This window comes from Ruditapes philippinarum, unplaced genomic scaffold (assembly GCF_026571515.1).
Source record: "Ruditapes philippinarum isolate M1 unplaced genomic scaffold, ASM2657151v2 ctg2322_1_1_1_1, whole genome shotgun sequence".
NCBI classification, from domain to species: domain Eukaryota; kingdom Metazoa; phylum Mollusca; class Bivalvia; order Venerida; family Veneridae; genus Ruditapes; species Ruditapes philippinarum.
The window spans coordinates 39,227-111,315 of NW_026861286.1; the positions used below are offsets into that span (position 1 = coordinate 39,227).

At 31.8% G+C, this 72,089-nt stretch overlaps 2 protein-coding genes across 3 annotated transcripts; both read right to left on the reverse strand.

Moving 5' to 3' along the window:
• Nucleotides 1–13,303: 13,303 nt before the first annotated feature.
• Nucleotides 13,304–32,718, reverse strand: LOC132715149 (uncharacterized). Of its 2 annotated transcripts, XR_009623646.1 has the most exons (11): nucleotides 32,363–32,718; nucleotides 25,634–25,692; nucleotides 24,671–24,997; nucleotides 23,206–23,532; nucleotides 20,321–20,427; nucleotides 19,494–19,719; nucleotides 16,013–16,199; nucleotides 15,723–15,839; nucleotides 15,254–15,345; nucleotides 14,029–14,952; nucleotides 13,304–13,993 (listed from the first exon to the last, which is right to left on the reverse strand). XR_009623646.1 is itself a non-coding variant. In XM_060698123.1 (10 exons), exons 2-10 carry the CDS (start codon nucleotides 25,686–25,688, stop codon nucleotides 14,936–14,938), a joined length of 1,455 nt encoding a protein of 484 aa, XP_060554106.1. In that variant the 5' UTR covers nucleotides 25,689–25,692; nucleotides 32,363–32,718; the 3' UTR covers nucleotides 13,304–14,935. The 2 variants fall into 2 exon arrangements, 1 of the variants encoding a protein (XP_060554106.1); XM_060698123.1 differs by having other exon boundaries at nucleotides 13,304–14,952.
• A 9,702-nt stretch (nucleotides 32,719–42,420) lies between these two features.
• On the reverse strand, nucleotides 42,421–43,596 carry LOC132715150 (interferon-gamma-inducible GTPase 10-like). Its single transcript, XM_060698124.1, has one exon. It carries the CDS (start codon nucleotides 43,594–43,596, stop codon nucleotides 42,421–42,423), a length of 1,176 nt encoding a protein of 391 aa, XP_060554107.1.
• Between the last annotated feature and the right edge of the window lie 28,493 nt (nucleotides 43,597–72,089).

Genomic DNA, 72,089 nt, shown 5'->3' on the forward strand with positions numbered 1-72,089 from the left:
CATCCATAAATTAGTTCAGTAGAAGATGATGTTAAAAGGTTTTCTAATTTAAGCTCTAGAAGTCCTTAAAAGGGGCCAGTCAAATAATACGAGCGAATTTTCTAAAAGACTACATAAGAATGCTTCAGACAAAATTTGGTGATCATCCATCAATTAGTTCAGTAGAAGAATACATTTAAAGGTGTTTCTATTTTTAGCTCTAGAGGCACCTAAAAAGGGCCATTCAAATTAATATGAACAAATGTGATAAAAGACTAAGAATGCTATATGGAAAGTTTGTTGATCATCCATTAATTAGATCAGTAAAAGATGTTAAAAAGTCTTCTTCTATTTTATAGGTTTAGCGGCCACTAAAAGGGGTCAATCAAATTAATATGAGCAAATTTGATAAAAGAGTACATAAGGCTGCTACAGACAGAATTTGGTGATCATCCATCAATATTCTCAGTATAAGATGTTTAAACCTTTTTTTCTATTTTTAGCTAAAAGGGGCAATTGAAATGATATTAGCAAATATAAGTTTGACTTTCACAAGAATGCTACAGATCAAATTCAGAGTAAATCTGCCCAGCCGTTTCAAAGAAGAAGATGAATGTTGACGCATGACAACGGACGTCGGACGCCGGAGCATCCCCTTTTGATCCTTTGATACTAATAACTTCACTTTGTTTCCAGATTTATATTTACTAAGTGTTCTGTATACATTATAACGCCACACTTGATTTAACATGTGTGTATTTAGATAAACCTATATAATATAAATATAAAGATGATGGCATTTCAAACAAAGTGTTCTTTTTAAAATCAATGCCGACTTTACTTTGTAATTCAGACAATCAACATGAATTTTTAACAGCGTAACTAACGTCCCCCGACTAAGGGAAGAGTCACATGAAGTACAAAATTGTGCTATTTTAAAAGATCTGGACTTCCAGGGCACAGTCTTGATCAATGTTTGATCAGCACAAAAGGTACAATAAATGCATTAAAGATATATAATGAGTTAAACCTGTGTATGTGTCAGAAATACATTTGTTTATGACTATTTCAAAGCCAAAAAATGTGACAAAAACAAAAATACAGGGTATGGTCTGTTATAGGGTATATTTCCTGTCTAATCCATAACATTTTCATCGTTTATTGTGTGTGGGCGATTCGTCGATGAATTGTTTTTGCAATCACCTGACTTTGTACCATACGTTGTACTAGACCATTTTAGGCTAAGACCTCTAAGTGTGGCTTTTGAGGTAGGGGTCCGGGTGGTGCTAATGACATATCGTCTTATTATAGTAAAATTTTGTGCCAAATAAATTAAAAATATTTTTTATCAAAAAAACACATACATTGTATTACCTTGAACAGACAATCTTAAGCTTTGGCAAAAAAGTGTGACATTGACCTTGAAAGTAGGGGTCCAGGTTGTACGCATTACACATCGTCCCATTTGAGAACATTTGTGCAAAGTAATTTCAAAATCCCTTGAACGATTATAAATCACGGACTGGACTCAAAATATACCCTGTAAAAGACAATATAAAACTTTGACCTCTAGTAGTGACCTTGACCTTGAATGTAGAGGTCCGGATGTTATGCAATAGGTAAATACAGAATCCCTAAAGAAAGCCCAACACGGCAAAATTGAAATGTTGCAGGCTCGGTTTGATTGAGCCTGTTCATGGACGGTACTGGAAAGTGCAAGTTACCGTCCACGCCCCCTAGCACCGGCTTAAGCAGAATTCAACATTTAAACATGAAATAGTAAAATTTTGAATTTAGAAACATCCGCAGATGTGTTCATACGGCGGTTATCATGGAACCTTCAATGTGACACTTCCGTGCCATTCCATGAAAAGCGGCGTAAGGTCCCTAAGTAATAAAAAGCGTGTGCCCTAATTAAGACACATTGTCTTATTAATTGTCAACATTAGTGCCAAGTAATTTCATTATCCCTTGATCTATGAAAAGTTTTGGATTGGGCATAAAATATACACTGTAACAGACCATGTTAAGCTTTAACTTCAAAAAGTGACCTTGATCTTGGAGGTAGGGGTCCGGGTGTTTAACATGACACCTCCTTTCATTTTTTTTTCAAAATCCCTTTATTTATGTGGAGGTTATGGACCGGAAACCAGTTACCCTTGAACAGACAATGTTGAACTTGTATCACCGAGTGTGACCTTTAGCTTGAAGGTAGGCGTCTGGGTGTTGTGCACGACACGTCGTGTTGGTACTGAAAACATTTGTGCAAAACATTTTGAAAATCTTTTGATGTATGAGAAAGTTTTGAACTGGAAATAAAATGTACCCTGTAACAGACCATATTCAGGTTTGACCTCAAAATGTGTCCTTGACCTTTGACATATAGGTGCGCATGACACATCGTCTTATTCTTGCAAATAATATAGCCATGTATTTTCGAAATCCATTTACGGATGGATAAGAAAATTATGGATGGGATTCGACTTTTACCGTTAAACATATAATATTGACCTATATTACACACTTTGACCTTCACCTTTGAGGTAAAGGTTCAGGTGTTGTGCAATGACACAACGTCTTATTATAATTAACATTTGTGTTATTTCAAATTAATTTGATAAATGACATAGTTATGAACCGGACACGCAAGTGAGACGGACGTACAGACGAATGGAGCCTATTTCTATATCCCTCGCTTTTCTTTGAAAAGGCCGGAGACAGTAACAATAACTGTCTGTATTTTATCTCTGTTGAATCGTGAACAAGTGAGGCGGGCCACATTAATATTCATCATAACTACAGCGTATATTTTAATTGTTGCAGCCATTATAACGGTGTTCAACATTAAAGTTTACATTTACATTATTGATTTAGATATCAGATGATTAAAGAAAATTAAAACAAATACTGTCAGTTTAAGAATTCAATTCACAAGCGGAATAGTTCAATGTCCCATAATATTGTATACAAAGATTAATAAAGAAAGTTAAGCAAAATGAATGACAATGGTTCAATATTCTTTACTACACCTGTTTATTGAGTCACTGTATCTATGTAAGTATTATTTTCACAAATCTTTACAATCTATTTTTGTCGTTTTGTAAAGATTCGCTAACCACATACAATGTAGCGCATGTTAATGGCTATATGTGCTAGTCAATTATTCTAACACTCCTCGTGATTTTGTCACTATAGACAAAGAAGAAAAAGCCGGTGTTAAACTGCTAGTAAACACTGGTAAGGGACTACTTGTATATGCTACTGTTATGTTTTCTCCCTCGATTATATAGTTGACAAAGCCTTTTAAAGCAACACTAAAAACAGTTTTATTTATATGTTTAATTCTTATAATGTTTTCTTTTCAAACAATACCGAAATAATATCTCACATACATTAAAAATATAAAAAAATGCAATAAATTAAAACACAAGTAAAAAATTGCTGGGAAATGCAGCAATGTGATTGTCACGGCGAAAAAAAAGAAAAAATACAAAAAAAAACAGTTATAATATAAGTATAATGTTAAGGTATCTCCAAATAGCATTGAGTTTAATTGACAGGTTAACTTGTTAAGAAGGTTTTTAAGTAGTGTAATGTAACTTGTTACAAGAGGCATGCATATGTAGTAGAGCAAAATAATTTATCATTCTTGTGTACTGCATACCTCTTGAGTGAGATCTATCCACATATGAAGTTTCATGTTGATATCTCAAAGGCTTTTGTAGTTATGCTCTGGACGAAATTAAGTATGAAAAGTAACAAAGGGCAATACCTAAAAATAATGCACGATAGGTGTGTGCCGCACTCCTCCTCAATGAGATTTATCCACCTATGAAGTTTCACGTTAATACCTCTAACACTGTTTGAGATAAGCTCCGGACAAAAAGTTTGAAAAATAACAAAGGGCAATAACTCAAAAATTATAAAGGGTATCATTCTTGCGCACAACATTCCTCCTCAATAAGATCAATCCACCAATGAAATTTCATGTTGACATCTCAAAGACCTTTTGAGTTATGCTCCACTCAGGTGAAAAATTAAGTATGAACAAGAATGTCGAACGACACATATACCCCCCTTTCTAGCCATTGACTCACATAATTGGTAATTTTATTACAGAAACTTGCCAAAAATGGGTACATGGAAGTGTTCAATTATGGAAAAATCAACGAAAGCCATTTTGACATTAAAGGCCCCTGTGACCTTGACCTTTGACCTAGTGACCCCAAAATCAATAGGGGTCATCTACTAGCGATGACCAATCACTATGTGAAATATGAAGACTTTGTGAAACATACTTTTCAAGATAATCAGAGGAAACCATTTTGACATGTAAGGCCCATGTGACCTTGACCTTTGACCTAGTGACACCCAAAATCAAAAGGGGTCATCTACTAGTGATGACCAATCTTTGTGTGAAATATGAAGACTTTGTGATACATACTTTTCAAGATAATCAGCAGAAATCATTTTGACATTTAAGGCCCCTGTGACCTTGACCTTTGACCTAGTGATCCCAAAATCAATAGGGGTCATCTACCTGTGATGACCAATCACTATGTGAAATATTAAGACTTTGTGATACATACTTTTCAAGATAATCAGCGGAAACCAATTTGACATTTAAGGTCCCTGTGACCTTGACCTTTGACCTAGTGACCCCAAAATCAATAGGGGTCATCTACTAGTGAAGACCAATCACTATGTGAAATATGAAGACTTTGTGATACATACTTTTCAAGATAATCAGCGGAAACCATTTTAACATTAAGGCCCCTGTGACCTTGACCTTTGACCTAGTGACCCCAAAATCAATAGGGGTCATCTACTAGTTAAGACCAATCACTATGTGAAATATGAAGACTTTGTGATAAATACTTTTCAAGATAATCAGCGGAAACCATGTGGTCTACCGACGGACAGACCGACAAACCGACAGACAGACAGACCGACCGACAGACAGACCGACATTAGCAAAACATTAATATACCCCCTCTTCTTCGAAGGGGGGCATAAAAAGTACAAAGGGCAATTACTCAAAAACTATGAAGGATAGAGTCATCACTCTTTTGCACTGCACACCTCCTGAGTGAGATCTATCTACCTATGAAGTTTCATGTTGATATTTCAATGGCTTTTGTAGTTATGAAGTTGTAACCTATAACAATTTTTGAAATAAGCTCCGGACAAAAAGTATGAAAAATAACAGAGGGCTATAACTCAAAAATTATAATGGGTAAAGTTATCATTTTTGTGCACAACATTCCTTCTTAATAAGATCTATCCACCTATGAAGTTTCATGTTGACATTTCACAAGCTTTTTTAGAAATATACTCCACTCAGGTGAAACATTTAGTATGAAAAATAACAAAGGGCAATAACTCAAAAAATATGAAGGGTAGAGTTACACCTCCTGAGTAAGATCTATCCACCTTTGATGGTTCATGTTATATCTCAAAGGCCTTTGTAGTTATACTCTTGGACAAAAATTAAGTATGAAAAATAACAAAGGGCAATAACTGAAAAACAATGCACGGTAGGTTATCATTCTTGCGTGCTGCAATCCTCCTCAATGAGATCTATCCACCTATGAAGTTTCAAGTTATTCCCTCTAACACTTTTGAGATAAGCTCCGGACAAAAAGTATAAAAAATAAAAAATGTCAATAACTCAAAAATTATAAAGGGTAGAGTTAACATTCTTGTGCACAACATTCCTCCTTAATAAGATATATCCACCTATAAAGTTTCATATTGATTTCAAAAGCTTTTTTAGAGATATGCTCCACTCAGGTGAAAAATTTAGTATGAAAAATAAAAAAGGGCAATAACTCAAAAATTATTAAGGGTAGAGTTATCACCCTTATGCACTGAACACCTCCTGAGTGAGATCTTTCTATATATGAAGTTTCATGTTGATATCTCAAAGGCTTTTGTAGTTATACTCTGGGACAAAAATTAAGTATGAAAAATAACAAAGGGCAATAACTAAAAAATAATGCACGCTCAGTTATCACTCTTGTGTGCAGCACTCCTCCTCAATGAGGTCTATCCACCTATGAAGTTTCAAGGTGTTACCTCTTACACTTTTTGAGATATGCTGGACCACTCAGGTGAAAAATTTAGTATGAAAAATAACAAAGGGCAATAACTCATAAAATATGAATGGTAGAGTTATCACCTCCTGAGTAAGATCTACCTCTAACACTTTTTGAGATATGCTCCGGACAAAAAGTATGAAAAATAACAAATGTCAATAACTAAAAAATTATAATCGGTACAGTTATCATTCTTTCGCACAACATTCCTCCTCAATTAAAGATCAATCCACCAATGAAGTTCATGTTGACATCTCAAAGATTTTTTTTAGTTATGCTCCAGTCTCAGGTGAAAAATAAAGTATGCAAAATTACAAAGGGCAATTACTCAAAAACTATGAAGGGGTAGAGTTATCACGTTTTTGCACTGCACACCTCCTAAGTTAGATCTATCCATCTTAAAGGCTTTTTGAGTTATGCTCTGGACAAAAAATAAGTTTGAAAAATAACAAAGGGCAATAACTGAAAAATTATGTAGGGTAGAATCATCATTGTTGTGCACTGCACTTCTCCTAAAACGATTTATCCACCTATGAAGTTTCAAGTTGATACCTCAAATACTTTTTAAGATATGGTCCGGACTAAAATGAGGACGGAAGGACAGACTGAAGGAAGGACAGGGGGACGTACGGAGACTAATTTTATATCCCCAACCGCCTTTTCGGCGGGGGATAATTAAACATTTTCCAGCTTATAGCTAAAGGAAACTCAGAATTTTGCTCACAATAATGAGACATGAATTCTGAATGAAGTTCAGAAGACTTTGTGTAAAAGACTGATTTACGGACCCAATTAAGTTATTGTACAACCTGGTATGGTAAATGCTTACTGTGAAACGCATATGGAAAACCAAGTCTCATTTTAGGGAAAAAATGTTTTATTGCGCAAGAAAATGAAATTATTCAAAAAAGACAAGAAGAAAAGCATTGATGCAAAGCATCAAAAGGGCGACGCCAAAAGAATTTGACCTAAATACTTAACAAAAGATGTGTACTTTATAGCTGTACCATTTCATGTGACCTGGAGGCTAGGCCCAGTTTAAGTTGAAACTTAAACCAAAAAGAATAGACACTGTCTTGCCAAGATGCAAAGACAATTTATAGTCAATTAACCAATCTTAAGATTTATTTTACCAGATACAAGGATACCTGAGTCATCATCATATAATCACATGCACGAGTATCGAACCTGGGAAGAAAATCTAGTCATATTTTTTCTTCCCAGGTCTGATACTTGTACCTGTGCATATAATAAAGCTTATTGCTTAGGGTTGCAGACATGTCATTGACATATATTAGACATAAAAGAGGACCTAAAATGAACATCAGGGGGACACCATAGGTACTCAGAGCAGAAGTAGAAGAAGTACCAGCCACATCAACCAGCTGCTATCAGAGATAAAACTTGAACCATGTAAGAATGTCATTACATATGGAAGATGCTTGAAGTTTCATGAAGAAGAAGAAAAAGAACTTCTTCATGTGCAGTATAGTGTGATCAACTGTATCAAATGCTTTTACAGTATCATGCAATACTGCCTTTGTCCATTTCAAATTAAATGCACTTTATTAAATGAATAAAACATGTGCCAGTCGCAAAACCACTTCTAAACCCTGAATGAAACTGCCTGACCATGACTCGAACACATGACTTTCAGAAGACCATTACTGAGCTATCCGCCCGGCTACACATTTTCTCTTAAATAATGAAACAGTTCTAAACCACAACATATTTCTCCACTATATTGATTAATGTCCTTGAATTTCTGATATAAATTTTCAGAGCATAGTGAATTAAACTCATGGTTATATACAGGTCTAATTACCTACCATGCAGGTCTAATTACCTACCATGCATGTCTTATTACCTACACTACAGGTCTAATTACCTACCATGCAGATCTAATTACCTACCATAGAGGTCTTATTACCTACCATATACAGGTCTAATTACCTACCATACTGGTGTAATTACCTACCATGCAGGTCTAAATACCTACCATGGAGATCTTATTACCTACCATGCAGGTCTTATTACCTACCATGCAGGTCTAATTACCTACCATGCAGGTATTTTTGTTCAAGTTTATTAAATATATCTCAGTATGTAACATACATAGACATGAGAACAAATTCTCATAATACACGTAATCACAGAGGACAACTTTTATTTAAAATATTGAAGGAATTTATACGAAAGGTAAAAAAAAATATACCCTAATTAATGATACTGATACCAGTCCACATAGATATTAGTAATGCGCGACCCGGCCTGGAGATATTTTAATAAAGTTATAACTCATTAATTATCATTAATTATGCCATGTAGGTCAGTCAGGTTATGCCGTAATTGTGTCATTGTGTCAGGTTTAGGTTAATGTCATGGAAAACGTGGATTTCATCTGTCTCGGACTTAATCACACGTAATCTGATTAAGGGTAGAAGTTGATTTCTTCGTACTGGGTTATTAAATGTTGTCTGTGGAAACTGACAGTAATTCATATTTTTATTAGATTTTTTGGAATAAATGTGAATCAGTGAACTGTGTCATTTTAAATTCTATTTGATGGTTTAATTATGAGAGGCGCACGATCTCCCGTTTGCATGCGTAACAACTGAAGAAAGAGGTAAGTGAATTTTGTTTTTAACACAAGTAGATCTATATTATATTTGTTTAGTTGTTTACATGTATAGGGATTGTACATGCCGTCCAATTTGGTGAAAATGCCACTACAGTCCTGTAAACGAAAGCGAAATTTGAAGGGCTGCTAAACTGGCAGTTGTCTTGTCAACAATTTCAATTTCATTCTAGTGAACGCGAATTTTTAAATTGAAATGCATTCTCCAGACCCCAGTACTTATTTGTTAACATTGAAAATGAATTTATTTCCTTCAAGTTTTTAAAGAAACTTTGTCCTGTAACAATATAAAATTAATGCATTTTTTATGGAAAATACATGTTAGCGACAGCAAAAATATATGTCCAAAGTATTATGGAAAATTAAATAGTAAACAATTGTTTAAATATTTTATTTTTCTGAATTAATCTCAATATATATTTATTTACTTAGAATAATACAGTAGTTACAACAAAGTGCAATAAAAATTATTACAGCCATATATGCAAATTGATACCATGTGTTTGAATTGTTCTTTTATAAAAAGATATTCCGAAAAACTTACCTACTGGCTGATTTATTTATTTATATACAATACAGTTTATTTGCTTTAAACATTATAACAACGTTTCTAGCATAATAATAGACAGGTAACATAGTTATTAGCAACAATATGCAAAACAAAATGTTATGAAATCTGTGTTAGCGGAGGGATATTTGTTATATGACAAAAATATAAAACTTGATTTGATTTTTTTGAGATGAAAAACATAAAGATTACTACATAAATTAAGAGAAAAATGTTAATTACCTCTTCTTTTAAAGGCAAAGTATAAATATCTTGATAAATTTTGAGACAGTTTTCTAGAATTAGATGATAAGATACTTTCAAACTTTGTGATTGTTGGCCAATGGCAAAAATAACTTGGCAAATATTTTATTTTTATATCTCTATAGTAAGGGCAGACCAACAAGAAATGATATTCGTCCTCAATTTGATTAGAATTGCAAAAGGTTCATAGTCGACTTTGCCTGGGTGTGTCGTCATATCTTTCAGTTTCAATACGTAAATTATGTGCTGATATTCTGTATTTAGTTAAAGCTATTCTAAATTTTTGTTCACAAACATCTGAAAAATATTTCTCCAACATAAAATCGTGTTTGTATATTGAATAAAAATGTAAGCGACTAGAATTATTTATTTCACAGTACCAATTTTGTTTGTAAGTATCAATAACTCTTAACTTAATCTCTTCAAACGGAATGTCTATATCAAACTGACAATGCCAAATATAACTGAAACCGTGACTATCTAATATCATTTTGATTTGAGTTGCCCAATTTTGAGAGAAATTATTTCTATTGTCTGTATGAATTTTCAGCATGAGAAATGTTTGTTTAATAAGCGAATTTTGATCTTGTTTTAATATGTGTACCCAATACTTAAGCATATTTATTTTTCTATTACATTCCATCGGTAATCGTCCAGTTTCACCATATAGTGCACATAAATTGGTTGACTTTTTGACACAAAGAACCCGTCTTAAAAATTTTGTATGTACAGCTTCGATATCTGGCGCTTTATGACTGCCCCATATTTGTGAACCAAAGTAAAGAACGGAACCGACAAGAGTATCAAATAACGAAAGCTTTTGGGACATTGAAAATTCGGCGTAATTAAGTATTTTAAATAAATTAAATAAAGAATATGAAGCATGTTGCGAAATACTTTTTTGGGTGCGAAACCAGTTACCATTTTTAAACAAAGTTATTCCTAGATGTTTAAAAGAGGGAACTATTTCAATTAGAGTGTTGTCAATGTAAAAATCAAATGTCGTATGTCTGCCACGTTCAAAAATCATAGCTTTTGTTTTACAAGTATTAATCTTTAATCCCCAAATATTACAATAATTAACGACATCGTTTAACATTAACTGTAGGGAAACTGGCGAAGAAGAAAATAGTGCCTGGTCGTCGGCATATAGAAGTAGAAACAGTTTAAGCTCGTTTAAAGTAAAAATCCCATCAAGGTCTGAATTAATATATTGTGTTATGTCGTTGACGAACAGTATAAAAAGAAGAGATGAACTGGGGTCTCCCTGTTTTAGGCCTATATTTGAGCTAAAATATTCTGAATATGAGTTTTTATACCTTACACATGATTTAACAGTCTTGTACATAGATTTTATAGCGTTCACTAATTTGAGACTTACGTTTTCTGAAATAAGTTTTTGCCATAGAAATGATCTTTCAATCTTATCAAAACACTGTTGGTAATCAATAAAGATGCAGTATAATTTCTTCCCCGAATTGATGACTTTAGCAATTATAGAATGTAAAATAAATATGCAATCAATAATTGACTTCCCTTTCTGAAAACCAAATTGATTTTTTGAAATTTTGTCATGTTCATTTGCCCATATGGTTAACCTATTAAGTAAAAGTTGTGAATAAATTTTAGCCAAAATATTTATTAATGTGATATCTCTATAATTTTTAGATTCGTTAATGTCACCCTTTTTAAATATTGGTGCAATAATTCCTTCTCCCCATGAGATAGGATATTCATTTGAATTAAAAATTTTATTATATAACTTACACAAAAATGGTGATATAATATCATATGCTGACTTAAGCATTTCGCTGATAATATTGTCTGTCCCTGGAGATTTGTTATTTTTTTGTGAAACTACAGCGGTTCTAATTTCAGTTTCACTAAAGTTTTTATCTAATTTCTCGTCTGTGTGGTTCTCATAATTTTCTTCATTTATAGATTGCGATGTATCACCAAAAAGAGTCTTAAAATGGTTATATAAGTCATTCACTGTTAGTGTTTGTGATTGTGATGATTTTCTTTTACATGTATTATTCAAGGTTTGCCAGAATGTTTTAGGATTATTCTTAACTAGTTTCTGTAGTCTTTTTCCTTCATTTATTTTAAACCTATTTTGAGCACTCTTCTTAACTCTATTATATTTTGTTCTCGAACGTATGAAGTTATTTTTATTTATGTCATTTCTGTCTCTAATAAATTTATTTCGTGCTTTATTGAAGGTAATTTTCTCGTTTACGCAGTTTTTATCAAACCATTTACATTTACGCATGTGATTGTATTCATTTAGCTTATTTGGTATACTCTTCGCAAATAAGTCTTGACCTTTTTTAACTAAAATAGATGAAAATGAATTAATTACAGCGTCTATTGGGTTTGATTCAAGAGCATTGGTTAAATCAATAAATTCGCTTCTGCAATTTTCTAATTCTTTTACATATGCATAATTTTTTGCATTATCCCATAAAATTTTTGTTTGTTTGTTACCAGAAAATGAATAATTAAAAGTGGTCTCATTGTTTTTCTTACATTTAAGTTCGAAGAACAAGGGCGCATGGTCCGAAAATTCATTAAACGGCATAACTTGAAAGTCAATCAAGGTAGATAAATCCTCAAGACATATCAGCAAATAATCCACAGTGCTTTCCCCTTGACTAGAGCAGTAAGTGAAAGACCCAATATTTTTATCCGAGAGCAGACGACCGTTTGCTATTATGAAGCCTGTGGATATACACAGGTCAATTAAACGTTTACCTTGAGAATCAATCACGTTATCTCGGTTAAACCTGGGAGGAATATCATTTCTGTTTATATATGGCATATTATGGTCAATATATTTATCATGCATGAAAAAATCTGGTTCATTTGAGGTTCGACTGTTAAAGTCTCCAGTAACATATACTTTGCCGAGTTCCTTATATTTTAAAATATTAATCTCAATATTTTCAAAAAAGTCAAATTGATCTCTATTTATAACTTTCGAGGTAGAAGGAGTAATATATGTATGGCAAATAAACACATCATCGTTAAAGTCAAATAAACAACGATCTAATTTTACCCAAATGTAGCCAAACTGATTTTTATCAACAATAGAAACGTACTTACTTATCTTATGTGTATAATAAAGAGATATGCCACCACTCGTTCTACCTCTTGTTGTATTTAAAGATTTATTTCCGAGTATATGTACACTATGAAAGCCATGAATATCATAATTAATTGTGTCAAGTTTTGACAACCACGTCTCATTTAATAAAACAAGATCATTTTTATTTATAAGTTGTAAAAAGTCATTGTCACATAAATTTCTTTTTAGTCCGTGAACGTTCCATGATAGTATCTTGATAGACCCCTCATGACCCCGCTAATACGAATCCGGTTTAACTTCAATATTGTCAACGAATAATTTATTTTTTGCCAACAAATCTGACATGTTTGCCGTCCTTTTTTGCTTGATTCATTATGGGATACGATGGAACTCTGGCGTCACGAACGGATTTTGCGAGGTGGGCCCCTATCCCGCGTCCAGCTTCCTTCAAATCGTCGGCATGTTCGAACGAAGCTGCTCTCAATCTTTCACGCTGATGGCGATAATGAAATGAAACTAGGATTGGACGAGATTTTTTTGCACTGGCTTTGCCAAGCCGCTGAACCTATAGAAGTTAGGAACAATCACAATAGCAAAACTATACATTAAATGAACACATAAATTAATATGACTATGCACAGTTTATTTATTTATTTATTTATTTTATTTATTTATTTATACATGTTTTACACAAAAGGTCTCAGTATGAGATAACAATATAAGGTACAAGTGAAGGATGGTAAACAATCAAGAGTAAAATATATATATATATTATATATAAAAATACAAAAACAGACAAGGAATGTGCAAAAAATAAATAAAAAAGACAACAAAATAAATGTACATCTGAATCAGCTTTATGGATACATAGGTCTATAAATTGAGTTTTCAATCCAAATATTATGCATATATATGTTACTTAATAATGTTAATACAATTTATAAACTTTACATCATCTATTGTACATGTAACATGTTGATGTATAATATAAAACATACATGTACTACATGTATTATTTATATAAGTAATGTCAGTCTAATTACCTACCATGCAGGATGATTACCTACCATACAGGTCTAATTACCTACCATGCAGGTCTAATTACCTACCATGCAGGTCTAATTACCTACCATACAGGTCTTATTACCTACCATGCAGGTCTAATTACCTACCATAGAGGTCTTATTACCTACCATACAGGTCTTATTACCTACCATACAGGTCTTATTACCTACCATTGCAGGTCTAATTACCTACCATGCAGGTCTAATTACCTACCATACAGGTCTTATTACCTACCATGCAGGTCTAATTACCTACCATAGAGGTCTTATTACCTACCATACAGGTCTAATTACCTACCATGCAGGTCTAATTACCTACCATGCAGGTCTAATTACCTAACTTGCAGAACATATTTATTACAGTTACTCAAGATTGCATGTTTTTATCACCATGCTATTGTTTTCTTTGTTAGTTTTTGTTGGTGTTGTTGTTTAATGTATGTTTCTACCAATCAAATTTTAAACAATATCCGTGCTTTTGCTGAATCACTCACTTCAATAATGATATAAATGAAAAGCTATCACAAAAAGCTTTGCATTCGATCTTAAAACAATATGTTCGAAATGTCCGTTTCTAAATTTAATACAATATTAAAAATAATAATAATTGTATGAGAACATTTATATCCATATATTTATTTATAATCACACACTAATTTGCTGGTCTTATGGTTCATTATTGTAATGTTTATGGTATTTTTAATTTTAAATATTTGGCATTTTCTAGTTGGCTGGTTCCAATATATTTCTACTTGAATAATGTTGAATCACCCTTAGGATATGTTGCCTGCTTTTTAACTTTGTCCCTTGACGTATTATCTGTGATATGCAGGCTTCATGACCTCTGATCCCCTTTCAAAATTCCATTTTATTCAGTTTCGTCCATTGTTTTTCCGCTGTACTTCTGCTCTGGCATGTACAGAAGTTTCAATTCCTGCAACTAGTACTGGTAAACTGTGTGCCAGCCTGTCCTAAAACGATGCGGCGGTTGAATTGTGCTCTGGTGAATTTAATGTGGCTTACTATTGTGATCCCCAACATTTACTTTTGCGTTATCACTGGATCTAGTTTTTGCGTTAAATTTCTCATATATTCAGTCTACTTGTTGCCATAGCAACCAGAATTTTCAACATATGAAGAAACGAAAAAGGCGTGCAAAATGCAGTCTATCCATATATCAAGTTTCATAAAAATATTTTCAGTACTTTTTGCCTTAACACGGGATCCTGTTTTGCTAATTAAAACCACGAATCTTTTTCATAATTCTGTTTCACCTACAATTCAAACACAAATAAATATTCAAACCAAACATTAATATTAAAAAATAATTTAAGAAACATTATATGCAAGGATTGTCAAACGTTTCTAATAAGTATTGTTTTTTTCTGTTTTGTTAAAGTATACTTAATTGGCGCATAAGTTATATAAGTGCAAAAAGAAAAAACTGTGGTTCTGACATACCTAGCTGAAATACAAGCAAAGAAGAGATTTCATATAAAATGACACAATCACTATCTTTTAATCAAATTCTCGAGCTAACAGAGATTAACATAAATTGAAATGATATATACGCACTTGCAGCGATATCCTCTGATGTATGATTTAAAACCCAGCAGACGCCCTTATCTGCGCTCTCATGTGGAACTCCACGTAACCTTTTGAACATACTTAAAACAAACATGATAATTTTGATATCAAATCAATATAGCTTTCGATTTTCGATGATTTCAGAAAAAAAATGTCACTTGATTGAGAAAAATTAATTATCATTTTAATGAACGAGTAGAAATTCGTTTTAAACTTAGAATTAAAGATTATCTATCACGACTCTAAAGAGTAATCGATTTAAAGATTAACATATTTTGTAAAACCAGCAGTTTTTTATTTTGTGAAAAATCGTTGCCAGTGAGAAAAACAAATAAAAACATTACCAATGTTGCATCAAGATTTAAAAGGTGATATTTATATTAAATTGATATTTGTATACTTTGAATATTTTGTATTTATCATTAAACAAATCTTTTAGAACTTATCTGATATTCACCTCATAAATGAGCTAGCTTCTGAGTTGTGTCCCGATACGTATCCAGCGTCTTGTAAACTTTCCATTTCAGGTGTGTTGGATTCATTGGTGCCTGTGTTGCCGTTTGTACTAGTATTTCTAAAGAATGCGTTTATGTTGAAATATATTTAATCATTTTTCATAGTTTGTACAGTAGTTTGGTAACTTTGTTCCTTATTTGTTATAAATTAAAATTAAGATATCGATTTTAAGACAAGCAAATCAAGACTGAACATATTGATATATGTATTTTAAGACCTTATGATATTCACCTTCGACGACGTTCAAGCAACCTTCGACGACGTTCAAGCAACCTTCGATGACGTTCAAGCGACCATTGACGACGTATAAACAACATTAGACTACATAATAACATTATAGACGTAAGGAGAACACCAACAGGCAAAAGTATAATAACAATAGAAACACTGGTGGATTCCGTTCCATTGTTTTTGTTATCTACAAAATATGAATTGTTTTATCATTATTCATTTATTGTGAGTAATGAGTTAAAATTTGGATCACTTTTGCTGAAATCCTTGCCAATGTCTTTATAGTACCCATTAGTGAATCGTTTTAAGCATAACTTTCCACACTTCAGGGACGATTCGCTTGAAATAAATTGACGATTCACCTCACTTTAAAATAATCATATTTTTAAGAGATTATAAAACAATTTTTAAACATTTAACAGAAATAAATGATAATATCAAACGTATGTTTTGCTATATGTATGAATTAAATTTAACTCGTTGATATTCTGACATAACAAAAACTGATAAATATTCGTCCCGTAACAAAAGCATAGTGGTGGAAAAGTGCCATCTCGGTTTGAACAAGTCTGTGCATAAGAAGAAGCGCAACATATCTCACCCGCCCCCAGCGTATACTTAAGCGGTATTCAATTTTCCCGAAAGACGATCAGTAGATTATTTTTTCAACGAAATGTTTTTGTATACTAAGTAAATAATATAATGTATTTCGGTATTTCAAAGAAAAATGCTAAAAGACACTAATATTATGTTGTATAGTTTCCTTTCTTAGTCTACAAAATAACACCTTTGTATAATTGAAAATTGTCATTGTTAAGCTAACATGTTCTTATGTAAGAACAGACTTATGTAAGACCATGTAAATTATGGTCAAGTTTCGCTTTGAAAGATAATTTTTGTTCCAAATAGATGCAATCGACTTACATAGAAGATGAACTACACTAGCCGTAAAACTGAAGGTTCACCGGCGCCGAAAGCATCTGCGAATTCAAAGTTTAATTATGTCCATATGTCAATGTTGAATTTTGCGTACGCCGAAGCTAAGAGCGTTGCATATTACCACACCCGTTGCGAAAGAAAGTCAATAAAAAGAAAACGTGCGATATTTTACAGCTTACGTTTTAGTGCGTTTTTTTAGAATTTGATTTTTTTTCATTAGAAGCTAAATTTTCATAATAGTTAGCATTATAGGAGCAAATTTGTCTCTCACGATGTGTGAACGATGTGCTCGTTAACATTCATATTTGTGACAAACTGGAAATGGGACAGATATGTTCGACATATAATAGAAAGAACACTCGAAGCACATTTGTCTCACATTCCTCCATAAAATTCTAAAAATGTAATAATTATGCCCTACCAGCCAAAGTTCTGTGTTTTCTGTTTTTATAATACCGTTTTGAGTCACTTTCGGTCAATCAAAAACTTCCTGCTTCTGCATGGGAGTCATATATTAACTTAAAATATCCCTGTTCTGCATGTCACAATAAAACTTTTTACAAGTGCAGTATCCCGAACCCAAACGCATATGCAGCGAGTCCATTTTTATCGTTGTTTAATTGTGACACGTTTTTTTTCCGATGCTTAAAGTTTTATAATTTTTTTAATGATTTAGGATATATTCTAATCAACACCAAGGTAGTATATAAAGTGACATAAAGAAGACATAGAATTTTCTTATTTATTACTGCGCACGCCATAGCTATTACGTGGTCACTCGATATTCTTACATGCACACATGAAAGCTTTTAGTTCTAAAGTGAAAGTGTTTGCGTGCTCACGTGAAAACTATGACGTGCGCACGCGGATAGGTATTCCACATAAGGACCCTGGACGGGCTTCCTCGCATGAATAGTCCGACGTCCAGAGTGAGTGTCGAACCTACAGCGGTTAGCGGCAAGTAGTACTTCTTTTGAAATCACTCCGCCACGGAGGACCCTAATGATCTAAGACCTAACCCACATGTATTTTGTTTTAATCAGAAATATATACATAAATATCCCATTTTCTGAGAAGTGCTGCTTTCACGGTAGAATATCGTGACTCGCTTCATGTTTTGCCGGAATTTCGCTTTTTGTGTCTCCCGGTAAAATGTTGCGCATCGCTTCGTGCTTCTCAAAGGCCTGACTATGGTAAAATAACCAGCTCAGACCATCTGGTCTTGTCTCGTAATGGTGGATTATCTTTTAACTCTGAACGGCTATAGGCGTTTAGATTTAAGTTGTTTTCTGCTTAAATTTCATCATGGATATGTTTTTTTTAAGTTTGGGAGAACAACTGCGAGCAAAGGTTGTATTTGATAAAATGAATTTCAATTTTGGTATAGGTGGTTATTCCGTGTCACAGAAGTGTAATTTTTTAGTGACTTAACAATAACAAATGTGACGCTACAAATCTTTATTTGAATATACATAAACCCTACTTTTCTCATCATGTTATATCAGTTTTATCATTATAAATAACTCTTTAAAATGTGATAAAAATGTGTATTTTAAAATGGGTCTAGCTATGTTTTGTATCTCTTTGAAAAATGTCAGTTTTATATAGAATATAAAGGAAATACAATTAGCGGTATTTGGCCTCAAACGATATTCTTGTCTCGCGTCGACGTACGAGATGCGAAACGAGCCGAGAGATGCCGGCGAGATGCAAAACGAGTCACGATATTGTATCGTTCAAATATCGCCCGATTACGGTGTTTCGTTTGGACAAAAGTAGCATTGTTTGTCTCCCTGAACCGCTATGCACGATAAAACTATGGTGAAAGCACGAGATTCATCGTCGTACCATCGTATGTTTAAGATCGTTACATCCTGTTTTCACCATCGTACATGTATCATCACAATTTTCATCGTGCCTTCTTCCGTTCACCTTCGTTGTTTCACCTTCGTGTAATCGTTGTTTCACATTCGTACCGTCGTGTTTTCACAAACGTAAACATCGCGTTTCAAAATCATACCATCGCGCTTTCACAATTGTACAATCGTGAACAAGATTCCGTCTGTACCAGAGTACGCTTTCATGTTCAGCCAATCAAATTTCTTGAATTAGAAATATTAAAATTAATAGTTACACTGTAGGTTTTAGGTTTAAGATTTCATTAAAAAAAACAGAGGCAAACCAATTGATAATACCACTGGACATGAGGTTAAACGGCGAACCTCTATTCTAAGAATATTTTCTGCCATTAAAAAATATTTGACAAATAAGTTATAAACAAAAGGGCAAGAGACAACTTAATTTCTTGTCCCTTAAAAACATGAGACAATCTTCTTTCTTGTCCGTTAAAAATATGAGACAAATGTGCTTTTTTGTCCCTTAAAAACTTGATCGGAGCACATTTGTCACACATATATATATAATGTGTTTGGATAGACATTTGTGGTCCCAACTGTATCATGTGGGACAAATGCGACTGCATCGGTCTTTCGTAAGGCAAATGTGCTCCGAGACAAATGTTCTTCAACATAAAGCATACAACCTTGTTCATCAATCCTGTATTTAGCATCTGTTTTGAATGTCTCTTTCTGTTCAGTCCCGTATGCAGCTACAACTTTTATATAATATTTCCCTTTATCACTAGGTTTAGCAAACATTGTCTGTGTATATTGTAATTCCTGGTCATTTCCGCAGTCAGAGTCATTGAAGCAACTGGTAATTGAGTAATTTAACATCTGTTGTATTTCTTTTTCTTCTTTACTTACAACCTAAAGGTAAATAATTAACGGGTTCGAGAGTTTTGCAATAAGCTTATATTTTCCTACACAATCGAATTAACATAAATCGGTATAAACTGAAAAAATACCTGCCAGATATTCATTATTGACTATCTTTCTAATTATTACATAAGATTGCGTTGAATAAGATTTTAAACATTTTGATGTCTTATAACTGTTATATATAGACATTTTACCTTGCTACAATAATGAACATTTTTTTTTTGTTGTTGTTTTTTGAAGAACATACAATTCCATGTTCTCTTTTAAGGCAAACGAAATATGTCTTGCAACGATTCCTTTATCAGCATACAGCCGATCTTTTTTCTTGCTTTTGATGCTCATTTTCTAAGAGCCATCCCTGCCAAATAAGTATGTTATCTTAATGCCCTTTTTGTATTTAAAGAGGGTTTCAGCATTGCCTGTATGTTTGAATTTTTATACATTTTATCTTATTATCAAATGAATGTTCATTAACTAACTAGGTTATCAAATAACACGCCATTGTTGTGTTCTCCATTCTTTTCAACGTTTGATAAAAATCAATATATAAACAATATAATCAAAAATAGATTCATAAAAAGAAGCATACATTTATCTTCACCCATTTAAACGAAACATTCATGCCTCGAGAAACACAACCGGATGTCGCATGTATAGCACCAAGGTTTTGATCCTCTATAAGTCGTGGCACATAGCCTGTAACACAAACCATACATACACATTTTACATGTATTGTTCAAACATTTCCATAACATACACTTTTATTATATTAAGAAACGTTTGTATAATTATATGCAGAACTTAAATACATAACAGTGTTCCATATCAGATCATTCATAAGAAAAAAATTAATGGTAACGTGTGTCATTGTAGTTTCCTCTTTGCGTAATTCTTGAGAGGACAACTCCACTTAGATAATATTGACAAAAGACACACAGAAAAAAGGAACATAGTATAAGATGGGTGTTGCAATATTATGTATCGATTTGTCTTAAATTTCTTGACATTTGACATTTAATTCATATAATGACGATTTGATAATTTAAAATTGGATAATTGAATACTACTAAGGATATTATGATTTACTTATTATACAAGTAATGAGAAAAAATAAAGCGAGCTGACATCTTAACACTTTAAGTATTTTATCAACAAATATCATTATTACTTGTGCTCGTCTTTTTAATAGCACTGAAATCTGCTCGATAAGCCAAATAGGAAGATCATTGTATGTGTAATCAAAAGGTCTCTGGTTTTATACCCCGGCGACGGAATGTTTGTCGGATACGTTGAGAGTAATGGTCTCTAACCATTGACTCCAAAGGAAAATGAAGAATAACGATATTTCATTGTTTCGTTGTCGAGTTAAGCTGTATATTCAAACAGATTGACAAATATTTGATTATTAGAATGATAAAATTCAACAACTGCATAAAATATTTTTAAAAAAATGTTTAACTTTTATCAATTGAACGTTATTATTTGATATTGATAGAATTGTCTGTACATCACATTGGTGATTGATAACACACATGAACTAGACTATAAAATTAAAAAAAAAAACAATTATGGTAATCTTAAGTTATCTTTGCTCTGATCTATATACCCACTATTCTTGCGTAGATGGGCATATTGTTACTTCAAAAATATATTCTTAAAACGCCATTTCAAATATACATGAATTGTGGTAACTTGACTGCTTTATATGCTTCATACATCTGAAAATCAGCTGGTATTACCAATATTTACATGCATGCAAATTTCTACATAATTTATAATTTATAGGCTAAGCAAGGAAACCATACAGGTGGTTGATAATCAGTATAACCTTAATTGCTCAAGAACTTGTTTGAACTAGTAGAAGCTTAAATCGACAACTGCATTTTATAAAGTAGGAAAATAAAGTAAGTATTGTGTGGATAAAACTCGTAACTCTATATTGTTTAATGAGGAAGATATGCATCTAAATCAAAATAAAATGTATGTCCCTTTCTATAGTCTGTAGAATTGGTCATTAATTAAACGAAGGCCGAATTAAAAAATATTCTTAATCATTTTTTTTTTTCAAAATGTCTTAATTGGAAGATTTTTATTATGCGTTTCATGTTCAAAGTGTGTTTAATAACATTAAACATTTTAAGATATCGCCAACATATTTAACATAAGAATGTTAAAACATCTTGAGTATAATAATTTTGCATTGTTGACTCTACAGTTAAAAAAATAGTTGCGCTTTCCTACTTAACCTCAGGCTCCGGCGTTTGCATCGGCGTAATATGTTGATTAAAACTGTTCATGTAATATCATTTATGATATTTGCTTGCGCATAACAGAGGTCACTATCCACCAATAAAATAATATAATATTCCAGGGTCCATAATTGTAGCATGGATTATGACAGAATCGAGTTCCTATATGAACTAAGAAGTTCTTGCTTAAAGATTTGCATGCAATATCAATATATAAACAGTTGAAGTTATTCACATGCCACTTAATTCATTACTTCAAGATAATAACCAAAGGTCACTTTCGATGGCCTTTAATTTTGACATAGATTTTGACTGAATTATGGCCTCTTGCAACATTTATTATTCAAGACAACTTAATGCATCCACTTAAAACTAACTAAATGACTAAGGAATCATGAATGAAGGTCACTTTCCAAGATCCCTAACTATATATCTATCTTTAACAAAATAATGATCCTATGGAGATATAGAAACTTTTAGTTCTTGATTTTTTGTGCTCTGTAAATCATTATAACAATTGAAGGTATTCGCATGAAACTGAATACACGTCTTAAGATCATTATTGGATGTCATTATCGTAGGCCCTTAACTCTGATATCTCGTTTGACTGAAAAATGGCCCTTATGAATTTAGAAAAAAGGAGTAATCTTTATTTAAACTACTGTTTGTATTTACTTGAAGAATTTTTTCTTGCTTTTTGAAAATTGCAAATTTATGGTCTCTGTCCAAAACAGATCTGGCATAGATTTGATTGAAATAAGGAACTTATGGAACTAACAAAATTATTTGGCTAATATCCAAGACTCATAACGATGTTATGTGCATTAGTTTGTTTGATGTTTGGTTTTTTGTTGTTGTTTTTTTTTGTTGTTGTTGTTGTTGTTTTGTGTCAAAGAAATTTATCTCATTGTTTTATCTTACATTTTGCTATCACACACTGAGAATATTAGAACACGCTGTCCTTAATTGCTTTTTTTATATATATTTTTTTACATTTCCGATTTTACAAATACTCAAGTAGACTCGAATGATACGTTCAATATTTATTTTTCATGATCTTCCACCCAAATATATGTTTCCTGTACTGCTGTCAATATGTATATAAAGTATGCTTAATGATTGCAAAAGGCACAACAGTGATAATGAATTTTAAACTGTATGTATATTTTACATAATAATATATTAAAAATACTGTACATAGTAAATTAAGATATGTCAGACTTACCCCCTACTTTAATAATTAGAAAGTCGCTATGAGTACCATCTGAACACACTAGTTTTCTGTCGTTGTATTTCTGAGTCACCTTTATTATTGTCAGCGTAAACATGCATCGTGTCTGATCGAGAGAATAATTGAACTGTCCAACAAAATTAGGATTTAAACTGCAACTGTTTTGTTCGTATTTTGCTATTGGTAAAATATCGTCCGAGAACTTCCATACAATTGCCAATGTGTTCTTCCTAAACTTGCACGATAACGAGAGACTTCTACCACATTCAGCTTGAATTGTGTCACCAAGACTGTCTGTTTTAGATATAATAACAGCTGGGTCTGAAAGCATAAAAGTATTTATTTAATCATGTCCTTAAAATACTGTAAAGAAAATCTTTACAAATACAACGAACTTGCAACAACATCAGAAATGTTTTTCATGCAATCATTCAATGTCTACGTATAGTTGGTCTGGAGAAAATTATTTTTATTTATTTTTTTTTTTTTTATTTTTTTTTTGCCTTTATGGAACTTTTTTAATTACCGATAGAAATGAGTAAAGGTTTGCATAAGTTAGTAGAGATTTACAGGACGACATGCGATGCAAAATATTAAGCGTTTTGGTATGGTAAGTAAACGATTGAGCATTGAAACACGAGGCTATCTTATTTGTAAATTATAAATAAATCAGATTGCTGTGTATTTTGCTGTCCTTTTTCTTATCCTTGTATCACGAGCAAAGATGAAAATCATTCCCTGTCGTCACAATACGCAACCCCCCAAAACATTAACCAATTATGTACAAACATCTAAATAAGACATTTCTATCGGTATTCTTTTCACTGTCTTCACAAGAGGTAAACTCCGATAATAAGAAGTGGCCAATCAACGAACATGGTCTTTTTTCCACGACAGACAGTGCGATACCTGTGTGATTAATTAAAACATACATTCCAGTTAACGCACTGTACATTAGCAGATATACGATTTAACTCAATACATTTTCAATGAAAAGGTTTTTAAACTATGATTCAATTAGTCCTGTAACGTTTCTTTCCTTCCTAATACATCGGGAAAATATGAGGCGAGGGACATTTTGACCTAGCCATAACTTACGTACAATAAATATGAGTTCACGTAAGAATTGTTAAATATAGTTTTGTGGTGTAAAGTTAGCGGATTGTACAGAGTGGTATATGGAAATAATTTAAATCAAAAAATCGTTAGATATACTTTACCAGGCATTTTTCACAATGTAGGTGTAATTTTCGTTATTTCATACATTTAGCAAGTTTAAAATGCTCAATCTCAATCAAATCGTAAATGGGCTTTTATAGAACTAGAATTACAAGTAGTTGGAAAGATTTCATAGTATAAATGCAAAAAGCACAAATGAGATCAATCTGTTTTAAAGTTTGGTGTAAATAGGTGCATTTACATAAAAATACTGGTAATTTAAATTGATAGACAGACATACCATAGACTCTTATAATGTAAGAATCACTATGGGATCCATCTGAACAAATTAGCTTTGTTCCGTTTTCTTCCGCGGTGACCTTAATAATTGTCAAGTTGAAAATGCCCTGCGTCATGTCGAATGAAATACTGTACAGGCCAATGTAAGCAGGATTTAAAGTACAAGTAGTTTTATCACATCGAGCAATTCGTAAAATAGTGTTTTCCTTTCCCCAAACAATGACAGATGTGTTCTTCTTAAACATACAGGATAATGTTATATTCCTGCCACATTCATATGATTCTTCACCATCCAGACTGCTTGTTGTTTGTATACTAACACCTGAGCCTAAATTTAAACGAAACACCTAATATAAATTGTACATGAGTAAAGAAAACAATATCATAATTATTATGACTAAAGCAAATTTATAAAAGCACAATGCAACAACAGGCAAACATATACTTATTGATTTCATTTTATCATGTTGCGCGACAACATTTCGCTAGTAAATGATGAAAAGACGGCAACTTTCTGTTTTAAGTGAATCGTCGTATTTCAGTTTTATTACTTACAATGACACGCTTCGAGGGAAGATGAAAACAAGTGATAGAAATCAGCTACATTGCAAAATAATAATAACCTTTTATACGTTATCATGAATTGTACAAACTGTACATGCAAACCTTATCAACAAATTAGGCTATCATTTATAAAAATAATCTTAAGTGTATATTAAAACACTTTGATTTGCTGATATAATTATAATTTTGATAAATGACAGAAATGCCAAACAAAAAAACCATAACAGCATTTTGAGTATAAAACATTTATATATAAGCATAAGCATTTTCACTATTTCATAATAATTATGTGATTTTGTTTTATTTCCATTATACTCAATCGTTCTTATAGCACTACAACCAACTTTTCATTCCAGGCAATGACGTTTAGATAAGATGAATACATGTTCATGCTTATTACCTGTGTTAATGATGGCAAGTACTGCTAATGCAACCAAATCTACGTCGAGCGCCATTATTCTGAAAAGTATAATAAAGGTAAAATGGCTTAGAAGGTGGAATAGTTATTACAATATTTCAATAGTAACACAAAGTTATCTAAAAACAGCATAAAAATGTATCAAAGAAACATTGTTTCAAAACATCTCGTAGAAATCATCTCGTGGAAAAAATATAATTAAACAAAAACTCGATACAAATCAATGATGTTTAAATTAAGATGCCTTTGCTAAATATTTGTATATTTAAAATCATCTACTTTTAACTGATTAGGACTGACAATGTGTTTATTCGTAATGTAAAGCCTCCGACCCAAAGTGCAATCAGGTTTTCAATTTAACAAAGAGTGATGTAAATATAAATAAGAATATTTACAAGACATTCATTCTTATAAGTGAGTAAGTTGACATAAAAGCAATATTGATTGAGAAATCAAATGTTCATATGTGAGATATGGCTAATATAAACATTGAAGAGATTAAGACATTCATTTGCATATTATTGAAACATAAAGATATCTTCACAACAAGAAACGTTCATTTAAGGTAGAACACCCCTAATGGGCACTATAAGGAACTGTAAAATTGACAACATAGGACAGTTATATGCCTTAAATGTCACCTGTATGCAAAATTTAAACAAAATTTAACGTGTGGTGTATGTGTTATGTAAATTTTTCTGGACTAAAACTTTGCCATTAGCCGGGCTTTTTTCAGAAATGAGAAAACTCTAAATAATCTATAATATCACCATTATGAAAATGTTATCCTATTGCTCTTTGTTAAGAAACAAATAATGCCATTTAGGTAACAATATAAACAAGCAAAATGATTGTTTTTAAACGAAATGTTTTTAATGTGTATAAAAATGTAACCCTACCCCACCCACTTTTAAAACTTATTTGACTATTTCCTATTGTAAAAAAAGCCTAAGTTATTTAAAATATCCCTAAAGTTTCAATAATGAGGGTCTGTTTTCAAAGTTTGCCTAAATTTTCTTAAATGTATATTGGTTGGTCTTGCAAAATATAAAATACTTTTACCGTGTTGTTTTTATTCTATTACACTTTGAAAATATCTGGTATCATATTTGCTATTAAATTACGATTATTCAGTAGATAAATACCTACAATAATTATATAATTAAAATGAAACACTTTTTTTCCATAAGGGATCTGAGAGATTAATAAAAATGTTAAAAAAAAAAAAAGAAAGAAAAAAAATTGCCTTTTTCTGGGGTTTGAACCCACGCCAAAGTGGAGATAGTGCATAAGGGGTGTAATATCGTAACCGAATGGAGCAATAACTGAAAAAGTCTGAAATACATGTCATATTAACATATAAACAATACAACACACTGTTGTAATTTTCTTCCGTTTATGTAAATTTTCCTTAAGTTATTTGCTTCATTGATAAATTTTGCTTACTGTGCTAATTATAATGTCTTTCGTTGTTTCAAACATAATAGCATCACAGCTTTTTACAATAACATTAAAGTAATTTAAGTTTAATTATTGGTGTCTGAGGTCATTGTACGGTGGATTGCAGTTTTTATTTCATCAACAAGATAACGTTTGAGGCATACTCATTGACAAATAGCATTCATCAGATATAAATGTTTTATATATTACGGTCGCATATTTCTGCCACCAGATAACCATATAATTAAGTAGTTAAAATAAGAGGTTAACTAGTAACGTAACTTATTAACCTCTTCATCACCTAGTTAGTTGTGTGGTTAGCTAGTTACGTAACTAGTTAATCACTTAACTAACTAGTTAATTAAAAGGTTAACAAGTTACGTAACTAGTTTATCTCCTAATTAACTGGTTAGTTAAGAGGTTAAATAGTTACGTAACTAGTTAACCTCTTAATATTAAGCTGGTAAAATAATAAAAGGATGGCAGTTATAGGCACTAACATGCATTTATATTCCGTTATGATCTTTTTTTATTGAAAAAATTAACTAGTTAACCACATAACTTACTAGATTATTAAGAGGTTAACTAGCTACGTAACTAGTTAACCTCTTAATTTACAAGCTAGTAATATGGTTATCTTGTGGAAGAAATATGCCACCATAATATATACTGAAACTTATAGCGTTTTGCGATGAATTGATATAAGACATTAACGCTAATCTACAGCAGTCTGAGACTCGGGTCCTAAGTACTTGTATGAATGTCACATTAGCGCTCCAGGGTAACGAAGGCATATGTGAAAAAGCACATGTTTAACATAAGGTGCTTAAGTGATTCGCCCTTGTTCATCTAAAGTTCTAAGCATTATATAGACTAGTTCTGGCAATCGATGTGACGGCATTTCCATTAAAATCAACCAGTATTAAGTGCCTTTCGACATATATGACGCCCGCATTGACTAAGGGCGAAGAAATCTGCAAAGATTTTTTTTTTGAAAGACACACGTTAAATCTAGCTTTATTTTACATTGCATTCAAAACACCCTTCCAGGATATTTTATGACTTTTTTATATCTTGGCATGATGACTAACTGTAAAGGAAAAGAAAAAATAGCAACTCATAGCTTTCATTATTGTTCGTTTTTTGAGATTTGAAATAAATTTGATTATATAGTAGATAAAAACTATATTAACATTGAAACAAGGGCATTATTCACATGTTTCTTTAAATTGTTCCTTATCATTGACCAATCAAAACATCTTCCAAATTCCCTAACTCGAACAATGACTTTAAGTAGTTTTGTCACATATCAGTCAATGTAAATAACCAATCGTATATCATTTATATTTATATTATGATCTTATCATCAAAACCATCTTTAGAATACCAATTCACATATGATATACATTAAATCCGAAATATTGTAAACAAGCATGTCATTTTAACTTTTGGTTTGTAAAAATATTTTAAGTACATTTACATACTTTATGTCTAAAGCAACTGCTGATCTTTACATACGAAACAAACAAATTAACATTTCTTGTGGTTTTGATAAACGTTGAAAATTTTGCCGAGTAACATCGTATGTGTGCACATGTCTTTATGTTTATGATGAAAACAATTCACTTACATACAACAGTACTCTCACATACGTTTGTTTTGCATGTAGTTTTCATTTGCATTTTACATATGATGACATATTTTAGAATCGAAGTATCAATGCACATTTTTCTATATGCTATTATTTTGTTTGCAGGATTTTTCTGATGATTATAGTATTGAACTGAAAGCCATGTAATTTGAAACATAAAGGGCATAATTGTTGTAAAAGAAGAAAGTATAAATAACATTTATAACAAAATCAAGTAACAGAACATAAATGTCAATAATTGCCATTGAAAAAAAATATAACCTTCTACAGTTTTACTATGGATTTCAATAGAATAAGAATAAGTCTGCAACCAAAATGTGCTTGAACAAGATATTTTTGTGTATTGAACGTTATCTTCCGACTTGCGAACTAAACCACTTGTACAGCATTGACAGAAACATATTTTGTTATTGTTAAATGCAGTTCAAAACTTACAAATTCGAATAAATTAGGAGAAAACTTGACCAAAACAGTCACATGTCAAATTTCAAAATATCTACATGATCAGTTTATATCTTCAATAACTTCGTCAAAACAGAATCTAGGATGCTGAAACCTTTAACCGAGTGTAACATATATATTGCATTATGGAATAGACATACTAATGAACTTCAAAATAACAAAGAAACCCACTTGCCTGGGAAAAAAATCGTTCACCCGTTTCAAAAAATTACGCCGTGTTCGCCATTTTGTCAAGTTTGCAACTAATTCGCTCGCTTGAACCAAGTGTGCAACCACTTTACGTCCTGCCCCTTGTTAATGATTGTATTCAAATAATAATCAATATGAACAGAAATTTATTTAAAATAATTTACTTTGTAGAGATGTGTAATCGATTTTTATCATCAAGTTATAAATCGATTCATCTTTAATAGATTAATACAGCGTGGTAAAGATTTAACGCGTTTCATAAATCGGTCCGTAGCTTCTGAACGATTATTTGAAACAAACTTTATGGATTTATTTTACGGGTTTGTTAACATTTAAAAAATTAATAATGACTCTGAGGTCAAGTGTCATTGGCACACGTCTCTGATAATTGATTTCTGTTAAATGGGCCATATTTATATGAAAACAAAAGCGTCATTATTTTCAGAAATTATTCAAAGACATTATCGTAATTACTAAACCATAGGAGATATGAAATAAACGTTTCCAATTTTGATTCTTAATCATGAAAATGAAGCACGAACACACACCAATTCAGAGAGTGAAGTTATATGGGGAATTTTAACAATAACTCGCTTTGCATGCGTTAAAACTCCTGATCAACAGATAATATAAATTGAACTTTAACATAGCTTTAAATTAAAAATGATGAAAAAAGAGTGTGATTTGAATGTATAAAACCAGCTGTGTTATTATTATTATAAACAAAAAAAGTTTGTGTTACCAACGTCCCCCGCCTCGGGGAAGTTTTATATGAAGCATAAAATTGTGCTATTTCAAAAGATTGAGTATGGCTCTCAGGACTTTCAGTCCAAAATTATGATCGATGCTAGATCTGCAAATGCAATAATAAAGTTTTTAAAGAAATAAAATGAAACACGGAATTTAAAAATCCATCATGTTAAGCTTTGACCTCTAAGTGTGACATTGACCTTGTAGGTAAGGGTGCAGGTGTTGTGCATGACATATCGTCTTATTATTGTAAGTATGTGTGCCAAGTATTTTCAAAATCCCTTGAACCATGAAGAAGTTATATATCTGACACAAAATATACCCTATTACAGACTATGTTAATCTTTGATCTCTAAGTGTGACCTTGGAGGTAGGGATCCATGTTTTGCGCCTGACATATCGTCTTATTATTGTGATTATTTGTGCAAAGTATTTTTGAAATCCTTTGATCTATGAAAACGTATGAACTTGACACAAAATATACCTTATAACAGACTATGTAAATCTTTGACCTCTAAGTGTGACCTTGATCTTGAAGGTAGGGACACAGGTGTTACGCATGACATATCATCTTATCATTGTGACTATTTGTGCCAAGTATTCAAAATCCCTTGATCTATGAAGAAGTCATATACGGGACACAAAATATACCATACAACAGCATCTGTTAACCTTTCACCTCTAAGTGTGACCTTGACCTTGGAGGTAGGGTTGCCGGTGTTGTTCTTGACATACCCTATTATTATTATGACAATTTGTGCCAAGTTATTTCAAAACCCGAAGAAGTTCTAGATTGGACACAAAGTATAACCTAAAACAGACTGTTTTATTTTTTTACCTCTAAGAGTGACCTTGAACTTGGAGGTAGGGATTCAGGTGATGCATATGACACATCCTCTTATTATAGTGACTATTTGTGGCAAGTATTTACAAAATTCTTTGAAAATGTTATGAACCGGACACAAAATTTATCATGCCATTACTATGACAACTGCCTGATAAAGCCTGTCTGAGAACAGCAACCTTTCTCAGTCAGTGACTTGAGAACACTATGTTCCTACGCCAGATCAGCACTGATGATGTTTATTGTTGGTATTGTGTAATTGACTTTGCTAAATATTTATGATAATACACAGTAAATAAATTGTTAAAGCAAATTGTACCAAAAATTGTGTTGTGTTATAAAATTATTGGTAAAAACCCTCGGACTACTTTTTTGGCGTATAACCCTCTTGTGGTTACCGTACTTTCAGAAATTAGCGCCCCGAATTAAAAAAATAAGATGCAAAATCATAATAGAGGCATGATAAAAAGAATAACAGGTTACTGTCTTTTGAGAAAGGGATTTCTCAGACTCGGCTAGATATGATCCGGAAAGGGACCATATCTCACCTCGTCTGAGAAACCCTTTCTCAAAAGACAGTAACCTGTTATTCTCTATATACTCTATAACAGACTATGTTGATATTTGACCTCCAAGTGTGACCTTGACCTTGGAGGTAGGCGACCGGTTGTTGCGCATTACACATCGACTCATTATTGTGTACAATTATGGCAAGTATTTACAAAATCCCTTCAAAGATTAGAAAGTTATGGTCCGGACACGACATATACACTCAAATAGACAATGATGACCTTGAATGAGCTAATGCGACCTTGACCCTGGAGGTACAAGTCTGGTTGTTACGCATGACACATCATCTTATTATAACAAACATTTGTGCTAAGTTATTTTAGATTCCTTTGATAAATGACAAAGTTATGGACCAGACACGAAAGTGTGACGGACGGACAGACGGGCGGACAGACGGACAGAGCCTATTTTTATATCCCCCATTTTTCTTCGAAAAGGCGGGGGACAATTATGTATAAAATGTTACTTGTGAAATGAGATACGTATAACCAAAATAACAATATTTTTATTTCCAAATAAATATATAAAGTTTTTTATATTTCCAAATTAATATATAAAGTTAAGTCTAAGATTTAACAAAAAGGAAACACTTAAAGTTATACATTATCCTTTGACAATTCCAAGATATTAGTTATTTATGTTACAATAAATTAATATAAATTACGATGACTATTTAATACGCAAAGTATGGGAAATTGCGAAAATTATAGAATTAAAATATTCTTGAGAGACACAGTTTAAGATTGAAAAACGTATTTCTTAGAGTTTTACATTGCATGAAAAATAGTAGATAGAGAAAATATACCTGATAAATAATCCGAGATTTAAATTTAAGTAAAAAACTATTGTGACAGTCAAGATCGAATATGACTGAGCACCTCAAACTCCCCATTTAAAGATAAAAATAACAATTTTTTACGCGAGTTTTCCAAGTATATAGAAAAGTTTTCCACAGAAATCCGTAACGTTTTCCAGGAACCCCGTGACAGTTATCATAAGAACTCCAAACAAGTTATCATAAGAACAAACACTTCCTCCACCGTATTAATGAGTTTATCCTGATAAGGCAGGTTAAAAGCGGATTAAACCGGGTATTTAACCGATATTTCAAAATATATCCGATAGAAATGACCTACGTTACTAAAAATACCAATAACAGATTTATTTATACATTGTAGTAGTAGTACTTTTTTATCTTAAATATGCCACCAAATACCTAAGATTTATCAGCCATTACATGTTATTATAAATAGATACCAGTATCATGTGATCTTTTGAACAATCCATTTAGTGGCCTACGTGACAGATAATAAATAAACCTAAGTTTCGTTGTCAATAAATCAACTAAAATAAGTATTGACAAAATTGTAATAATTGCATTATAATATAGCAAGTTTGTTAAAATTATAATTCAAAAGATTGCATTGTATGTTTGCGTTAGAATTAGATATATATCATTTTTCAGACAAAGGCAATCCTTCAAGGGGGGCTTCATTTCAAAAGATGCATTGAGCTGTGAGAATAAAGATTTCTATATATTGCATTTTTAAAACCAGAAATTGAAATCTAACTTGTATGGTAATCTGAAACGTAGCATGAAAAGTGAGGTAGATAACGGGATTTGAGATCATCGAGTAAGATGGATTGTAATTAAAGAAATGGACTGTATATAAAAACGACACATCATATCATTTTACTTGTTTTATTGATAATTTCCGTAATGGTGACCCAGGCTCCCGAAGATTAGTAACAAATCACAAAGACACTTACTATATATAATAAGAACCCTATGACATATACAATCACGGCCCATCGTTGGGCGCCATTTGTCGAAGTCCACTCTAACTATAAGGGAAAGGTGCTGTTACGAGGTTCTGGTCTTGAGGGTTGCTGTAAAAGTACAGAGACGGGCTCTCAGAAAATATATAAATATTATCAAACAATATGAAGTCTGGCTCGCGCCATAAAAATCTTCAGTACGAGTGCAAATACAAAATAATGACAAATGACACAAAATCATGAATGGCAAAATGTAGAACAACATACGGGATCAATACAGACATTCATATTTACCTGTAAAAATACAGAGACGCGCTTTCAGAAAATATTTATTATCAAACAATATGAAGTCTGGCTCGCGCCATGAAAATCTTAAGTACGAGTGCGTATGCGTGAAGGTACTTAGTGCAGAAATAGAATATTTAGGATGGAGCCCTGTACCAGTGGTTAGTACATACTTGTTAATAAATGAATGAATAAACGAATGAGTAAATGAATAAAAGGATGAATGGATGAAGTATAGTAAAAGGGACATAAATATAGGACAATATATATACATTACCAAATACAACAGACATGACATGGACATGTAAATAACATAATCTACGGTATACAATGCGGGACATACATTGACAAAAACATATAACATTGACACATTAATATGACCCTGCGACATTCGTATGATCCTTTTGCTTTTTTAACCAAAATATATTGTTTAGTCGAGATACTATAAATTATTATTTTATTATTAATATTATTATTATTATTATTATTATTATCATCATTACCTGTCACTAACCATTTTCACATAACTGGGAACAATGTCAAATTTAAAGATCATATCGCACTTAACTACTTCTTGAATGTTAAAACAGTACAAACTTGAAATACTACAGTAATGTGAGAATAGGAATAAGTAATACATAATAAGTAAAATATAATGGGCACATTAGTAATAATTGTCCTTCAAGAGCTTCCGTAATTGGTCACTTAAAACATATTAGGTGTGCTGGCAAAATGACAGTACCTTATCTAAATGTTCTATTTATTTTTATTTGATCGTGTTCGGATCTCAAAAGATTTATGTTGTGAACCACTGGTTTCATATTCAATAAGACAATAGCAATTTAAAGAACAAAAGACAACCGCCGTCCAAAAGAAATCAAAACCGAAATTTAAAAAGATATATTGTTTTTCTTTTCCTTTTCTTATCATAATTATGCTGTAACTTACGAAAGAAAAAAAAACATATTTTAAAGTAAAAATAGCAGAAAATACTAATTATTAAATATACAACCCCCCAAAAATACACCGAAAAATTGTAATGCCTGCTGGTGAAAGTACAATGTCATGACAGCCGTATGAGCTTATTTATTTATTTCATTTTGATTAAGTTCCATTTACTTACCTTGCTACTTGCTGGTCATAGCTTTGCCCACACTTGTCGTTATTTTTGCGCAATTTCTGCGTTATATTCTAATTCCCGCGTTACTGGATAGTCATGGTGACTATGAGTACACAGATTTAAAAGGAAAAAAAATAGTTCGTAACTCGCTGCGCTTAGTTCTGATCCCGTAACGGCTTTTATAAATGTTTCACCTATTTCTAAATATCTTTTTTGAATTACCTGAATGTACGGCCTCTCAAATATCAATTTTACACGGTATAACAAAATTCTTTTTTTTTTCAATACATATACTCGTATACCATATAATTTGACAGATATTCTTAAAGGCAGAATTCAGTAAATTGAGTTTATTTTTTCAAATACCACACTATTTACGATAGGGAATCACCTGACTTATATGCTAATGCTGCTAATGTGTACTGACAATATGGCGGCCTAAACACCTCGTTACACATGTGTTTTTCTGGTAATCCTTTATTATTTCCCTAATACTTACATGCAAGACCTGCTGCAGCATACGCGGAATGAAGAATTGTTGTCGCCTATACCTTATTTTTTTTCCATCCCTTTGTTATTGTTTTTACATACTGTGACTTGAAAGAATTTAAAATGTCGACAATGATTTTACAAAAAATATTGCGTGGGAGTTATCAACAAAACAATAACACGTGTATGTTACCAAAATCATTTTTCACTCTCATACTTGAAAAAATACCAGTCAACATTCAACAAGCCTTATATTTTACATTTTCAAATAATGAAGTTCTTTGATCTTTCCTCTCTGCTAACTCGACACTGTTTCAGCAATTTCTTAAAAGTTCAATTTTGAGTGAATGTTACCTGCAAAATAAGTGTCGACATTTAAAATTTCTGTAGAATGTTTAGTGTTTGTAAAAACTATAAGTACAGGGATGGGAAATAAGGTAAAGGCGGCAACAATTATTTATTAAGCGTAGGCTGCAACAGGTCTCGTAAGTAAGTTTATAAAAAAAATTACAAGAAAAACACATGTGAAGCTAGATGTTTAGGCCGCCATATTGTCAGTAGGCCTAACCATAAAAGTCACAAAATTTCCTACCGCGCTATTGAAAATTATGATAAGATATTCAAAGGACAGACAAACAATATGTAAAGCCGGTACAGGGTCGGGAATATGCGCCGCAATCTTCGGTCCCGTTCCCAGGCTCACATGCGTAAAAAAAGAAAGTATGAAATGACTGCCGTGTCAAGGTCTCATGATATACCTATTGTCACATGAACTTAAGTGGTATTGTATCAATGTTTGGAGACCTTTCTGTTGAAAATATGTCAGAGTTAAATTGTATACATATACATGCACAGTGCGGTAACTGGAGTGAAGTTATCAGTTAACCGCACTCCAGTGCATGCACATTGATTGGTTCATTTTTGCTGCGGTTTACTTATTGTGACGGCAGAGAAAGGGAATGCGAATGAAATATCATATTCAGATGCTCGTTCATTGGTTACTTTTTTCTGGGGTTTCATATTTTGACAACAGGGAACGTGTTTTTATGTTTGACTATGATACAAAAGAGAAAGAACATCAAAACACTCGTCAATCTGATTAATATTCGGCGGCTACGAACTTATGCATGCTAAAGGAAAATTTTAAACAATGTTCTCCTACACTTATTTTTTGTATAGACAATATAACTTAACCCTCATAATGCGATATCGTTCAGAACATAAAAATCTTTACATTGTTGTTGATTTTTTGTTTCTTACTTGAGAACGATATTAACTGCTTAATGATTTATGTAAATTGGTAATTTTCGTTCTAATTAATCGCTAGCAATAACTACAGCGGCTTATTGCAAAATAACGACACATAAAATGTATATATGTGTTATGTGTTGCTTATTGATATGCGCGACAGTCGTACAGTCATGTATACCTACTTCCTGTATAGCTGTTAAATAAGTGATTATTATTATTTTTTATTATTTTCTTTTGTATCAACGTTTATATGAATCATAAAGGTCTAAACTACCTAATCATTAGCCGTGAATAAAAAAATAAAAAGCAATATCTCTTGTTTTCTTTTCAGTAACCTCCCGTTGCTGCAGTCTTGTCAATTGAAAACGTTTTTCTGTTCCATATTAATACTATGGCAAAATCCTCGTTAATTCCACAAAAACTTCTACATGCAGCCATTCAAGAAAAAAATCCATGAAGTAATAATAAATAAGATTTAAATTAAATTTTGATTTTGGTGACCAATAATGACTATTACTATATTAAAGTGTGGTCGTCAATTATTCATCCACAGATGTGTCAGTTTTATCGACAAAATAAAAATAATTTAGGTTGCTTAAATATAGACAGGTTCGCTACTTACACAAAAGATTATATCATATTCCCCATATTGTCAGAGGTACAAAAGATATCCGTGAAGGTGATATATCCTATTTCAAACTGTAATTGGAAATATAATGACAACTCTACATTAAAAATCACTTTACTGTGAAGATATGTGTAAAAACACACCAAAAGAGTGATTTTTTTGTCTTGCCAATATTTTGAAGGTATAAAAACTAGTATCATTTTTTTTAAATGTTAAAAGGATAATAAATAACTGAACAATTTTAAAAATTGAAAATAAGAATTATTTTCAAATCGTCATTATAGACATAAATGTAAATTATGATTGTCTTAATGGACATGTAGCTCATTTATTGATACGTTCTAAATAAATGTACAAATACAAAGGTCTTAAATACTATGAATACTTTCAATACTTGAACACTAAATGATGGCATAAAAGGTAACTTAAATTCGGTTGGCAAACACTTGTTATGTACAAACTCAATCAAACCGAGTCTGCAATTCTTATGTTATTTTGTTGTGATTAATGCTTCAGAGGGATCACTTTGTTTCCAGATTTTTTTACCAAACAAATTACATAACAACAACAACAAAACTAAAGGACTTTGCACTACTAGTACTTACTTTCATCTGTAAGTCGGATGAAATTGGATTCTTTTTCTAAAAGAATGTAAACTTTACTGTAACTTCTGCATTCTCCTAACATTACAACTTCTTTAAATTACATGACGTAGATATGTGTTAGTCTATTTGCATTCTTTTATTCTCGTTTAAAATACTGATTACTTTTAAGCAGGGTGTTAAATGATAACCCATATTTTAATGCATTTGCTTCAAGCATTATTGTCCCCTGCTTTTTCGAAGAAAAAAGGGGATATAGAAGTAGGCTCCGTCCGTCTGTCCGTCCGTCCGTGCAAACATTTTGAGTTTAGGTATAATAGTAAAGAGAACTAAAGAGAACGAAAGAGAACAATAGGTTCATTCCGTGATCAAAGGGTTTAGGGGCTAATAGCCCTTAGAAAACAAAGAAAATAACAAAGAAAATAGCCCCGAAAGCCAAAAAGTTGGAATGTCCGTCCGTCCGTCTGTCTGTCCGTCACACTTTTGTGTCCGGTCCATAACTTTGTCATTTATTAAAGGAATCTGAAATAACTTGGCACAAATGTTTGTTATAATAAGATGATATGTCATGCACAAAACCAGACCCGTACCTCCAGGGTCAAGGTCGCACTTGCTCATTCAAGGTTAACATTGTCTATTTGAGGGTATATGTCGTGTCCGGTCTATAACTTTCTTATTTTTGAAGGGATTTTGTAAATATTTGCCACAATTTTTAACAATAATAAGATGATGTGTCATGCGCAACAATTGGTCACCTACCTCCAATGTCAAGGTCACACTTGGAGGTCAAAGATTAACATAGTCTGTTTTAGGGTATATTTTGTGTCTGGTCCATAACTTTTTCATATATCAAAGGATTTTGAAAATACTTGGCACAAATATTCACTATACTAAGACGATGTGTCATGCGCAAACCTGCATCTCTATCTGCAAGGTTAAGGTCACATTTCCAGGTAAAAAAACTTAACATAGTCTGTTAAAGGATATATATTGTGTCTGATCTAGAACTTCTTCATAATTCAAGGGATTTTGAAATAACTTGGTACAAATAGTCACAATACTAAGACGATATGTCAAGTACAACACCTGCACCCCTACCTCCAAGGTCAAGGTCAAACTTTGTCAAAAATTAACAGAGTCTGTTATATGGTATATTTTGTGTCCCGTCCATAACTTCTTCATAGAACAAGGGAAAGAACAAGGGATTTTGAAAATATTTGGCACAAATAGTCACAATGATAAGATGATATGTCATGTGTAACACCAGTGTCCCTACCTCCAAGGTCAAGGTCACATGTAGAGGTCAAAGTCTCTTAGAGGGTATATTTTTCGTCCCATCTATAACTTTTTTATAGTTCAAGGGATTTTGAAAATACTTGGTACAAATAGTTACAATAATAAGACGATATGTCATGCACAACACCTGGACCCCTACCTCCAAGGTCAAGGTCACACTAAGAGGTCAAATCTTAATATTCATTTTATTTCTTTAATAAATTTATTGTTTCATTTGCAGATCTAGCATTGATCATAATTTTGGACTGAAAGTCCTTTGATCCATATCTCAATCTTTTAAAATAGCAGAATTTTACGCTTCATATAAAACTTCCCCGATGCGGGGAACGTTGGTAACTCTGTTACAAATTCTTGTAAAAGATGTTTCAGGCATTTTAAAAGATACAACAGCAATTTTTAGCATCAATACTAGCACATGTAAGTGTCCTCGATCTATATGCAAATTAGGCTAAAATGTCATTTATAAAATATGGTAATGGGTGGAAATGTCAACGCTTGCCTGAGCACGTATTGTTAAGAGGTGAGTTCTGTGATGGGAATATGTGGGTTGTGCATGATAAACACAATTTTTTTTAACAACACGTCCTCTTTTATCATTCGTCGGATTGGACCAAACTTCATATGAATGATCCGTTGGTGACATTCTACACAGGTTGTATATGGTAACATGGTTTCAGAGTGATGCGTACATACGGGCATCACAGACACTAAAACCATATTTTAAAAATGCAATTTATAAAATAAATATTTTTTTCAAAAACACATTGTCTAGAGCTTAGATATTTTGGCATCGTCCAGTATGTCAAACAAGTGTGTTCAAATTGTAATACCGGGGGTCAATTTGTTTTTTCCTTATTTTGAATATAGTATAAACTTAATAATAATAATAATGATAATAATAATAATAATAATTCCTTCTTAGTAGCTAATGTTAGAACAAAGATATTTTATAAAAATGTCTCTAGGGTCAAAGTTTTTCCTTAAATGTATATAAGTTTAAACGTGAAAACACTTTTTGCTCTGAACCTGCAAATGCTTGTTTTGCATCAGACTTAGGCTAGTTGACCTCTATCAACTTTGTTTAGATTATAGCCTTAGGGTCAAAAGTAAACCGTCCGCGGAGGGTCATTAGTTTTCTTATAATTATGTTTCTGTTACAAACTTAAAAAAAATGTCTCCTCTTGTTCTCGCCCCGGGGGTTATGACATTTTTCTTACATGCATGTAAAACATATTCTCTTCTGAACCAGCTTAGATATTTAGCATGTGCACTGGAAAGTGGAACCTGACCAAGTTTGTGCAAACAAAAGCCATGGAGTAAAGTAAGCCCAGCACCGTGAGTCATTCGGTTACCAGATAAAAAATTGTATTTGTAAAATCCTTTCTTCTGAATTAGTAAAAGCATGCATTGATATATTTGGAATGGAACCTCTTCCACGTTTTCTCAAATTATATCCTTTGGATCAAAATTCAATAGCAACCAATGACCATATGGAAACCAGTGAATTGTTAGTAACCTTTTTCTTCGCCAGTCTTTTACAACAAATGTCTTGATAGCAACCATTGAATTGTCTTAGTAGCTAGTGTCAACCATAGCAACAGTCGAATTTTTAAAAGCAACCAGTGACTTTATTTAGATCACCAGTATCACCATTATCCTTAACATCGCTTTCCTCTTTCCTTATAATATGTAAATCAGTATGTTATCTTACTTTTAATCACATGAAATGCACTCCAGTAGGTGATAAATGTCCCCCTCGATATAAAAAAATTGAATTGCTAGATTTTGTAAAGGTGATCGTTTTTGTTTGTTTTTTTGTTGTTGTATATTTCATATGCATGCTTGACGGTTTTATTCACTTGTAACAACTGATTTTTCAAAGCAACCAGTGACTTTCTATAGCTAACCATTATCACCATTATCTTGCACATCACTATCCCCTTTCCAAAATATATGTAATATATTATATAATCATAACCTTCAACCTCATGCAATGTGTGTGATAATGCCCCCACATGTTTATTAAAACTGTGTAACCGAGTCTGCAATTCTCTTGTGTAATTTTGTTGTGATTAATGCTTCCGAGGGATCACTTTGTTTCCAGATTATTATACTTCACAACAGCAGGTGTCAAGTGCAGTTGGCAGCTGTAAAAAGTTGTCCCGTACTTCACTTCAGTGATGTACAGACTCAATCAAACCGAGTCTGCAATTCTCTTGTAATTTTGTTGTGATTAATGCTTCCGAGGGATCACTTGTTTTCAGAATTTAACATATTTTCTGGTCCTTCGGGATCATTGATGCCAGCACTTTTGTGTGTTGAGAATTGAGTACCGCTCAAGCCGGTGCTAAGGGGCGTGAGGGATGTTGCATATATTCATTATCTTTCATGTACAGACTCAATCAAACCGAGTCTGCAATTCTCTTGATATTTTGTTGTGATTAATGCTTCCGAGGGATCACTTTGTTTCCAGATATTTGTATAGGTAGATTTCGCCCTAGTAAAAAGGTGAACGCTTGTTTTGTATATTTCACATGCATATTATACAATTGTATTCACTTGTAACTGATAGAATACATTACATGTTAAAAATTGCAATAAAATGTTAGGATTTTTTTTATCAAAGTATGTAATGGCTAAATAGATATTGCCAATGAATTTCAACAGAATTCAGAAGAGTGAAACCTCGCGCTGAGCCAAAATATTTCAGGAAATTCAACCCTAGAGATGAATGACTGACTTTGCACTATTTATTACAGTATTTTTAAGGCGTGACTAACGTGGAACGGTTTATTTGTGCATATGTTGACCTATTGTCGTAATAATTTGAGATTTAAGGGGTAAATCTTTAAGAAATGTTTTGAATAAATGCAACATATTTACCAATGTTACACAAAAATCACACATGTATCTGCACTTCCAAAAGATATAATATGAAAGATACAATATTTCAGTGACTAACAAACAATTTTAAAAGCATGAAACATTTTAAATTTTAATCTTCTGTCAGAAAGGTAATTAAACGAAAATAATCGAGTTTAAAAGAACACAATAAGGTTTTTATTTTTCTACTTTTAATTATTTCCGACACTGAGTGTTTTGCTTTCTGTTGAATACTTTAAATATATAAATGTACAGTAATAAACAATAATATACACTTATTTTAATGCACACCAACATCAGTTTGATAAAAAATGACTCTTATCAGGCAATTAAATGTATATAAATTGATTTCAAAACTGCTCCACTCTTGACCCAATTTAAATCTGTTAATGATTACTAATGAACAATAACCTATACTTATATTTAAAGTACACAAACAATAAGTTTGATAGTGTAAAAACTATTGACTTTAAGCAGGCACGTAAAAGTTTGACCAAATAACATGGATAATATAATGCAGAAGGCATGCCTCAAAGAAAAGACGGACCACGTATTTTTTCAAGAACATTATCACTTATTTTAAGTGAATCTTTTTCCAAGGTATCTATGATGTCCAAAAGACCGCGATATACCTTGGAATAGGAGCTTACAAAACCAGTTAAAACGCGTCCAATACCACGTACTAGATTGATAAAATAAGGTGGTGAATTGTCCAAATTTTCTTCTACGTTTTTGATGTACTCTATAGCTCTTTCTGGATAAAGAACAAAATCACAAAACGCTATCATTTCCTGCAATCTTGCCCTATCAACTTCAAGGTACTTGCATGTTTCGCCGAGTGCCTCGTCATCAAGACCAAGTTGTTTCTTATAAAAAGATATTTCTTGCATTAAAACAATCTCGTTTGTCTCTGACTGAGCAGTAACAGTTGCCATTAATGCTACTCTAGGCGCTCGACTCTTCAATACATTTACCTTCTCCTCAATGATTTCTTTCGTCATGGTTCTATAAGTTAAAATGAAAGTAGTCTTAAATGTGTCAAGGACATCGCGTATAAGAGTCGCTTGTAGTTTTCCGAGCTCGAAGTCTTGGTGGACATGGCTGTCTATCAGAAAGACACATTTTACTTCAACACCTAACTTTTGTAAATTTAAGTAACAATCATCACGAATGTTTTTGAGGACCTCATCTTTTGTTTGTGTAAACTTTTGATTTTCAACATCCGCAATAATTTTAGATCGCACAAGATAAAATGGCTTTTGCAAGTGTTGTAATACCTTAATTATCAATGCATTGTTTTGCGAAAACCGCTCAGAAGACACGATCAGAACAAAATCATACTGTTCAAAATTCATATCTTGCATGTATGACTCAATCGGATGTGACAAGGTTCCTACACCTGGAAGATCATAAAGTTCTATCTGATCATTATCCGGAAAGGTATATGAAGCCGGTTCTCTAGTTGTTTCTTTAACTCCTTCTTTTGCTGCATTCTGGTCCAATTGATGCATACCTCGTAAAGCATTGATCAAGCTAGATATACCGGCGCCACTGTCTCCAGTTACTGCAATTTTTATCTTCGCATGTTTCCATTTAATATTTAGATCATGGGTGACATGTTTGATAAGTCCTTTCACTTCTTGAGTTTTGAATATTTCACATGTCTCTTTTATAACTTCCACGGCATCTGAATAATTATCAGCCATCTTATATCATTTATGGTCTTTCAATGCTTCACAGCTATATAATATGTTAATGAAACATTCATTACTTACCAACGTGGTTTTTAACAACAAGTCTTTACTTGTATAGCAGTACATTCAGGTTAAGGACAAACAATTAACAATCTCATTTAGTCTGAATTCAAGTTACATCTGACAAAAAGGCACATAATAAATAAAAAGGTTTAGTATTAAGTTCACAACATAAGTTCGCCTTCTATGTTTGTTTTCTGCTTAAAACATATTGAATTTGCATCTTCAAAACTGTTACTAATGTTATATGTCCGCCAAGTCCAAGAATACCTTCAAGGTATAATTTTCCGTCACTCTTTTGCAAGAACTGCATCAAATACATCAGATTCTACAGCCATTTCAGGTAATCATATTATCAGAATCATCTCTTTTAAACAATCCATTTTATCAGAAATAAAAACTAAAATTTCGTCGTCAATAAATAAACTAATATGTATATTGGCAATATGAAAATAATTTAGACTGCATTATTATATATCAGGATTGTTATACATTTATTGATGTGTTCAAAAGATTGTATTGTATTTTGCGTAACTATTAGATATTTCTATTATTTTTCAGACAATAGAAATCTTTCAAGGGGTTTATTTCAAAAGATAAATGGAAGATAAAAATTAACCTTAACGTTCAAAAGAAAAATGGAGCCGTGAGAATAAATGCATCAAATGTTTGACTTTTTACAGCACAATGTCGTTTAAATTAAACTGGCCTGTCTTGTTTTACACCGATTTAAACATAGGCTTTTAATTATCTCTGCAGTCGGCCCACCTTTGCAGCTTTCCTGGATAACTGTCTCCGCTCGTGACTGGCTACTGATCCCACAATAATTCTGAATTAACCATTAGAGACAAATGACCAATAAACTCAATATCCTAGATATCGTAGATAAATTGTCGCGGAGAAATTTCGCCTCACGCGTAGATCAGCGACCCCTAGAAAAGCTAATCTTATGCTTCCCCTATTCAGCTTGGCGGGTGAACTGAATTATTTGCATAAAATCAGTGTAGTTACTTTAAATCTAGTGAGCTTGTATTTAAGAATAACTAAATGATTTGTAAAACTAAAAACGGGGGGAAAATATATAAAAGATAATGTGAAGCTTTTCAAAATTAATGATAAAAATAACAATAATAATAATAATTCATTAATAACTGTATTTTGTGTTTTAAAGAAAGAAACACATTTATTGCTAAGTTTTTAAAGTTCTTCGAATAGTCGAGCTAACTTTCCTTATGCAAAATCTTGCACAAAATAAGTCAACTCTTTAATGTTAATAATTGAATATTTGTTTTTTTTATATTGACATCCTTGAAACTTCGAAGAAACTGTTCGACAATAAACAAAAGCTACGGCAGGGCTTTACGTTTTTAACCTTTTCTCAAAGCAATCAAATAAAAGCGTTCAACAAATCTTTTAAAAGAAAATTAAGAAAAAACAATCAATGTTTCCTCTTTTCATCTTAATAGGTAGGTCTAGTTGCAGGCGTTGTTATTCCACATACATGACGTATGAATCATTTCCATAATACTAAAACTGAACACATGATCCAAATTTCATAGCTATTCATGAAATTCAGAAAAATAGATCACTGCATTAAAATCTAGGTCAGCTGATATCAAAGTTGAGTTTTATTCTGAAACAAACTGTTCACATGGTCCAAATATCATAGCTGAATAGGAAAGGAAAGGACAAGACAGTAGATCACTTCGGCAAAATCTCGGTCAACTGATTCAAAGTTCAATTTTACATCTAAAACCGTGCACATGGTCCAAATTGCATAGCTATAGGATTTACAGAAGTTCATAAATTTGACCTTGATGGTCATGGTCAAATAAAAGTCAAGGTCAAATTTCAATAATTCAATGTGTGTTTGAGTTGGTCGCAAGTCAAATCATTAATGAAATCCGAACAGACATACCAAAATTTTGAGAGTGTACGCAAAATTCAATAATTTGACCTTTTCAGTCAAGGTCATTTAAAGTTAAAGGTCCAGGTCAGCTCAACCTTTTAGATGGTCTTGTCAAAAAGTTGCTTTGTCAAAGGATGAGGATAACCCATTTATTTATTTATTTCAAAGTTAAAGCCAATTATAGCGAAAATAAGTGAAAATTAAATAATTTAACCTTCAAGGCCAATGTCTTAAATGTTCCGAGGTCAATTTTATTTATGAAGACTGTGTCTGAAAGAATGCTGTATTTAAATATAAAGTTTATCCATTCTTTTATCTATTCTTTAGTAACAAAGTTACAGCCAGTTACTGCAAATAATAAAAAAATCAATTATTTAACCTTCAAGTCATTCATTTATGAGTGAAGGTCAAGTTCTGTCTAGTTATGTTGAAAAATTGTTGTATTAAAAGTTTGAAGACAATCCATTCAAAATTAACTTAGTTCTAGCAAAATTCAAACATTTGACCTTGAAATGACAGTCTAGTGTACATAGACATCTTGGCCCAAGGGTTGTTGTGGCAAAATATGAAGGCAATACACACAAAAAAGTTTTAATCAATGTTCAGTTTTGCGGACAGAAACATGTGAGGCAACAAGTACGGCAACTCCGACATGACTTTGACAATAACTTTGGTTTGCTGACAAAAAAAAATTAATTGTTTCATACATTTCTCTTCACGAATCTTAATCAATAAGAAAATCTGTAACTTCACTTCTAACTGATAGAATACATAACATATTAAAAATTGCAATAAGATGGTATGAATTTTTTATCAAAGTATTTAGCAGCTGAATATCCATTGCCAATAAATTTCATCAACATTCAGAAGAGAGACACTTTAAGCTGCATGCCTCCCGCGGAACCAAAATATATCAAGAAAATCAACATTGAAATTATTGACTGATTTTGCAGTATTTATCACCATAATTCTATGGCCTGACTTAAGCGGTACGGTCTATTTATGCATATGTTGACATATCTTTGTGATAATCGTAGATCTTAGGACTTCATTCACTCTACAACATTTTAATTTTTAATACATTAGAAATATTCATTCAAATCAGCATGAATCCGCAGGCATGCTGCTTTAAATCAGATTTCTAAAATGTGTATCTTGACACCCATCTTATTTCATACATCTTTCTTACATGAATGGCCAAAATAACAACAAAAACGTTATACTAAAATCACATTTATCTGCACTTCTTAATGATACAATATAGATAAATACAATATCAGTGACTAACATACAAGTTTATAAACCTGAAACATTTTACATTTAGATTGTCTATCAAAACAACAATCAAAGGGGGATAATCGAGTTAAAACGTTAATGGTTTTATTGTTCTATTCGAAAAGGAGTGTGGTTTGTTGGTTTTTTATTTTTTTTTTCTTCTTGTTTTCCCTTAACGTTTCCAATAGGAAAAATACCTCAGCTGTCTTTTCCTTCGTTTATATCTTGGTAAATGGTGACAGTTATAATCCGAACTACTACATTTTTATACATTTTTCAATGATATCTATATCACACATTATGAATGGTATCACATATTATAACAATATGATAGAATACATGTTTGCAATTTCTACATAAACAAACGCTTATGCTTTTATTGATACAAATGAATGGCAATGGTTGATAATCAGTATTAGCCATATGAAGACACCAGTATTATTAGAAAATAAATTAAATGTAAATTTTATATTACAACAGCAACCACATTCAAGAAAAGTGACCAGTTGACAAACTAGACTCGACTGAGCTTATTTGGTTATGACGGGACTCAAAATAGTTTTTCGGAGAATAATGCTTCTTTTGGTGTAGACTTAAATCAATTATTGCAGATATTTGATAATAAATTTTACATGTAATTTAATGTACAAGGTCTTCTCAGTAAGATGTATATGAATGTACAGCAGTGATGTCATGGTGGCAATTTTAAGTGAGATACTTACTAGAAAACTTTTTCTATTTATATATAATTCCAACTCTCTTTCAGTTACTAACTTCAATATCTGATTGAATTTCGAGACATTTAATCGTTTTTCAATTATGGATGATTTTTCAAATGATAATTCAAGAAAAATACTTAAAATCAAACACTGACCTAAAAATTATATACACTTATAGTCTGCATTCGATAAAAGAGTCTAGAGTAAACGACTTATTTATGAAGATCGTTTTTATATTCATTTTTCACTTACTTAAAGCATTGATTTGATACATGGTTCAATAGCACTGACATCCTTCATTGTAAATCTGATATCATGTAAAATAATTATGATTTTGAAGGTTTCGTTGTTTTAAGGATTAACATGTTTAAACCGTAAAAGATTTTGTATTACGATATACTAAGTCGCAATTAAAGTAACTTATCTAGTAATTTAAGATTCTCTAAAAGCCATAGTTCTTTTTCAAATGAGACGAAATATATCAGAGAAAAAAGCAACTTAATTCGTATAAAAAAAAGTTTTCGTCTAATAGGATTGCAGTATTTCAAGCAATTCGTTACACATTTACTTCAATTAATCACTATAATAAATGAATCGAATGTTTCTAAAATAATTTCAAATAGAAAATTGAAACTGCACAAATCTTAACTAATGTAAATTTGAAAATGTTTAGTAAGCAGTAACATGTACATTTACTTACTTAGAAACAGCTAACATAAGTTTGACAGTAAAACCATTGGCTCTTATGAGGCACGCTTATATTTTTTTTTTATTTTTATTTTTTGAAAATAACATGGATGGTCTAATAATGAAGGTTTACCTTCAAAGAAAAGCTGAACCATGTACCTTTTCAAGAATATTATCACTTATCCTAAGTGAATCTTTTTCCAAAATATCTATGATTTCCAATAGACCGCAATATACTTTGGGGTAGGTGATCACAAAACCAGTCACAGTGCGTTCAATACAATGTAAAAAAGAGTTAATAGAAACTGGTGCATTTTCCAGATTTTCTTTTAAGTTTCTAATGTACTCTATCGCCTTTTCTGGATAAACAACAAAATCACAAAACGCTATCATTTCCTGCAATCTTGCCCTATCAACTTCAAGCTCATTGCATGTTTTGCCGAGTGCCTCGTCATCAAGACCAAGTTCTGTCATATAAAAAGATATTTCATCCTTTAAAACATTCTCGTTCATGAAATAATTTGCTCCTGGCACAGCAGAAACAATTGCCTGACATGCTACTCTAATTGCTCGAAGCTTTAAGGCTTTTACCTTCTCCCCAATGATTTCTTTCGTCATGTTTCTAAAAGTAAATATCAAGGTATCCTTAAATGTGGCAGGGGCGTCTTGTATAAGACTCATTTGTAGTTGTCCGAGCTCGAAGTCTTGGTGTACATGACTGTCAATCTGAAAGACACCTTTTGCTTCAACACCTAATTTCTGTAGATTTGAGAAACAGTCTTTACGAATGACTTTGAGAACATCATCTCATGTTTTCTGAAACTTTTTGCTTTCAACATCAACATTTTGGATCGCACAAGATAAAATGGCATTTTCAAGCGTCGCAATTCCTTAATTATCAAGGTATCATTTTCCGAGAACCGCTCAGAGGACACGATTAGAACATAATCAAACTGTTTAAAATTCATATCTGGCATGTATGATTTAATCGGATGTGACCAAGTTCCTACCCCAGGAAGATCATAAAGAGTTATCTGATCATTATTCGGAAAGGTGTATGAAGCCATTTCTCTGGTTGTTTACGTGACTCCTTCCATTGCTGCATTCTGGTCAGAATGATGAATACCTCGTAAAGCACTAATTAAGCTTGATTTGCCGGCGCCACTGTTTCCAGTTACTGCAATTTTTATCTTCACCTGTTTCCATTTATTTAGATCATGCGTGACATGTTTGGTAAGTCCATTCACTCCTTGAGTTTTGAATATTTCACATACCTCTTTTAAAAATTCCTCTCCATCTAGATAACTATCAGCCATTTTATAACAGATGATGGTCTTTGAAAGTTTCACAGATGTATAAAATTGTAGTGCAACATTGATTACTTGCCTACATGTTTAATTTACAATAAGTCTTTTTATTTTCATAGCAATGCATGAATGTATAGGATGTTTCATCGTAAGGCAATAAATAATCTGAATTAGCCTGCATTTAAGTAACATCTGACAAAAAGTTACCTAATTAATAGTAAAATTAAGTATTTTGTTCATGACATGAATTCGCATTCTATGTTTGTTTCTGATTGAAATTCATTAAATTTGCATCTTCAAAACTGTTCAACACATGTTATATATTCGCGAAGTCCTTGAATATCTCCACAGTATAATTTTTCTGTCACTCTTTTGCAAGAACTTCGTCATATGCATCACATTCATCAGCCATTTCATGGTATCTTAAAAAAGATAAATAATCCATTTTATGGTCTACGTGACAGATATTAAATAGACTTAAGTTTCGCCGTCAATAAATCAGCTAAAAAGCGTATTGACATAATGAAAATAAATGCGTTAATATATTGTGGGTGTGTAATATACAAAAGATTATATAGTATGTTTGCGTCGCTATTAGATATAATTTATTTTCCAGACAAAAGAAATCCTTCAAGCGGGACTTCATTTCAAAAGATGAATAGAAGAACAAATTAAACTTAACGTTCAAAAGAAAAAAAAGAACTGTAAGAATAAAGACATCAATAGTTTGAGTTTTACACACAATGTAGTTTGCATTAAACTTTCTGGTCTTGGTTTTACATCGATTTAAACATGCGTTTTACATATCTCTGTGGTCGGCTCACCTAGCCGGCTTCCCTGGATAACTAGCTTGTAATAGTTAATACAGATTCCTCCGCAAGTGAATGGCTACAGATCCAACATGAATTTTGAATTGAGACAAATGAACATTAAACTCCATGTCCGAGATCAAATGTCGCGGAGAAATTTCGCCACGCGCGAATATCAAACTAGAGACCCCTAGAAAAAAGCTATTCCGATGCTCTCCCTATTCAGCTAAGCGGGTGAACCGAATTCTTTGCATAAAATGATTATAATTCTTTAAATTTAGCGGGCTTGGGATTACAAATAACTGAATGATTTTTTAAAAATTAAATGCGGGCAACAAAAATATATAAAAAATTATGTCGAACATACAGTTTTCAAAATTAAGAAGTGATTCATTAATAACTGTAAATTGTGTTTGAAAGAAAGTAGTCCGTTTACTGATTTCAAAGTTCTTCGAATAGTTGAGCAAATAAAACGTTGTTTTCTCACGCAAAATCCTGCACGATATAAGTCAACACTTTAATTACTGTTTGTAATTCAATGTTTGTCTTTTGATATTGAAATTGAATAAACAGTTCAAAATAAACAAGAGCCTTCACCGGGCTTTACTTTTTATACTTTTTCTTTAAGAAAACAAATAAAAGGTTTCAACAAATCTTTTAAAACAAATTTTAAGAAAAAATAAAATCAGTTTTTCCTTTTTAATTTGAATAGGTCGGTTTTGTCCAAGTATTAATCATCTCCATGATGTTCAATTTTACAAATAAAACTGTATACATGATCCAAATTTCATAGCTGTTCATGAAAGCACAGGAAAAATGCATGTATGTCACTTCATCAAAATCTAGGTTGATGATATCAATGTTCAATGTTGCACTGAAACTGTGGAAATGGTCCGAATGTCATAGCTTAACATCAACGGACAAGAAAAGAGGTCACTTCGGTCGTTAAAATCTAAGTCATCTGACATCAAAGTTCAAACGAAGGTCATTTCGTCAAAGTCTAGGACTTCTGATATCAAAGTTTAATCTTAGATCTTAAAATGTGCACATAGACTAAATTTCAAAGCTGTACATCAAAGGTCAATAAAAAAGGTCACTTCGTCAAAATTTAGGTCAGCTGACAACAAAGTTCAAAAGTACGTCAATTCGTCAGAATTTAGGTCAAAGAATTCAAACTTCATTTTTACAACTAAAACTGTGCACATAGTCCAATTTTCTGTAGAAAAAATAAAAGAATTTCATAAATTAGACCTTGATGGCCGTGATCAATTAAAATCAAGGTCAAATTTCAATTACTCAATATGTTTGTTTAGGTTGGTCGCAAGTTGGTCTTGTTAAAAAAGTTGTTTTGTCAAAGTATGAAGATAACCCATTTATTTATTACAAAGTTACAGACAATTATAGCGAAAATCAGTGAAAATTAAATAATTTAACCTTCAAGGTCAATGTCTTTAATGATCCAAGGTCAAATTTATTTATGTAGGCTGTGTCGTCTGAAAGAATGTTGTATTTAAATATTAAGTCAATCCAGTCATAAATAACAAATATACATCCAGTTACAGCAAAGAAAGAAAATTTCAATAATTTGACCTTCAGTCAAAGTCTTTTATGAGTAAAGGTCAATGTCTGTCTAGTGAAAATGAAGGTATATCCTTAAAGATTGTTGTTTTAAAGTTTGAACACAATCTATCCAAAATTAAATTAGTTATAGAAAAAATAAAACAAATTTCAGAGATTTGACCTTGAATGTCAAGGATTGTATAGTGTACTTAGACGTCTTGTCACAAGTGTTGTTGTGGCCAAGTATGAATACTATACACCAAGAAAAAAAGTTGAACTCAAAGTTTAAGTTTTTGCAGACGGCAACATGTGAGGCAACGAGTACGGCAACGCCGACATGACATTGACAATGCCTTTTTTTCTCTGACAAAAAAGGCAAATTTATTTCATACATTTCGCAGTGCATGGCTTGAGTGTCTCTCTTCATTCGAATCTTTGTCGATAAGAAAAATTTGTAAATAACAATAGAAGCATAAAAGATTAAGATATTTTTATTCGCACACACCAAAATGTAATCATGGCACATTAAGTCAAAAGATTCTAACTTTGGTGTCCTGTTTCAGTTTTAAAAAGTAACTCATTAGCCAAATACTTAAGCTTTCTTTTGGTTCTATCACATTTTGGCAATAAGTACATGTAGTACATAAGTAGTCAATTACCATTTTGTATTGAAGTAAAAATACTATTTTGTTTACATTTTTCTATCTTTATCACAAATTATTTCGCAATCAATGTTACTTTTTAGGTAAGTAGTATATTCTATGTTCTAAAGCAATCATTACATCATATTAAACTAGACGATTACCCTTTCAACAGAAAGTACAAAAGTATTCATGTCCGAGTCATGATGTGCCTTAAAGGATGAAAAATGAATGACAAGGTTAAAAACCAGTAAAGGACATATGAAGAAAACAGTATCATTAATTTAGAAAATTAAGGAGCTTTAAAACATAAAATTCCTCAAGGCAGAAATAAAAATTAAATTTAAATAAAAAGCAACAGTTGTCACTCTGATATGAATAAGCATGTAATCAAATGGCTGCAAGCTCTGTGGTATTTTTATGGTCTTTGCAATCTAAATCGCACTGTATATCCTTTGTATTTTCCTGTATTAGTTTATTTTTATGTACTATACCATCTTGCAGGGAACCAGAGCTTGATACATACGGAATTTTACATAACTAGAGTTGCATCAAAAATCATTTATGTTCATTTTTTATGACAGCCACACTTTATCCTTGCATATCATGGCTAATTCCTTAACAAAGACATTTAAAAATTAATTTTAAAAAAAGTTGCCTCGACTGGGATTTCAACTCCAGACCTCTTACACACTAAACGAGCGCGTTACCCCTGCACCACGGTGAAGTTAAACAACTAATATTTGAATAAAATCAAGTCATTCTAAATTAAGAATTTCCATTGCATTTTGGGCTTGTAATCCTTATTAATTTCGAGGTATTTTGTTCAGGATAAATCTGTTGCTTAAAATTGAAGTAAATAATTTAGCGAAATTCTTCTCGCCCAAACAGTCCGACGTGTAGAATCTATATATTCCACTACTCGGCAGTCAGATTTATTTGTGTAGTATTCGGTAATCGACATCGCTAAAAATAACATTTTCATTGATTAAAATCATATTCATCCGCGTAATTTGTGATTGTGCATTTATTGACAATTCTATAAGCCAACGCTACTTTTAAACTTTGAATGTGTTGTAACTTGTTGGATACTTGTAACAAAATAAAAATATTTCTTTCTTTTAAATCGCTAGTTTTCAGCTGTTTGGAGAACTACTTGTTGTTAGGTTTGTCGTTAAACCGCTGTGTCAGAGATTGAATGTCAGCTTTGTATTTACTGGGCAAGCAGTGTACAAAATTGATAAAAAAAACTTTTTTTTTTCAATACAAATTAGTTTTTCAACATTATGTCATCAGCAGAATCTGATAAGATCTGCACGTATTACATTTGTACACAGTCATAAGATCAAAATAATTATATTTTATAGCGGGGATATTAAGATATATATTAAGATATAAACTTGAGAATTAAAATGTTGAAATAGTTTAACTCATTACAAGTCACAAAATAAATGTTCCATTTAGGAATTGGAGATTATTTGATTTGCACAATTAATTTTGACTCATTAATTAACATACCTAAAACATATAAAAAAATAATTAAATAACTTTAAATGGACTCCACTTTGGGTCTTTTTTTTATATAAACAAATACTTCCCCAAGATTTATGTACCATTTGATGTAGGTCTAAACCAAAAACTTGTGTGCAAAATTTCAAATCATTCACTGCCTCAAATTTTCCAGAATAATCATTGATTTTTTTCAAAGCAACAAGTGACTTTTAGCTCACAATAAGCACCATCATCACATAAATATGTGTAAATCATTATATAAAGCACTCAGGTGAGTGATAATTGCCCCCTCAAGTTTAGAAAAAAAATTGTATAGGTATATTTCGTGTAAGTAAAATGTGGTCGCTTCTTTTGTATATGTCACACGCATGTTTGACAATTTCATTTACTTGTAACTTATAGAATACATTGTAAGTTAAAAAAACTGCTGTAAAATGTTATTTTTTCTGTCGAAATATGAGGCAACTGAAAATCCATTGCCAATAAATTTTAAAACAAAAAATTAGTACCATGCCTCAAGCTGAGCTAAATATTTCAAAACAATCAACCTTCAAAAAAGGTACTAAGGTTTTTAAGAAATGTAAAATTAAGATGTATTTTATATGCCATTAATGACTGATTTTGCAGTACTTATCACCATATTTCTATGGCGTGATTAAAAAGGTATGGTCCTTTTGTGCATATGTTGACAATTTAGGAGTAAATTACTTTCTTTGTTCACTCCACAACCTTTTACTTCATAATACATACAGAAAAAATATTCATGAAAATCTACATGAAACTGGAGGTATGCTGCTTTAAATCAGATTTCTTAAATGTGTATTTTGACACCATTATCTATTTCAGATTTCTTTAAAGAAATTGTTTTGATAAACAAAAAAATATATTTACAAATGTTAAACAAAAATCACACAGAGTTATCTGCACTTCTAAATGTTATAATATAGAAAATACAATATTTCAGTGTCTTACATGCAATTTTATAAACATGAAACATTTGTTATTTAAATTGTCTGTCAAAATGATAATCAAAAGGGGATAATCGGCTTTAAACGAACACAATAAGGTTTTTATAGTTCTACTTTTAATTATTTCCGAAATTGAAATTTGTTTATTTTTTCAGTTGAATAATTTAAATTTAAATACATTGTAATACATGTACACAATAGCATATACTTATTTTGAAGCACACCAACATTAGTTTGATAAAAAACATTACCCTTCTCGGGAAATTAAATGTACTTAAATTGATTAATTGATTGATTAATTGCACCACTCTTGACCAATTTAAATTTATATAAATTCTTACTTATGAAAAATAACCTATACTTATATTTAAAATACAAAAAGTTATGTTTGATAGTGTAAAAACTATTGACTTTAAGCAGGCACGTAAAGGTTAAAACAATAAACATGGATGATATAATGAAGAAGGTATGCCTTCAAACAAAAGATGAACCACGTATTTTTTCAAGAACATTATCACTTATTTCAAGTGAATCTTTCTCCAAGGTATCTATGATATTCAATAGACCGCGATATACCTTGGGATAGGTGCTCACAAAACCAGTAAAAGCGCGGTCACTACCAATTAGTAAATTGGTAAACCTAGGTGGTGAAATTTCTAAATTTCCTTGTAAGTTTTGAATGTACTCTATAGCCTTTTCTGGATAAACAAGAAAATCACAAAACGCTATCATTTCCTGCAATCTTCCCCTATCAACGTCAAGCTCCTTGCACGTTTTGTCGAGGGCCTCGTCATCAAGACCAAGTTGTTTCTTGTAAAAACATATCTCGTCCTCTAAAACAATTTCGTTCATGAAATAATTTGCACCTAGCATAGCAGATACAATTGCCTGAAATGCTACTTTTATTGCTCGACGCTTTAAGACTTTTACCTTCTTCCCAATGATTTCTTTCGTCAAGGTTTTAAAAGTTAAGATCAAGGTATCCTTAAATGTGTCAGGGGCATCTTCTATGAGAGCCGTTAGTAGTTGTTTGAGCTCAAAGTCTTGGTGTACATGGCTGTCTATCAGAAAAACATCATATATCATATACTTTAACACCTAATATTTGTAGGTTTAAGACACAATCGTCACGAATGATTTTGAGGATCTCATCTCTTGTTTGCGTAAACTTTTGATTTTCAACATCCGCACAAATTTTGAATCGCACAAGATAAAATGGCTTGTGCAAGTGTTGTAATTCCTTAATTATCAATGCATTGTTTTGCAAACCGCTGAGAAGATACGACCAGAACAAGATCATATTGTTCAAAATGCATATCTTGCATGTATGACTCAATCGGATGTGACAGGGTTCCTACACCAGGAAGGTTATAAAGTTTTATGCTATCATTATCTGGAAATGTATAGAGAGCCCTTACAATAGTTGTTTCTTTGACTCCTTCCTTTGCTGAATTCTGGTCGCATCGATGTAAGCCTCGTAAAGCATTGATTAAGCTAGATATACCGGCGCCACTGTTTCCAGTTACTGCAATTTTTTATCTTCACATGTTTCCATTTACTAAGATCATGCGTGACATATTCGGTAAGTCCACTTACTCTTTGTGTGATGAATATTTCACATGTCTCTTTTATAAATTCCCTTGCATCAATTAATTCCTCTGCATCTGAATAATAATAGTTAAAGGCCATATTATAATATATTGTCTTCGTTGAGTCTTTACATAAATGAAATGAAATATGTATGAATCAACTGTTGAATATGTCTGATAACCTGATTTTCACGACATGTACATGTACTTTAACATGATAAACAAGGGAAAGATTGTTGCAAAGTACGCCCATCACAAAAGAAAAGCTTTTGTCAGAGATGTTGGTATTATAGCCATTATATAGGAGATATTATCTGAGCAATATCTGGATATTTTATCATCTCTAGTGACCTTGACCTTGCAAATATTAACCTATTTTATATTTTAGCGATAAGGTTAAAGAAGTGGATCATCGGCAATCAAAAACAATCTCAATAAGTCTTCCATTTGACTAAAATTCACTTGATAGATAGTAAAATATATGTTTTTATCTCACAACGTAAGTTCGCCCTCTAGGTTTGTTACTGCTTCAATTACACTGAAATTACATCTTCAAAACTGTTTAACTAATGTACAGTTATTTACAATAACAGTCTTTCCTGAATATGTTAACATAAAACAAAACGAACAAGAAAACAAGAAACATGGCACTGCAATGAAACCAGGTTTTCAATTATCACCAATGTAGATAAATATGTTATATTTGAAATACAAATACAAGCAACAAACAATGCAACTATGTGCAATGTAAAACATGAATAATGTAGGAGGAATTGTGCACAGAAGAATCCAATCACAAAACCCCGACAATATGTGCTAGGGCACTTGATGACAAAGCTTCTGTGAAAGTTTGAACAAAATCCATTGAAAAATGTAGGAAGAGTTCAGCACAGAAGAATTTGTTCAATTCTGTATAAGGAAAAAAACAAAGGTCTATAATTAGGTCAAATATTATCCAATCACAAAACCCTAACAATATGCGCCAGGGCACTTTATGACAAAGCTTCTGTGAAAGTTTGGTCAAAATCCGTTGAGAAATGTATAAGTTGCGCACTGTAGAAATTGCTCACTATATATTCTGTATAAGGAAAAAAACAAGGGCCATAATTAGGTCAAATATTATCCAATCACAAAACCCTAACAATATGTACCAGGGCACTTGATGACAAAGCTTCTGAGAAAGTTTGGTCAAAATCCGTTGAAAAATGTAGGAGGAGTTGCGCACAGAAGAAATTGTTCACTATACATTCTATATAAGGAAAAAAAAAAGGGTCATAATTAGGTCAAATATATACCAATTGCAAAACCCTGACAATATGCGCCAGGGCACTTGATGACAAAGCTTCTGAGAAAGTTTGGTCAAAATCCGTTGAGAAATGTAGGAGGAGTTGCGCACAGAAGAAATTGTTCACTATATTTTCTATATAAGGAAAAAAACAAAGGGCCATAATTAGGTCAAATATTATCTAATAATAAAACCCCGACAATATGCGCCAGGGCACTTGATGACAAAGCTTCTGTAAAAGTTTTGTCAAAATCCGTTGAGAAATGTAGGAGGAGTTGCGCACAGAAGAAATTGTTTACGCCCGCCCGCCCGTCCGCCCGCCCGTCCGACGACATACCTCAATCTAATAACCAGTTTTTTCCTTCGGAAAACCTGGTTAAAAATGCTATTCCACCACTAAACAATAGGAACAGAAGTAGATGGTTTTTGTTGTTGTTTTTTTTTCTATACAATTGATCTTTGCCATGATCTATAAGTGCCTAGTGCATTTAGGGGTCAATGTCTGAATCATTTCTGAATCAGCATGTCGAATGAAAAAACATGTGTAGATGTTTTAAATGTTATTATACAAAGGCCATAGTATAACTGATTCAAAATTAAAAAAATATTGTTACGTAATAAAACATTTAGGAAATTACTGTATAACATTGCTGTATTAAACTTTGAAATACAGTTACAAATATTTCTTTTCATATTATATATACTGAAACAAAAAAAGAACTTTCTCCAAGTTTGATTGTAGATATGTTAGAACAGTTTTTCAATCCTTTTGAAACTCGATTTTTACGTTGAATAAACATATCGGGCTTTTATATGGGGATTAGCTGACCGATTTTGCCAACAAAACGAGCTTATAGGCTACTACATGTATACAGTATAATTCTGTACATCTAAGTGGTACCCTTGAACAACTGGCACATATTTTGCGAAAGTTTCTTTTTTGGTTCAGTATATTTAGATAATATATCATATAGTTGTTTATCGGTTGTGACAAGGACCAAATGACTACTCTTTCATTCTAATCAAATCATATGTGTACATAGATTTATGTTTACGAAATAGGTAGGTACAAGGTTGTATTTAAGTCGTTTATCAATCATATGACTTTGTTAACCCAATTAGATATAATATTATCAAAAACCTTTTAATCAAAATTAGTGTAAACATGATTGATATGTAACGATTTTTTAAATTATAACATGTGTATAACCTCTCAAACTGTTAGGCTTGACAAATTCTTTAACACGTATTTACTCTTTGTAATAAGATACAACGAGTTCCTGTGATTCGATGCAAGAGTCTTCTTATCTAAATAACCAAGTTTACAAAAATAACAACAAATACAATTATAAAAGATTAAGATGTTTTTTATTTATAAGTATAATAATAACTCATCATATAATAAAAGAACATTTGTAATGAACACAGAGTTATCTGCACTTCTTAATGATATAATATAGAAAAATACAATATTTCAGTGACTGACATTTAATTTTATAAAATGAAAGTTACATGTTAATTTTCAATCATCGATAATCAAAGGGAGGTAATCATATTTAATTAATGAGACAGAGTTAGGGTTTTTAATTCATTTATGGAAATCAAAAATAAATGTTTTATTCTTACTTAGTTCATTATTCAGTAAATATTGAAGTATTATTTCCAGTAATTTCACACGCACCAAAATGTAATGGCACATTAAGACATTTTTACTTTTCAAAAGATTTTTATTTTTTGTGTCCTGTTTCAGTTTCCAAAAAGTTACGCATAAACCAAACACCTAAGCTATATTTTGTTTCTTTCGCATTTTGGTAATAAGCAGTTCATTAGTTATCGATAACTATTTTGTATTGAAATCAAAATACTGTATACATTTTTCAGTAAGTAAAAGATATTCATTTCCGAGTCATGGTGTGCCTTTAAGGATAAAATGAATGACAATGTTTGATAATCAGTATATACCATTTTAACAGTATCATTGCAAAGTGAAGGAACTTTTAAATTTGATCTTACAACAGTAAATCTTTTAATGCAACAATAATGAAAAATTATTAATTGACAAACTTAAAAGTGTCTTGATATGACGGGACTCAGGATTTTCAAGATTAATGTTCATTTTGTTTTAACCCCTAGACATAAGTTAGCAGATATTTGATAAATCAAATTAAGAAGTAACTCATTGCAATATTCAGTGAGATACCTACTTAAAACCTTCATCAGTGCACTTTACCATTTATACTAGACGCCAACTCTCTTTCTGTTATTTTCTACCATATTTTATTGCATTTCAAGCGTTTAAACCCTTTTCAAGTTGGTTTGATTTTAAAAATCATAACTCTTAAAAAATACTTAGTACAATCAACTCACCTACATAATTATAAACACTTATAGCTTACACTTCGATAAAGCAGTCTTTTGTAGACGATAGATTGAGACTTATTTATCAATTTTCATGATGATATATACATTCTTCTTCACTTTCTTAAACAAAATTGATTAAACATGTCGCCACTAACACCCTTTATTGTAAAGTCTAAATCACACATCACGTAAAATAATCATGACTTTGAAGCCAGATATTGAGAGTTTTAAATTCCAAAGATGAACAGGTCAAAACCGTTAAGAGATATTCTTTTTGTAACAACGAGATACTAAGTTGTAGTGAAAGACACTATTCTTGAAAGCCATGGGTTTTTTTCTAAGGAAACGGAATACATCAGAACAAAAATGGAACTTAGTATTTGAAAACATGTTCGTCTTATAGTATTGCAGTATTATAAACAATTTGTATTACATTTATGCTAATAAATCAGTCTAATAAATCAATTGTTAATAAATTAATTTCAAACAATGCATTGAAACTGCATCACTCTTGACTAATTTAGAACTATAAATGCTTAGTAATGAACAATAATCTTTACTTATATTTAATGTATACAAACATGAGTTTGACAGTGTAAGAACCATTATCAGGCACTTAAATAATCAAAAATATGACATAGTTGGTATTATGAAGAAGGTATGACTTCAAACAAAAGATGAACCACGTATTTTTTCAAGAATTTTTTCACTTATTTTAAGTGAATCTTTCTCCAGAGCATCTATGATATTCAATAAACCACAATATACCTTAGGATAAGTGATCACAATACCTGTTAAAGCACGTTCAATACCAATAAGTAAATGGAAAAAACTAGGTTGTGCATTATCCAAATTTTCTTTTAAGTTGTTAATGTACTCTATAGCCTTTTCTGGATTAACAACAAACACACAAAACGTTATCATTTCCTGCAACCTTGCCCTATCAACTTCAAGGAACTTGCATGTTTCACCGAGTGCCTCGTCATCAAGACCAAGTTGTTTCTTATAAAAAGATATTTCTTGCATTAAAAAAATCTTGTTTGTCTCTGACTTAGCAGTAACAGTTGCCATTAATGCTTCTCTAGGCGCTCGACTCTTTAATACCTTTACCTTCTCCTCAATGATTTCTTTTGTCATGGTTCTATAAGTTAAATTGAAAGTAGTCTTAAATTTGTCAAGGACATCGCGTATAAGAGTCGCTTGTAATTTTCCGAGCTCGAAGTCTTGGTGGACATGGCTGTCTATCAGAAAAACACAGTTTGCTTCAACACCTAACTTTTGTAAATTTAAGTAACAATCATCACGAATGTATTTAAGGACCTCATCTTTTGTTTGTGTACACTTTTGATTTTCAACATTCGCAAAAAGTTTAGATCGCACAAGATAAAATGGCTTTTGCAAGTGTTGTAATTCCTTAATTATCAATGCATCGTTTTGCGAAAACCGCTCAGAAAACACGATCAGAACAAAATCATACTGTTCAAAATGCATATCTTGCATGTATGACTCAATCGGATATGACAGGGTTCCTACACCTGGAAGGTCATAAAGTTCTATCTGATCATTATCTGGAAAGGTATATGAAGCCGGTTCTCTAGTTGTTTCTTTAACTCCTTCTTTTGCTGCATTTTGGTCCAATTGATGCATACCTCGTAAAGCATTGATCAAGCTAGATATACCTGCGCCACTGTCTCCAGTTACTGCAATTTTTATCTTCACATGTTTCCATTTATTTAGATCATTCGTGACATATTTGGTAAGTCCATTTACTCCTTGAGTTTTGAATATTTCAAATGTCTGTTTTATAATTTCATCTGCATATTGATAACCATCATCCATCTTATATTAGAGGAAAAACAAATTCATTCTAGTGTAATGCAACATTTTCCTCTGCATCTATTAATTCCTCTGCATCTGAATTATTATCACGGGCCATTTTATAATAAATTGTCTTCGTTGAAGGCTTCACATATATGAAAGGAAATATGTATGACTCAATTGTTAAGTATATGTCTGATAACCTAATAACCTGATTTACGCGGTTTGTGATGTTAACGTGATAAAAATCAAAATATATTTACTCAAAGTACCAACAAATCGACACTGCAATAGACAAGCTTAATTCCACGTCAAAATAATAAATTGTAATGTAACATTGATTACTTGCCTAAATGTTTAAATTAGCATTATTCGTTACTTTTATATTTTAGCGATACATTAAGGTTAAAGACATGGATCGCAAGCAATAAACAATCTCAATTAGTGTTCATCTGACTAAAAGGGTACCTCATAAATAGTAAAATATATGTATTTATCTCACAACGTAACTTCGCCCTCTAGATTTGTTACTGCTTCAATTACATTGAAATTACATCGTCAAAAGTGACATTATGCCCATCCATGGGTATATAGTGAGTGAACGGGTGAAGATCAAAATATGTTTTCATTTTGCCATAATCCCTTTTAATTTAATAATTAAGTTCACATAAACAATAGATAACACACAAATCCAAATGAAATTTCTGTAAATATCCGTTAGAATTTACGTATAACGCTTAGTTTATAAAAAGAGTGGGGCAGTCTTTTTAAATTTTAGGCAGATTTATAATTTATTCTAATCATTTACCAATATGTTAACATAAAAAACGAATAAAAAAATGCTATTCCACCACTAAACAATAGGAACATAAGTAGATGTTTTTATTTCTATACAATTGTCAGGATTCAGTAGTGTCGAGTGCATTTTGGGGTCAATGTCATATTTCTGAATCAGCATGTCAAATGAAAAACAATGTGTAAATGTTTTTAATGTGCATAAACAAAGGCCATAGTATAATAACTGATTCAAAATAAAAAATATTCTTACTTGATAAAAAATTAGGAATTTACTGTATAACATAGCTGTATTAAACTTTGAAATACAGTTACAGATATTTCCTTTCATATTGTATATTTATATATCATATAGTTGTTTATCGGTTGTGACAAAGACCAAATGACTACTCTTTCATTCGTCAAGGGGTTAGAGTCGATGGTGTAACTCTCCAGGAACGATGGTTAGGAAACTACCTGCCTTCATGAAATATTGTTGGGAAAAAGCGTAAAATGAAACAAGCAAACAAATCTTTCATTCTAATCAAATCAAATGTGTACATAGATTTATGTTTACAAAATAGGTAGGTACAAGGTTGCATTTAAGTGGTTTATCAATCATATGACTTTGTTAACCCAATTAGATATAATATTATCAGAAACCTTTTAATCAAAATTAGTGTATACATGATTGATATGTAACGATTTTTTAAATTATAGCATGTGTATATACCTTGCAAATTAAAAGGCTTCATGAACTCTTTTAGATGTATTTACTCTTCGTAATTACATACAATTAGATGCAAGCGACCTTTACATTAAAGAGTCTTGTAATCTAAATAACCAAGTTTACAAAAAAACAAATACAATTATAAAAGATTAAGATGTTTTTATTTATAAGTATAATAATAACTCATCTTATAATAACAGAACATTTGTAATGAACACAGTTATCTGCACTGATAAATGATATAATATATAACAAGAGCGATCAGTAATCACATGCGTCGCCTCATGATGGCCAATTTCATGTTGGGACAAATTTTGTGACAGACGGACAGACAGACGGACAGTGCACAACTAGACTTGGTACTGATCATTCCTGTAAAGTTTGGATAAAATTGCACCAGTAGTTTATGAGCAGTAGTCCGGACAAGCTTTTGTGTATCTGGCAACACACAGAAAAAAACACCTTTTTATCAAAGGGCCATAACTCGGCCAAAAATCATTCAACCGGAAAACCCGTGCAATATGCGCAAGGACTTGAGCTACAGATCAATCCTGTAAAGTTACATTGAAATTGCATTAGTGGTATAAGAGAAGTAGTCCGGACAAACTTTAAAATTAAAAATTATTAAAGGGCCATAACTCTGACAAAATCATTGAACCGGAAAATGCTGACAATATGCACAACAAGACTTGGTACTGATCATTCCTGTTAAGTTTGGATGAAATTGCACCAGTAGTTTATGAGCAGTAGTCCGGACAAGTTTTGTGACGGACGGACGAACAGACGGACAGACAGACAGACAGACGGACAGACAGACGACGGAGAAGTGATCCCTATATGTCGCCACTACTCCGTAGAGGCGACACAAAAATACAATATTTCAATGACTAACATACAATTTTATGAAATGAAACGTGTCACATTTAAATTTTCTATTAAAACGATTTTTTAAAGGGAGGTAATCATATTTAAACAACGACACAGAGTTAGGGTTTTTATTGTTCTATTTCAATTTATTTACGGAAATAAAAAAAAAACACTTTTACTTTTTACATGGTTCATTTTTCAGTGAATAATGAAGTATTATTTCTAGTAATTTCACATGCACCAAAATGTAATGGCACATAAAGACATTTTTATTTTTCGAAAGATTTTAATTTTTGGTGCCTGTTTCAGTTTCCAAAAAGTTTGCCATACACCTAAGCTTTCGTTTGTTTCTTTTGCATTTTGGCAATAAGTAGTACATAAGTAGTCAATTACCATTTCGTATTGAAGTAAAAATACTATTTTTTTTGTTTACATTTTTCTATCTTTATCACAAATTATTTTGCAATCAGTGCTACTTTTCAGGTGATTAGCATCTTAAATATTCTGAAGCCATTATAACAAAATTAATTTTGACTCGTTAACATACTTTAAACGTACATAAAATGATTTGAACTTTAAAGGGACTCCACTGCAATTTTTTGAATTGACAGAACTGGAAAAAGAAATTTAAAGATTAATGGCACAAATCGTGTAGGTCTGAAACATTTTACTTGTGTGCAAAAAATATCCAGTCATTCACAGCCTCAAATTCTCCATAGTAATAATTAATTGTGAAAAATAAACAAAAATGAAAGGTAATTAAAAAGATTTTAACTCAAATGTAGATATAAAAAGCAACAAATAAATTGATTTTTGTTTTAACTCTGAGAATATTTTTTTATTATCAGTTATATTTCAAGTGCTACGGTTGATCTATGAATGAAATTCAAATCATGTTTAAGGCTCTTTGACCTCAGTAGAGTTCCTGTAACCTGAAATTTAAGTCTCTAATTTAGGCTGTAAGTTACAAGGCATGCAAAAATATTAGTATCAAGTTATTATGTGGAGACAGAATTTCTATTTTTAGCAACATTGACATTGATCACAGACATCTGGGTAGTTATCCTAAGTAGCCTCTTGTTATAAGCTATCGATACACCAAGTTTTATGTCAATAGGCCAAAGTAAACGCAAGTTATTGAGCCGAAACTGAATATCTATTTTGAGTTACAGTGACCTTGACAACTGACATCTGGGTAGCAATCCAAAGCTGCCACTTGATATAAGCTACATGTACACCAAGTTTGGTGTCAATAGGCCAAAGCAAACTCAAGTTATTTAGCTGAAACTGAATTTCTATTTTTAGTAGCGGTGACCTTGACCTTGATCACAGACACATGGATAGCAATCCAAAGCCGCTTCTTGATATAAGCTATCCATACTCCAAGTTTGGTGTCAATAGGCCAAAGCAAACTCAAGCCATTGAGCAGAAACTAAATTTCTATTTTGAATAACAGTGACCTGGACCTTGATCACAGACACCTTGGTTGCAATTCTAAGCTGCCTCTTGATATAAGCTACCCATACACAAAATTTGGCGTCTATAGGTCAAAGCAAACTGAAGTTATTGAGCAGAAACTGAATTTCTATTTTTTAGTAACAGTGACCCTGACATTGATCAAAGAAACCGGGGTAGCAAGCCCAAGCTGCCTCCTGATATAAGCTACCTACACACCAAGTTTGGTGTCAATTTGCGAAAGCAAACTACTACACACCAAGTTTGGTGTCAATAGGCCAAAGCAAACTGAAGTTATTGAGCGGATACCAAAAGTTGACGCCCGCCTGCTGACTTCCGCATTACAATAACCAGTTTTCGTTGAAAACCTGATTAATAAAATGTTTGAAAATAAGTTTATTATATGCCGTAACCTACTGAAACACAAACTTTTGCCACCAGAATAGAGCCAGACCGGGCTAAACTTCTTTACAAGCTTTAGTTTGTTGGTAGCTTATTTTTAATATTTAGATACTATGTATGTATTGTCTGAAATGACATTTTTTAATCTTTTTTCTTTTCTTTTTGTTTCCACTTTCACTCATAACCAGCATCAAACCCTTTTTGCCATGTCTTTGGCATGTGTGTTACATAACTTGTCCTTAATCTGTTATGCTATCATTTTTTATCTTTATTTTCTCTTACATGAAATAGTTGACCAAAATGTAGATGATTAACCACTTTTGATCAATTCTAATTGGGGATGAATTGTCGATTCCGCAGCACTCAATGCATATTTTAAGTTCTTTTTCAAACAATTAAAAAGCAAATCTTAATAAAACAAACAAATTCATTCCATGTGTAAAAATTGTTGATCTGCTTCCTGCAAAAGCCACGAGCTGAAGAGGCTCTACATTTGTCAATCCTTTATTTTAAGAGTTTGCTTTTACAAATTGACCAGCGACATTTAGTCCTTAAAAGTTAATGTATGGCTTTATCATGCAATTTACAACTAGTTAAATTAAATAATAAATGTTTATTCCATATGAAATGATTTAATAAAACATTTGCTATTTGAGGTTTTCAAAGTGTTATATAATTTCTTCATCTTATGACATTTAATTTTTGCTGAATTTGAGTTTGTCAAATTTGATGTGAAAGAATTCTTTTGTCAGATAAAATTATCTCAAATTGCTTATCTTTATTTATAATTCACTTTTGTTAAGATGTATTCGCTCTAAGTGATCATTACAGTTACTATATATAGCCACGCCAAACATTTTTATTTGATTCTACCACTTATATAGATTTGGAAAAAGTTTCAGATTAATGTTTCTCGTCCTACACCTGCCTCTTGTCATGATGATCAAGCAATCCAACCTTTATATTGATACGTTTATAATTCTACAGTCAAGTCTTTCGACAACTACGACGGCCATCATAGCTTTTTTCTCTCTTTTTTTTCCTCGAAGCAGACGAGCTAAAATGTTTATAACCTTATTGATATAAAAGGTCCTTTGAACCTACATTTGTGCAGTGTTATATTGAGTGATTTTGTTTGTTTTGTTTGTCTTATCTAAAATTTTAGCGAAAAATACGAAGATAAATCATACGCTTCCTAATTCAGGGGAAGTTACTGCAGAGCGGTGATTTGTTGATAAATAGAGACGAGTACAGTCCCTTTATTTTGTTCGGTTCGCTTTTCCCAAATAGGTCTGTTTCCGACTTTAACAACATTTTATGTCTTGTCTCTGAGTGCTTTAAATATCAATTGTTGCGATGTTGATTGAGAAGGTAAAAAATAGAATCCAACCTTCTGGATGACAATTTAATGAATGATAATGGTCTATAAATGTTTATGAAAAGGATACGACTAATAAGATAAAAAGACTATACACAATGTATTTAAAATGAAAATATTACTATAGTTACAATAATGCATATTATATGATAATCATTCATCTACATAACAGCCAGTGATAAAACAATTTTCGCTTAAACATACATTTGTACATTGGGTTACTTACTAAAAGGCTAGATTTATACAAAGAGGTATTTTAACATGGTATATGAAATCAATAGCAAAACTATTATATATAATCTTTATCAATCTATATTTTTACAAAGGCAAACCTTCTTAAAGTTTATATATAGATATATACATGTATATGCTTTATCGATAAAGATCCAATTACGAGTTACCATTGGCAGTAGGCCTGCATTTTCAGAATTTAAACAATGAAAATAGAAAGGTTTCCTATTTGAGAGACAGTTGTCTAAGAATAATACTTTTTGTACTTTAATACTTGTCGTTATGGACATGTCTTAGTGTCATATAGCTTTATGTCTGCACAGATACAGATAACAAATGCACATTTAAAATGCAAATGACATTTTCGTTTTATTTCTGACTACAGGTAATGTGCACTTAAGACTTATGGAAAACAGTGGCTGTATATATTTTAAGGAACGCGTGAATCAAATAAACAATTTGATGTATGTAAAACAATTGATTTGAAATCATATTTGCAATTTTGAAGAAACTACTGTTTAACAATAATAACGTAGCATTGGCGAACTGCATGGATGCATATCTTGCAAAAATATATATTTTGACTGCAGAATAACAGTTTTAATTTGTCGAAGGAATGCAAATGGCAATAATATAAAGGCAACATTGTGTTTCTAATTTCTTTATTGACAGGAACAAACAAACAAAAATGACACACGTTTTCATCATTATTTAGGTTACATGTTGTGCGAATTTTAAGTATTCTGGAATATTTCTTCGCTTCCGTTTTTCCACGATTAAATCAATCAAACACTATGTTTCTAATTTTTATGAGTTTTGATGTTAAGACAAACCAGTTGATTGTTTCATAAATCTGGTGAAACTTTGCAGCATCTGAAGGGCAACGACAATCAATAACCAATAAGGACAAACTTTTAAGTTAAAAAAGGGACATGACGCTTAAGGTAATGCCCAATGTTTATTAACAAACTGCGCCTTGTCAAGATAAGCAAGTATTCTTAGTTTAATGTTGATAAAATGATGACGCAGTGATCATAATAGCTCGACCTTTTGTTTGAAACAGACTATTAACAATAAATACTTAAACATTCTTGTTGTTTGCATGATAAAACCATACAAGATAAATACTGTTTAATAATTGGTTTTCCCCACGCCTATTCAATGTGGCATATACAAACGCAAAACAGAAAACGCATTTTAATCATAAGTTCATAAAATTGTTAATATTTTTCACAAAATATCTATTATTTTATGGATGCCACATTAGAATTGGAGTACGCATTTACAGTTTGAAATCCGTTTCTACACTGTGATGATCACGTGATCCAATCGTACAATGGGCTAATTAAATGGCGGTCTGAACTAAATTGCTTTGTTCTACTAGAACTATTTTCATCAAGTCAAGTCAAGTCAAATATTTTATTGGCAAAAACAAATACATGTTCATCGCCAAGTTACCGTGGCGGTTATAACATATTTACATAACTTATAGAGGATATTTGTTTGTTTGTGTGTAAGATGAAATTTTATTTCATCGAGTGGGCTTTAAAAACAGTATTCTCACGAGCGGCGTAGCCACGAGTGAGAATACTGTTTTTAAAGTTCACGAGATGAAATAAAATTACATCTTGGTTTATACAGAATTTATTTTAGTTCGATTGTGCAGGAAGCTATAAGCTTATAAACGCACTTTCGAATCCGTTCCTGGAACCAACCAGTACTGAGCAATTAGTGTAAAGTTTCTTGCTCAAGGAAACAACGACTTGCCCCTGTCAGGGTTTGAACCCATGCGGCTGGCGATCATTAGATTACTAGTCCGAAGCGTTAACCACTCGGCCATGCCGCCACTTAAATTACATCTTACACAACAAACAAACAAATTTTCTTTTTATTTTATGTTTAAAAACAAGTTAAAACGAAATTTTCTTAATATTTACGTTAATATTAAAATCTGTTTCCCCATTTAGAGCCTCAAAAAAGTCGAATTTCTCATTAAATACAAGAAGACATGGGCTGAAAAATTAGTTCCACAATCAACGTTAAATGGTGGTGATAGTATTCATTTTATTAAAAAAATATGTCTGATCGCATGTTTAAATAATAAAAACAAACAATTCTAGTAGAAGAAAAAGTTCAACCATCCATCCATATTTCTGTTACTGACTGCGAATTTATATTACACCTGGCTATGTTAAATGTAAACGGCCGCCATTTTTAAAGTTGTGTATTTCACTGGAGGAGAATAATTGTGTTTGATTCAGAGGGATATCATTTGGATTTGTTAGTCATACACCTTTTTAAAAGGAAGAAAACTTATATGAGGATTGTAACAGACAATAACTTAGTGTTGACAGATGGGTAAACATTCAAAAAAGTGGATAGGAAATTGGAAAACTTGGAAGCCTTACGAACGCTGGGTTGTTTTACATATTCTTCGACTGAAAGCTGCCATTGCTTTTCAAGTTTTTATAAAGCATACTGCAGTTTTTGCTCGTAGGATACTTAAATATTCCCAAATGTCATCAAGAGCAGTTTTGCATGTGGAAGGAATGTATTTTTCAGACTGTAAAATGAAACAAAAAATTAAAGAGACGATATTTGGTGATTGGTAATTTTAATTAATAGAAGTAACTTACTGTAAGTTTTCTTCTTTTTATTACTTTTGACATATAAGTTATTTATCAATTTCAACTTTGCTTTTCTTTAAACAGCCTGATATTGACGGAATAGTCAGCAAAAATAAAATCGAGGTACAACATTGGGAAAATCTTAAAAAAGTAGTTTCGTCATTGAAAAGTGTGAAATTACATTTTGATAATTTTCACTGTGAAATTATCAAATATAATTTTCACGGATAAATCAGTAATCCACTGAAAAGCATAAAATAAAAGAAAAGTATGGTAAACAGTTCACATAACTACTACAAAATATCAAAATGTCAGTATGAGTCACAGAAGAAAATAAAGAATATATTAATATAAAAACAAATACCTACATTCATAAAATCAACTGTTCGATGTTCTCTTATACATAGCACAATAGATAAACTTAGCTTAATTAACAATTATTTTCTTTTGCGAAGATTGCATAATTGATATAAGTTTATTAATTGTTGGCCAATGACAATAATACCGAGGAAAACATTTACCTCTCAATTCACTATAGAATGGACAAACTTATAAGAAATGATATTCGTTTTCTATTTGATTCATATTGCATTTAGTGCATATACGTCAAATCCTATCAATATCTTCCTTCTTCTATTAACAATTTATGGGATGAACATCTAAACTTTGATAATGCTTTACGATGATTAATGTTATTTACAACATCTAAGTACTTTTCTTGAATAAAGTTAAATTTAAATAAATTGTAACTACATAGTTTAGGAAAACTACTAAGCTCAGAACACCATTGTTGTAATTGCTGATCATAAATTCTTTGTATAATATTATTTAATTGGATGCTTGTTACATTAACATTGTTCCAAAAATTTCCAAAACCTAAATCAGACAACATTTTCATAACGTTTTTTTGTCCATGAATTAGTCACATCAGTAAGTCAGATTAACGGGGAACATTTTCTTATACTAATAGCATGTGGACTTAAATGTTACTTCTGCATTTCCCTTACATCCAAACTTCGTTGAACTTACGCTCCCTTCGCAGCTCACTGAATACACTCACGTTACTTCAGACAGTGAGCGATAGTGAACATTCGACCGATGCGCAGGAGAGTACGTTGAACTAAGAGTTTGTTTTGTTGCATTCTGTTAGCATGTTAAAATGTTTGTACCAAAAAACTCGTTTACTTTCAAACAGGATGTTAAATGATAACTCATATTTTAATGAATTTGCCTCAAACATTATTAAAGATACAGCAGCATCTTTTAGCATAAACAGAGGATATTTAATGAGTGTAAGTTCAATACTGAATTTATTGAATAAGATGAATAGAATTATATTATGCGAGCCTCTGGTGAGCATAATATTATTTTATTCAACGAGTTCAATAAATTTTGTAATTAACATCCCCGAATCTATTATTATATATATATATATATATATATATATATATATATATATATATATATATATATATATATATATATATATATATATATATATATATATATATATATATATATATATATTATATATATATATA

What these genes read in the sequence shown, in the direction of transcription:
- LOC132715149 (XM_060698123.1), bottom strand. Translation starts at nt 25,688, where the DNA reads ATGGCGCTCGACGTAGATTTGGTTGCATTAGCAGTACTTGCCATCATT. An exon ending in TTGCTTGAACGTCGTCGAAG is followed by an intron (nt 15,840 to 16,012) that starts GTGAATATCATA and finishes CGCATTCTTTAG; the next exon opens with AAATACTAGTACAAACGGCA. An exon ending in GAAGCTAGCTCATTTATGAG is followed by an intron (nt 15,346 to 15,722) that starts GTGAATATCAGA and finishes GTTTGTTTTAAG; the next exon opens with TATGTTCAAAAGGTTACGTG.
- LOC132715150 (XM_060698124.1), bottom strand. Translation starts at nt 43,596, where the DNA reads ATGGCTGATAATTATTCAGATGCCGTGGAAGTTATAAAAGAGACATGT.